A 72089-nucleotide genomic window follows, 5' to 3' on the forward strand; every position below is an offset into this window, starting at 1 on the left:
TACTCCTCATTTATAAGTAGACTGCGGTGTCATGCAAAAGTGAAAAGTGCCAGGAACTCTCTGAGAGCCTGAGGAATCGACATAAACAAAGTCAACATTAACATCAAGATGGCTCCCCTCAAATTCAAGCACATCCCACCTAGAGCTCATAAGAAATGTGTGTGAAAAGCTTGCACACAATGCTATCTTAACTTCCCTACTGATTCTGGCTGGTCCTGGTCAGATCTCTGGTGGATACCTGGTTCATTGTAGAGCCCCACATGCTGAACAAGTGGGATCTTAGCACAGAGTTGCATTTATCAAATGATGTTGTGGACTAAGATTAAGACATTCTGCACAGGGAGGAGTTCTAGGATGAGAAGGAATGATGGCCACAGTGGTTCTATCCTCACAGTGACCAGTCAGAGTCAGGATCCATGTATGTATGAATAGAAGGACCTAGACAGTACTTGAGACTGACAGTATGAAGACGTTTCATATATACTGTCATTGTGATATTCTGCAGGCCACACAGGGGGCAGCACAGACCCAAACAAGGGATCAGACACCACTGCTGTGCTGAGCTGGACCTTCAGTAGAGCCCACCTTTTGCTCTGTAACTACATGAGCTGCAATTGTGCTGATCAGGCCCCATGAAAATCCATCCAGTTAAAACATGTTTCTACAAAGTAGTGTCTACAAAAAGACCCTATAAGGTATTTTTCAGTGTCAGTTGGCACATGAAAAGTAAGCCCTTTCTTAGCTAAAGTAATCTCTGGTCTTTGAATCTCCTCTGTCTCAGATGTCCACGGCTCAGCTTGTGACCTGGAAAGTGGGGTGTGGAAGGGCCCGTATAGTGGAGAGTGCAGTTGGTCCTTCTTCCCTGAGGTGGGGGACAGTCCAGGCTGGGAGGGAGGTGGACAGTACAGATGTCACATGGCTCTTGCCCCCTGTGACACTAGTGCATGAAAAGTCCCATTTTCTCGAGATCAGAGGGTAGTGATTTGCAAGAAATGACCATATTAAACATTTAGAAAGCTTCTAAGGCCCACACCCTGCCATTGATGTCACCCACCTTTCATTCCAGACATTTGTCAGTAAGGTGCTATTAAGCACTAGGCACTTCTGTGGGTTCTAATAATACAAAGGGATAGAACGTAAGGTGTGTGAGCGTCAGTGTCATCCCAGGGCCCCGGGGTAAGAATAGAGCAGAGAAGGAAGATGGAGTGACAGGGGAAGAGTGTTACAGGTCCATCTAGAGAACCTGGCGGGTGCAAAGGCCCTGGGGCAGAGATGAGTTGGTGTGTTTGAGGGTCAACTTGTGGCTCAGCGGAGCAAGTGCAGGGAGTTCAGAGAGGTCATTGGTGGCAAGAGGAGCCAGGACAAGTCCCTACTCTTTCCCCCTGGGATTGCTGAAATTCCTTCTTTACAAAATGCTCAAGGTTTCATGTCTCCAGATTCTTTACCACAGGGACATCAGCGTTGTCCTACACAGCCAGAGGTGGCAGGGACAGGGGCTGTCAGAAGACTACCACGGGTATGCCAGGGGGCCAGGGAAAGATAGGACAGCGTTTCTGTCACAGATATCATGTCCATGTGGTCTACAGGACTAATGGCCCATCTGAATGGCCATCCATAAGGTGACACGAGTCCTGCTGTTCCAACTCTGGGGTGACAGAAAAATGTAGTCCCAGGGAGAGACTGGGCCATCTGAGTCCCCAGCTATTAGCCACTCTACCCACAGATGCCACGTTTAGTGAAGCACCGACCTGGGCCGCAGGGGCCATGGTGACAGCGTTTCCCACTGTGTTCTTGTTCTAAAGTCAGTCTCATGCCATTTCTGAAGTGCTCAGACCTTGGTGCCCTGTGCTGCAGTGTCCCTGGCTGGTCTGTTGCCTTTTCCTCAGGCCAGGCCCCTTTCTGCCTGTTGCTGAGGCTGAGGTAGGAGGATATCAACTTGGAGGCCAGCCTCAGTAACAGCAAGGCCTCAGCAACTCAGTGAGATGCTGTCAGTGAATGAAATACAAATAGCCTGGGAGTGGGGCTCAGTGGCTGAGGGCCCCTGGGTTCCATCCTTGGTGCCAAAAAAATCCAGATCGTGACCCTGTGACTGTTGGTGCCATGAATCTCCTGGCTGAGTCTCCTGGCTGATTCTGTTCTCCTGCCTCTGCTTTGGCCAGGAGGAGGCCCAAGACCAGCGGAGTCCAGCCCTTTGTTCTTCCCTTCACGTTTGTGTCCTCCTCTGCCAACAGGCATGGAATTGGAGGTTGCCATCTTGCACTGTTCCATCTCTGGGCCACGAACACAGACAAAGTCCCAGCCCTTAGAGAGGTTTTCTCCCACCAGAATCACCTCTACCACAGGAATCTCATTGCCTCCATCTTTGTCTTTGCTGTAATCATCCATTTCCAGATATGTCCAGCATGAGCACAAGAAGTCTGCATTTTTTTTTTTATTTTTTGGTACCAGGAATGGAACCCAGGGACATTGAACTCCTGAGTCCCATCCCCAGCCTTTTTTATATTTTATTTAGAGACAGACTCTCACTGAGTTTCTGAGGCTGGCCTCCAATTTGTAGTCCTCCTGCCTCAGCCTCCAGAGCTGTTGGTGATGACAGGCCTGAGCCACTGTCTCTGGCTTCAGTATAATTGTTTGTTTGTTTTTTGTTCTGTTTAGATATGAATGGCTGCAGAGTGGATTCTATTATATTTTGAAACCAGTTTTTCTGGTTTCTTTCTGTGTGTGCCTCAATCTAAGTGGAAGTGAGGGAAAAGGCAGATGCTCTCCAGCAATGTCAGAAAGTTAGTATTCAATATTTTAAATAAAAGAAAAGGCAGGAATATTTAAAATAGTTTTGATTATTAGATGCATGTAAAAATTAATAGGTAGCATCCAGGCCTGATGTGGTGGTACATACCTATAATCTGAAATATCATAGAGGCTGAGGCCTTGAAGGTTCACAATTTCAAGACCACCCTTGGTTACTAAGAGAGACCAGTTCTCAAAATAAAATATTGAAGAATTGTGAATATATATGAATGATAAAACACCCCTGGTTTCAATCCCCAGTACCATATAAAACAGTAGTTTCCATACTTTAGACCCAAATCAGCATCCTCCACTCTATCTGCAACTATTTAAAGTTCTAAAAGGCAATAAATTTAGCCATACATACTACTAGTTGACTGATATTGACCATAATCTTGAAATATATACATAGAAGACCCTTCACAATGTATTAGGTGTTCCCATTATTTTTTCCAATAGCAATGAGAGAGGGAGGAAAACCAATTTAGCTTATGGGGCCACTTCTCTCTTTTCAGGACTAATGAATCAAATATTAAAAGGCTCTAGTGTTTAATTGATTATCATTTATGAAATCAGAATGATATGCATTCTGTGATTTCTTGCTTAATCTACATTGGAAACTTTATTATTTCTGAGTATCAGCATCTGTACACACCACCACACCCCACTCTATTTTCAATAGTTACAAGTACCTGTGTTCATGCTTCATCAGTTAGTTATTCCCTTTTAAAAATAATTATGTGTTGAATTCTTTGTTTACAGAAAATTTATGAAGGTTAAAAACCAGTAATCATTTTCACAAATTTGACTTTAAAATAGATTTCATCACAAAACACACACAAGAAGTAAGAATGCTTTCTTTCTCTAATTTATTAGCCTTTCTAACATCCAATATCAGGACATGAATGCTGCTCATGGAGGGATGTTCTTACCATCAAGAACAATCAATACTACTTTCTTCTATCGCATCAAATGCTACAAAAAGTGCACATTTTACTGTGTTTCATACGAAAAACTTGACTTTCCATTATTTGTGTTTACTGTGTTTTTACTTTCTTTTTCATCACTTTGTTTTTCTCTATATTTTGTAATATTCAATTTTGTGTGTGTGTGTGGTGAAGAAAATAGACCACTAGAATCTTCTAACTTTTGCTACATTCAATCACTTGACTACTCACTAGCTAATATTTCTATTAAAGCATCATTTTAAAGGTAAGACTGAGGTATGCTAACAAAACTATTTTCAAGGTCTACTGCAGAATCAGCATAACTTTCTTCAGCTCTGTAGTTAGAGCCACTGTTTCATCCACAAACTCTGCTTCCTTTGTGTGATTTTTCTTCTATATTGAGTAACTCTCTTTGAAATGAGGCACAGAATACAGATTTTTAGAATTTTATCATTAATGAAAATCTATTAATATTTATCATTAATGGACAGTCTGTTTCAGTTAAGAATACCTGGTTGAATACTAGTTTTCCTTTAAATCTTGAGGTAATTCTGTGTTTATCATCTATAATCCATCATTAGTGATAAGTACTTAGGGTCTATTCATGCTTTCTTGAAGCTGACCATGGTTTTTCTTTTCAGGATATTCTCTTTGTTTTAAACATAGCTACTTGAGAAATTCTGGAGATATATTTAGCATATTTAAATTTTATTTTCTTGATTATAGCATTCAATCAAAATGGAATATTTCCAGACCAGATTTTCTTTCCAGTATATACATGTTGGAAACTGGGTAAAATATTGAAAATAAAATATTGGTTTTTTAGACACCAAAAAAAGGCATAGCAGATGAGTGAAACCATAAGCAATAAGTGCAGACTGGTGAAGTGAACTATTACTATATTTTTAAAATTGTTCTTAATAAGTGCAGTTTGATAAAGTGCTGTTACCATAAGTTTTAACTTATGGGTAAAGGGGAAGTAAGAATAATCAAAGTATACCAGTGAAAGAAAAACTTGAAGTCTGGCACCTGGGAGCAGACTGTGTGGGAAACTTCATGTTATGATACAAAAGAATCCCCCACTTTCCCTTCTCCCTCTCACCCACTTAACCTCACAAGAAACCACAAAGACGCTTAGAATAAAATGTTTCAATTCAATAGTCACACTCTATACAAATACAAAAAGAAGTTAAAATTCAACTGAACACAGAATCTTGTGTGCAAAGTTACGGGGATCTGAAACATCATATAAAATGTTAGGTTAAAGATGATTTTGTGTTTTTTTTTTTTTTTTGTGTGTGTGTGTGTGTTCTGTTTTTTTCTTAGGGTGTGGCTATTCCTTGGTCACCTGAACTTAGCAAAGAAACTTTTTTTTGATGAAGTATCAGTGGCTGACCTACATTAAATACAGACAAATATTAAAAAAATTTAAAATGCCTAATTATGAAAAAATATATTGCTGCTTTCTCCCTGCACATTTTTCTTTTTAAAGTATTTTTTAAAGTTTTTGATTTCTTTTAATCTTGAAAAATAGTAAAAAAATGTGGCAGAATTTACAACCAACTGCATAAGGGTCTGGGAAGCTGACAGGCTGGATCAGGGCTGGGAGGAGCAGACAGAAAGGGATCTTTTCCTTTGTTACTGGAGGCCAACTATAACTAAAAAGAGGCAAATATCAATAAGTGTGTGTAAACCAGGAATTGATACAGATTATCAAGTTATTATCAGTTATAAAAAATTCATATAATCAAGAAAATAGAGAAATCATGAACAGGATTAGAAAAAAATAGGTGTAAATTTTATTTTTAGAAATTTATTGATGATACATAAAAAATAAAGATGAATTTTATGTTTTCACTTTAAATGGATGGCAGAGAGATATGTAAGTCATATAGTAGTTCAAAAACCCTACTTAAGTTACAAAAGCATAATCAATTGATAGCTTCTACATATTTTACTCTCTATCTTCCTTGGCATTTCCCCTGAGGTCACACTTGTAGAGTGTGACCAATCACTAAGCAAAAAACTAACCAAGAAGTTAGTCATGAACCTACACTCTTTCTCATAAGACCCCAATCAATTTCAGAGCAAAGGTGTGATACAACACCTTTTCATTTCCTTCTTTGGGAAGTATCTAGTAATGATATTGTTTAATAAACTTTCATGAATAAGTAATTACAAAATCGTGTCTAAACTTGTGAGAAATAGTTTCATATGTTATTTTTATCCCAAGAAAGTAAGTTTTCAGAGATTTATCAGAGGATACATAATCTGTCATTCCTCACTGTCTTATCATGCATTCACTATTTTTCTTATTTTTAGCGTGGATTCTCTAGTACATTAAGACTTCTTTCTTCATTTGTATATTTAGTTTTCCACTTCTACCTATTTTGTTTTACTTTCATAATCACTCTTTGTATTCTGTCTTTCTGTATCTCAAAGAATAGATTTAAATGAGACAATATATTATTTTTAATAAATGAATATATTTTAGTTGCTTAAAAAGTATTTGGTTTTTTTCATAATATGTTACAGTTATTCTTGAGTATTACAAACTCCACAATGGAATATATACAACATTTCAACATATATAAACATGCTTTTTTATTTTTGTATTTAAATATTTGATTTCCTCTGAATTTGCTCACAATCTTTTATAACATAGTTTTTAGATTTTATTCTAATTTATTATAAAAGACAGTAGAATGCATTGTAATTCATATTACCCAAATAGAGTACAATTTTTCATATCTCTTGTACACAACAGAGTCACACCATTCATGTCTTCATACATGTACTTAGGATAATGACATCCATCTCATTTCATCACTTTTCTATCCCCATGCTCCCTTTCTTTCCCTTCCTCCATGCTGCCTTATCTATAGTTTTTTCTGTTCCTCCCATGCTTCTCCCTCATTTCCATTACGTATCAGAAATTTTATGTCAGAGAAAACATTCAGCATTTGGTTTTGGGGATTGGCTTACTTCACTTAGCATAATATCCTTTAGCTCCATCCATTTACTTGCATATGCCATGATTTCATTCTCTTAAATGATGAGCATTATCCCATTTTGTATAAAAAGAACATTTTCTTTATCAATTCATAAACTGAAGGGCATCACAGCACACTACATGAATGCAGCTACAACAATGTTTATACTACCAAAATTTAAAAAATGATTTTACTATCAGATTATAAATGTTTTTCTAAAAATCAGATAAAAAGGTATAATAACTCTACATGGTTTCTATTGAACATTGTGGATGTTGAAGGTGTTGAATATTTTCTTATATATGTATCATCAGAAATACTATTATTTCTACTAATAAAATGTTTCTAAAATGAAAATATTAAATGGAGAAGCCAATAAAGTAATAGCCTTGCCTCATAATGTATTAGGTGTAAGACTTTGTGAATATTATAGTATTTGTTAGGTGTAAAACCTTAACTAGATTTCATTAGAATCTTAGCTTTTCTCATTTAGTAACTTTATAAACTATGATATATCACTTAACTCGGGGATTCTCAGTTTGCTTATCTGTCAATCATTAATAATTGCTCTCAGATTTTTCTGGAAAATTTGAACATGCCCAACATTGTTTCTTTTTCTTTTTTAAAAATATTTATTTATTTATTTATTTATTAAAAAGAGAGAGAGAGAGAGAATTTTAGTTTTAATTTTTTTTTTTTTTTTTTTTTTTTTTTTTTAGTTTTTGGCAGACACAACATCTTTGTTTGTATGTGGTGCTGAGGATCAAACCCAGGCCACACACACTCCAGGCAAGCTCACTACCTCTTTAGCCACATCACCAGCCCTGTTTTCTTTACTTATATGTTATAAAAGAAATTTTCAGAGTTCTCTAAAGTAAAGTAGCCCTGAAAAAAAGCAAGCGCTCTATACAATGTAGACATGCAGTGGTCATAACTTTTGAGATCAGAACTACATGAACCTTGGTTTCATATACCCCATCAATTCAAGTTTTGTAAACAAGGAATAAGAGAATGTTTTGTACTATGAAGAAGACCTCATAGCAGGACAGGTAGACACTGCAGTCACTTATCCCCATGAAGTCCCAATATAACATCCACTTATCACGTGCACCACATTTTCAAAAAACATCTCATTACATCAAAACTGGTATATGAGATGTAACCTCACTAAAAGTCTCACCAAGCTCAAAAATATTTGGACACCATACATCCGAGGGAGGAAGCCAGGACCAGATCAAACAGAAACTGCTTGCATTAAGACGTGTAGCCACCTTGGTGATGTAGCTGAACACAAAGAAAAATGAAAGCATGAGTTTTGGTTTTTAGAGATAAGTGTGCAAAAGGCATATTTGTTCTAAGACAAGGAAGCAATGTAAACCATAATTGTAACTATACACTTATAAATCACCATTTTAAACAAAAGGATACAAAACAGGCAGAAGTATCAAATTAAAGAACAGGATAGAGTTTTAACTCATAACAGAAGACTTGACCATCCTTACCAAAGGGGTGAAGATGTCCAGAAATTTTCCTTTATGAAGGTAATTTGTGGAAGGAGTGAGTTTTTCATTTCTGAAGAAAATTTTGGCAGAAAGTATAGAATAATAGAAGGAATAGCAAATCACAAAAGCACAGAAGGAAGCTAGACTCTAGTAAGATGTTCAGTTATAGGGTTGGGGATATAACTCAGTTGGTAGAGTGCTGGCCTCACATTCACAAGGCCCTGGGTTTAATTCCCAGTACCACCAAAAAAAAAAAAGTTCAGTTACAAATTTTTATTGTGTTTATCATGGTGTCATTTAGAACTATTATTAGTATTATTATTTAAATCAGGAATTGAACCCACAGGTGATTAACTACTGAGCCAAACATCAGCTTATTCTTTTCTTTTTTCTTTCTTTCTTTTTTTGTTTTTGAGACTTAATCTTGCAGAATTTCTGAGACTGGCTTTGAGCTTGCAATTCTCATGCCTTAGTCTCTAGAGCCAACCAAGATTACAGGCATTCGCCACCATGCCCAGCTTGGAATTTTTTTAGGTTATTTTATTTTTATATATCAGGACTTCATCTGACAATGATTGTATTTTCTTTTGCTAATGTTTTGAATAGAATCTGTGCCTTATACCACAAATAACCTAAAAACTCACTCTTTATGTAAATATGATATCATCTTGGCGTGAGTGGAATGACTCTACAGTTCTTTAAGTGACTCCCTAAGTATCATCAAGAAAAATGTCAAATCTTTGATATTGTTCCATAAGAAATTTGGAAAAGAATGTGGCACATTAAATGTATATTCTAATAAAATTAAAAACCTTGAAAAATATGTCCCAGATACTTGTGCTTTAATCCATTATGAGTAATGTTTTAGACTGTATAGTTGAGAAAATAAATGTTGTTTAGAACCCCACATCTCAGTGATTTATTTAATCAATGTTTATTTCCCACTCTAAAAGGTCTAAAGTGAACAAAATCTAATGGTCAGGCAGGTATACTGTGTGGGTTACATCTGAGATAGTTTTCAGAACTTTGGGGTTCCTGCATTTCATGGGTTTTATCAATCATTTTTTCTCTACAATTTGTTAGTATCACAAGAGTACGTGTTTCCATAAAAAATATCCACCTTAGTCTCCCAGACTTTAGAAATCTTCACTTTGTGATGGTGTGCTGTGGGAGAGGCATTAGCTTTCAGAATCAGTTTCAGCCTTCAGCACAGTTCTTTGTGCTACTTGCCATCTTGAAGTATTTTTTCCAGCAAAAAGTATGCTTAGAGAGTTATTTTGTGTATGGAGATAAACTTGAATTTTTATTTACCTTGCCTCTTGGCTGACTCATGTCTCTTAACCAGTGATGAATTTCTATTAATAATTTTACATGAATAATAAATGAAAAGGCATATTTAATAGAATAAAATTATAAGTAAAAATAGAATGAGCCATTACGCCTTCATTAGGATTGCCAAATGAGAAAGAAATTTAATGTATTTTAAATATTTGTAATTTAAAATTATTGTACTTAAAATATTATAGCAATACCTTTAAAACTGTTTCTTTATCTTAAAATATATGATTGAAACTTTATAACTTAAAGATTATTTTTTCAAACCTGAACTCAATGAATCACATCTCACCAGGTGCAAAACTCAAAAATTAAGGCAGAGAATTTGTATATTAAGAACAAGATTAAATTAAAAAAAATAGATGGCTATTATTAAATCTGAAAGATAATGTTGAAAAGATCCTTCAGAATGAAAACAGAAGATTAGACAAGGAGATTAAATTTTCCTAACATGATTCTAAAATGAGAGAAATGAGATATGGAAAAGGGGAGACAGAACATGAAAAAATAAAATTCCCTACTGCTGAGTGGGAATGTGAATCTTCAAAGAGTTTTAAGTCTTTCCACAAAGTAAAAAGTGATCATGAATAAAGGTGCCAAACCCACAGTTGTCCCTGTGTTACCACCAGTCTTCCTGTCTAAAGACACAGGAGAAGTTGTTTCATGTTTTTTGAGATAAGGTTTAAAACTAAACATACAAGCCAGTCAACCTTTCTTTAAACTATGAGCTAAATATAAAGACCATGGTGTCAACACAGACTTTATATACTGTGATATTACTGTGTCTGTGTTTCAAACAATTTCATCTGTTGCTTTATGAATTTTTAAAAATGACTGAATTCTGTAATGGAGTCCTTTGTAAATTACCTGATAATTGTTGAATAAGAAAAAGTTATCTACCATATCTAGAAAGGCATTAAAATTAATTAATCTATATAACTAGAAGTAAAAATGTCCCAGAAATGAATGTAATTTTGCCAGTTTACATTTAACTACTGGATTCTTACCATGTATCCATTAAATTAGAAGATTTGAAGAAAAATATTTTAAAACAGTTTGTACTAGTTATTTGTCTTGGCTAAGGGAAGTCAGACCTCTTAAGACCAACTCCATTCCTCTTTGATATACCCCTAAATGCTGTGTGGTCCTGCACTGGCTTTGGCCTTTTTTTTTCAGTTCCTACTCTTCTGTAGCACTTTTTGTTCTGACATTATTTAAATAGTGCTCTCATTCTGGGTGGTTCTACACATTCTGTATTATCAGCAACAAGCACAGGGTAATCATTAATTATTGAAGAAATACGAAGGCAAATTACTTCTAAAAATAGATAAAGAGAGCTAATTATTTTCTTTAACTATTTTAAGACCTAAATATAATTACTCAAAAACTTGTTCTTCATTTTTTTTTTTTGATGTCACACTGGAAAGACATGAGAGAGACACGTGGACAGACACAGGGGATGTACAAAATTTTCTGAGGTTAAACATTGTTGTGCCCACCCATTTCTTATGTATTTGCTTAAAATTCTGACTTCTTTCTCTAATATATAAAATCATTAAGATTTGGTAAATTAGAATGCTTATTAGTTTTGACTTTACATCAAAATTGATTGATATTTTCTTGCCAAGAATTTATTTATTTCACGATCCTCAGATTTTTGAGGTTTACTTAATATTCTTATCATCTTTCTCTTATGCTTGCATTACTCAGAGACAGAATTGCTGTATTCTTTCATATGTATTTCTTAAGAGCAAAAACTTCAGAGTATTTGTTTTGGGTATCAAAGGTATTTTAAATTAATCTCATTGTAAAACAACTCTAAATACTCCTTTCTATGTTTTACATTTTCAAATTGAGGTTTTCTTCAGAGCATATTTTACTGAATATTTGTGTTTCACAATAACAGAATCAGAAATTTCAGTCAGTAAAAGCCATTTATTTACTGATATATGTACAATTTGGATTTTTAATTTTGTGCAGCTACAATCATATTTGATAATAATAGTTATGATGCTTTCATGAACAAAAGTATATTACAAAAAGAGATGTATTTCACTATACCTTAATAAAAATGGACATGTATATGTGTCATTATTTAAATGTTTATTTTCACCTCTGGGTATATTTTACCAATATTATTATAAAATAAATCATATAACATTTATTAATTTATGTTTATTTGTTTGTACCATATTTATTTATTATGTTATTGTTGTATACATATAACTGGTTAACACATTCTTTTTTTTAAAGAGAGAGAGAGATAATTTTAATATTTATTTTTTACTTTTCAGCAGACACACATCTTTGTTTGTATATGGTGCTGAGAATCGAACCTGGGCTGCATGCATGCCAGGCAAGTGCGCTACTGCTTGAGCCACATCCCCAGCCCCAGGTTAATACATTCATAAAAAGAAAATGCTATTTGATAACCATAGTAATGAAATATTAAAGAGCTTTTTAAACTACTCTTTTAATAATATTTTCTTTTATCTTTCTAAAACCTTCTAAAATGTGTAAATTTATAAATATACACATTAAGGAACAAGAGATCCTATGGCAATAAGTAATATATCAAAGAATCAAAACCTGATAAATTCAGTGCTAGAATTAACAGTTTTCCTGAAATGCAGGTCAACGATGTCTCTAATGCAGATAGTAAGCAAAACATTAAAATAACTAAATAACTGTAACTGAAATGATTCAGCAAACTATTTGGCATGGTCATATATGGCTCAATTTTAATCAAATATATATTAGATTTATTTATAATATATAGGTTAATTTATTCTTTTATGATCACTATCATATGGAGAGCTCAGCTGAAGTTCTGCATTTCAGAATTTTGTTCTGGATTGGAGATACTGCTTTGACTACATTTAAAAATCTCAGGACTCATGAAGAGAATGAGTTAAAAGCCAGCATCATCAAATTAATGAGACCCTAAGAAACTCAAAGGGACCCTGTCTCTAAATAAAAATATAAAAAATGGGTGGGGATGGAAATCAGTGGATGAATGCCTCCAGGTTGAATTTCTGGTACCAAAAAGAAATCAACACACACGCACACACACACACACACACACACACACACTCACTTACACACACACAAAAAAACTAAATAAATAAACAAACAAACCCTCGTGAGTAACAAGCCCTAAATCAGCAGCCTCTCTCATTCAGGAGTACAACAAAAGGATTTGGGGTTCTCTCCTGATAATTATTCCAGTCTTCTCCACACAATCTGGGACATGCTCGACTCATGGCACATGGATGCTCACATAGGGCTTCAGCAAGTAGCTGAAAACACCATACAATGATGGAACAAAATGCCAAGGTTTTCAACTGCCAATCTAAGCCTCACTAGACTAGTCAGAGGGAGGTGAAGGCTAAGCTTTCACAGAGTGACCCTGTGGTCACAAGACTCTGTAGAGGACCATGAGGAGTCACTAGCCACAGCTCCCAGTTTCCACCATTGCCACTCCTGTCAGCTTTAAGCCACCTTCCTACCCAGTCTCAAGGTAGCAAGGCACACTTACCATTTCCTGGCTTTCAGGGTCCTCATTTGTCCCTGTGGTTTGTTTTCAGATTCTGCATAGAACAGACACCTGGGCTCCAGATCCAGGACAGAAGAAGCCTACAAAAAGATTGAAAAAATGGCGAGCTCCAGACACCAAGGGAACAGAAGATTGTGGAAGCCCTTCCCCTCATCACCGGCTGCGTGAGGATTGGACAGTTCTCACCTAAGAGACTGATTGGTCAAGGCTTCAAGCACTGCCTCCAACCTGAGCCAAGTGGGCACAAAATCAAAGTCTGAATGACAGGCTGCTCCATTGTCATTGTTAACCAACTACAGATCAGGCCTGAGAATGTAGCTTAGTCAGTAGAGTGCGTGTTTTGCTGATATAAGGCCATGGATTCAATCCCTTGTACTACACGCATACTCTCCCCCCCAAAAAAAAATTGAGTAAAGGACTTTGGAAACTAGGGTTATGGATCAGTGGTAGAGAACTTCCCTAGCATGTGTGAGGTACTGGGTTGAACACCCAGCACCGCATTAAAAAGCCAACCTAGAGGGGATGTGGCTCAAGCGGTAGTGCACTCGCCTGGCATGTGGGCAGCCCAGGTTGGATCCTCAGCACCACATACAAACAAAGATGTTGTGTCCGCCCAAAACTAAAAATATTTTTAAAAAGCCAACAAACTACTAATGGTACTGTGTCCATCTACAAAAAAAATATTCAAGAAAATAAAAAGACTGTGTATTGGACTTGTGCACCCTCACTACATAACTCATAAACACATTTTAGAAATAATATGTACATATATGTCTTCAGACAGTGTTTAAAATTCTCCTGTGATATTTTTTCAATTAACATATATTACAGGTATGCTTCACAACCCTGAAATCCTCCCCAACTCAATTCTTCTTCTTCTTCTTCTTCTTCTTCTTCTTCTTCTTCTTCTTCTTCTTCTTCTTCTTCTTCTTATTATTATTATTATTATTATTATTATTATTATTAGAGGCCTGTTAATTGCATTAAATGCCTCTGTATGGGGTTATTTTAAGGCAAAATTTTTTTCCAATAATAGGACCTAGCCCAGAGAGAAATGTATTGACACATATAACTGTTTATAAGGTTAAAGCAATTTGTGAATAAATATGTATATCTTTTTTTTATGAAAATGATATCACAATTATTTTAATATTTCTTAAATCTTTCTATTCTTTGTCTAATAAAAACACAGTTTGAGCTTTAAACTCATTAGCAATGTCCTTATATTCCTTCCTCCAAAAAAGTGACTCACAAGTATAATTCAAATTATTGAGACTCATAAATTTTTGATCCTTTACTTGAACTAGTGAAGTCTAAAGATTTTCTTTTTATTTTCACCTTTAAATGAAGCCCACTTTTTATAGCTTTCTTGTTGTATAACTGACCTTTAATATTCTTCAAATTTTACCTCCATTCTGATCACTTTGGACTATTGATGTTTTGATGGAGGGGATCTCAAAGTGGTCATGCACAAGGTAGGAAATGGATATAGTAAGATATAAGACTGGTGATTCGTGAGTATGTAGATTTTGCAATACAAAATAAGTATTCGTGGATGATATGGGGTAGGAAGAAAAAGAGCAATGAAAAATAAAGAAGAAAATCTTGAATAGTAGAGGGGTTCACAGGTTCCAAGTCTACAATGACAGTGTGAATATAGAGGGTAGTGTTCTTGGAAGCAGCAATAAAATTTGAGAGAAAGAAAAAAGGTAATTTTTCGCACAGTTCCCAAGTGAGAGAGGCAGGTGAATGGTTCTTTGTTCAACTCTTCTGACCTAGGAGTGGAATTTATAGTTCATAGGGTGTGTCTCAGTAAGTAGTAAAACACCATTTCTATGTACCTGTACACTTTTGTCAGGGCTACAAGGTGACTTTGACAATTTCAATCACATTACATGTGATTAATTCATTCATTACATTATTTAATTGTTTTTTTATTATTTCACTTATTCTTTAGTTGTCATTGTTTTTACATTACTCGTGATTACATAATTGCATAAATATTCTGAATGTTGAAGTTTTGTTAAATATTGTTTTATGTTTTTATTCATACATTTAATTTTCATTGAAATGTTTTTTCTTTGCCAAGCCTGATTTATATTACATGTCAATCTTCGTTTATGAAGAGTAGATAAAATCACATTATTCCAAATAACTCAAGGATTTATCATCTTGGCAGAACCCTAATCACCCACTAAAATTGACGCAGTCTTTGTCAACTAAAAACTGTGTAAAAAGTCCTCTATTTTCTTATATACAGTTTAATAAAGAATTCCTCTCTCACTTTTATATTTTGGAGAGTAGACTAACTTCCTAAGCAGTAGTTAATAACCTAGGTGAGATTTCCAACTAGCTCTTTATTACTTTTAAATTATTTACATCCTTGACACTAAGAGTGTCACTGATTACATTTTTTTTTTAATTTTTGCAAGATCTCTCTCTCTCTCTCTCTCTCTCTCTCTCTCTCTCTCTCTCTGTCTGTCTCTCTCATATGACAAATTGAAATCAGAAATGCTTTTTCACAAAGAAACACTCTCAGCCTTTAATAAATTATTCTATAAAGAAAAAGGGTTTTGCTGTTTTTCTTAGAGCCTCACTAAGTTGCTGAGGCTGGCTGACTTTAATCTAATGTTATAGAAGTTTGATATATATATAGTGAATATAGAGGGTAGTGTTCATTTGACTCTTTCTCTTGGGGTTTGTGCCAGAGTTACCTTCTTCTTTTATTTCTACCTTATTTCTGCCTCCAAAGAAACTACCCTTTACTCTCATACTACCATTGATCCACCATTAGCCTTTTTAAATCTGAACTCTTGAGCTGGTCATTCTTTCCCTCTTTCCTTCAGAGCACTTTTTTTCTCTACCCGTACCTGTTCCACCAATACTTTTTTATGAATACTCCCTACTATATACTAAATATCCACCATTTTCACATCCTGTCCCATCCCTGTTCTGATTTTCCATGGATCACTTTCAGATCCCCTCCACCCAGATATCAATAGTCCAGAGTAAGGTCAGGCCAGAGTGTTATACATGCCGGTTTTTCAAGTCATTTACATAGCAATAAGCCTATTATTTGGGATGTATTATGTCTTAGGTTAAAAAAGAAAATCTACAGACTTCACTGTTAAACTGAATTGTTTAAAATTCATTAATCTCAATAATTGGAAAAAGAAATTCTATAAAAAGGAGAATAAAGAAAAGAACATAATACATAAAAGTGACAAATTTGAAGACACACCAAGTGTATATATCAAAGAGTGTCATATATTGGTGCTTTCAAAAGACAAATTAATTTGAAATAAATGTAGTTAATGTGAGATGTAGTAATCATTTATTAATTATATATAATGGTAGTATATATGTATATGTACAAAATGCATCTCATATCATTATGAGTATACATTGCAAAAAATGAAGTCTACATTATTTTTTTTTAATTTTGCTGAAAACACTATAAATAGCTAAATCTAGGTTTATGTATTACCAAATGTTCAGGATACATTTTGTACTTTCTAAAGTTTACAACTGACCAACAGACCCTTTTTTTTTCAATTTTTAAAAGGAGTAGTATTTATTTTCAGGTAGAACATATGCCATCATTTATCTTTAAATTTTAAATACTTTTAAAATTATATATGACAACAGAATGCATTACACTTTTTATTACACATATAGAGCAATTTTTTTTATTTCTCTGGTTTTATACAAAATATATTTACATGAATTCACTTCCTTGTACATGTACTTTATATAACAAAATACATCATATTCCACCATCATTTCTAACCCTATGATCCCTCCCCTCACCTCCCAACCCCCCCCAAAGGGCATTTTGATACATACTGATGTATGCTATAAAGTTATAGAAAAGAGTATATAACTTATAATAATATGAAGAGATAAAGTTTTGTAACTAATACATAGAATAATAATAAAAATAATAATAATAATGAACTTGCCATTTAGACATTAATAAATTATACATTTGGCACTACTGACATCTTTTCCAAAAAAAAATTGACATCTTTTCCAAAAAAGGAGGGTTTATTTGTGGAGAAAATGGTATTCTATGCTTTCTTAATATCAAGAATATATTATTTTCTGAAGTAATATATATTTCAAAATAATAGTAAAATAGAACCAGGTCTCATGGCACATACCTCTAATCCCATTGGATTGTGAGGCTAAGGCAAAATAATCTTGAGTTTAAGGCCAGCCTCAGAAACTTAGCAAGGCCCCAAGCAACTATGTGTGACTCAGTCTCTGTGTGTCCCTAATTTAAATTTCCAGTAAGAAACAAGAACAACAAAAAGAATACAAAGTATTGATGAGGACACAAAACAAATTCTCATGAACTAAAGATGGAGTAAAAATTGCCGTTATTTCATCATGAAATATACACACACACACACACACACACACACAAACACACACACATATGAAATACTCCTCACCAAGCTGCTTAGACCTGTGGAAATTATAGTATGTGTGTACCATTACAGTGTACAAGTATGTGATAGCATAAGACTAGACCTCTACTTGTTAATGCAGTGGAAATCTGGGGCCTAGGAGGAAAGAGGAGGTGATTCAGAAAAATAAAAAAAAAAATAATACAGTTTGAGAAAAAAATGGTTTCTGGAGCCCAGAAATATTTTTGGTTTAATTAGAGTACAAAATACCACATAAGTATTATATTGAAGTTACATCTGTTAAATACATCACGTGTATAATGGATTTCAAGGAAAATACGTGGAACTTATCACAAACTAAATAAAAATTTACAAAAGCCCATAAAATAGCATGTGCATAAATAAAACTAATCATTACAAAGACAACTATTTTAACTCAATTTAATATATAATGTTTTACTATCAAAATTTATCATGTTTTTCTCTAAATACAAGAAGAGAGCTGGACCTGTTGGTGCACAGTTGTAATCCCAGTACGTTGGTAGGCTAAGACAGGTGTATTGTGAGCTCAAAGCCAGCATCAGCAAAAGTGAGGCCCTAAGCAACTCAGTGAGACACCGTCTCTAAATGTCATACAAAATAGGCTTGGGGATGTGGAAAAATTCCCCTGAGTTTAATTCCAAGTACCAAATTAAAGAAAAGATGGGACCAAAATAAAATAAATTTATCGTAGAAATAAAATATATGTAAAATACCCCAAAACCTTTTTAAAAAACCGAATAATATAGTTATTGTACTGAGACATACTTAATGTATATTATGAAACTATATTGCAATAATACAGACCAATAAATCATAATATTAATCAAATCTGAAACCATATGTAGATCAATAGTGTTGTTAAGAGCAATAGAAAGGTGTATGTAAAACTAACCATATGAAAACTAACATTAAACATTAATGAATGAATCTATCCAACCTAAAGTTAGAAATGGGACATAGTGGAAAAGTTCACTGTTAGAGTGTGAGTGCAGAATGTGCAAGACAGTCAGTTCCAATCTTAGCAACACAATAAAAAGCAAATATTAAGAGGGAATGATGTTGAAAATAAAGCAGAATATTAAATGAGACACTCTCCCTCCATCTATAGATACATTTAAGAAAAAAACTACTGTGAGTGTCTCTTTGGCAAAATCATGAGTGAGTAGAGAGATTTAGATACACTAGATATTAGTCCAGTCTTAAGAAATGTACCACATTTGGGACAAAATCCCCAAATACCATCATCAGCTCTAGTGAACAGAAATGTGAGAGAGGGGCTGAGGATGTAGCTCAGTTTTCAGAGGGCTTGCCTTGAATGCACAAGGCCCTGGGTGTAATCTCTAGCAACCCCCTACCAAAAAAAAAGAAAAGAAAAAGAAAGAAGGAAATATGAAAGAAATGATACAATAAATGGTGATATCTAGGAGCCATAAACGCCTTCACAAGTGTTTCATCAGCTGTGACCAAGACACAAAAATACCCAAATATCAAAGCTGTCAATTTATCTCAAAAGAACATCTGCCAGCATATTTTCCCAATTACTGTTGCTGACAGATGAAGTTCACTCTAGCTTTAATTGTAGGTGAAATAAGGAGGAATCCAGTAAACTACTCTTAGCTTGAGTGAGATTTTAGAACTTCCTGAATCCTGCCCCAACCCTGATACACTAGTAATAAGGCCAGAACTACCAATTCCTCCTAGAAAAAGTCTTTGGGTTTTTTTGGTGGGTGTGTGTATGTGTGTATTGAATGTTTCAAATTTAACATATTTTGTTTATGTTACTATGTCCCTGATACACTAGTAATAATGCCAGAACTAACAATTGTTCCTAGAAAGTTTTTTTGTGTGTGTTTGGATGTCTGTGTGTGTGGATGTGTGTACTGAATGTCTCAACTTTAACATATTTTATTTATGTTACTATGTCCTGAAGTACCAATCTCCAGAACAAAAGGTGACTGAGCTTATGTAAATCTCTGTAGATTTCAAACAAATGAATTTACATTCTTTTCCCAGCGCTTTTATGGAATATGATACCAAATAGTAGTTCAGAAAGGAAGTTAAAAAACAATGATTCCTGTTTATTCCAATAAATCTTTACATAATAGTTCTAAATTGGCTACTACATATAAACTTTCCACAGGGATAAAATGCATCAGTCATAGAGATTTTCTGTAGCCTGGGCAGTGTTGTTGAAAAGGTTATTGTAATAATCTGAAGGAGCTAGGTGTGGTGGCAAATATACTAGAGGCTAGACAGGCGAGTCAGGAGGATTGTGATTTGAAAGACAGCCTTAAAAACATAGCAAGGCTATAAGCAACTCAGTGAGTTATTAGTGATATATCACCTGTCTCAAAAAGAAAAAGAAGGACTGGGGACATAACTCAGTGGAAAGCACCCCGCGAGCACCAAAGCACACCCAACCAAACAAATATCTGAAAGACAGTAGGGACTCCAGAGTATATGTGTTTATGTATAGATAAAAATTTTGGTTAAAATATAAAGTTAATAAAGATAGTTTTGAAAAAACTAACATGGTTCTTTTTTTAAAGAGAGAGAGAGAGAGAGAGAGAGAGAGAGAGAGAGAGAGAATTTTAATATTTATTTATTCATTTTAGTTTTTAGAAGACACAACATCTTTGTTTGTATTTGGTGCTGGAGATGGAACCCAGCACCACACGCATGCCAGGCAAGCACACTACAGCTTGAGCCACATTCCCAGGTCCTACCATGGTTCTTAAGAGCTCAAAATAAAAATGCCATATAATCCACTAATAATAATTTTTTTGAAGCAGGGTATTATTGTGAATATATGTACTCTCAGTAGCTCGGGAGGATGAAACAGGAGGAACTTAAATGCAAGATCATCCTCAGAAACTTGGCAATAGCTTAAGTGACTCAGTGATATCCTGTATTATTTAAAAAATAAGGATGTAATGATAGACCCAACCTGATCTTTTCTTAAAATTGGGAGCCATCTCGCCACAAATCCATGAAAAGATAATTTAGGCTTTTCTATAAATTACTGCAAATTCTGAATCTGCTTGGAATGCCTGCCCGTGCCTTGAACCCACCCATGCCTGGCTCTCAGACAAGAGAGAAGCCCTCTCTAAAACTTTAATGACACCTCATAAATATTGGCCTTCCCTGGCCAGACAATGACGCTCTCAGAGGCTCAAATGATCCTAATAAATTCTTATGTTGTGTCCAGCAATAAATGTAAACTACCATTAGTGTGATGCTTGTCAGAGTTCTGTTATCTGTAACCCCCCTTTGTGTAACTTTCTGGCCTATAAAGCTGGGCTGCAGAAAAGCTGGGGTTTCTGTCTTGTTCCCACGGTTTTGGGAGGGAGAGGCAGCCAAGCCGGTCGAAATAATAAGCTTGCTTTAATTTGATTTTAATTGGAGTCAGTAGTCTTTTCTTGTGTCCTGGTCTAACATTTTGAAGGCCCCAGTGAAATGACCCTGCCAGACCAGATCACAAGACCAGACTGCTGGAAATTCTGAAGCCAGCATTCGCTCCAGGACTCTAGGCTGGAGAGCCACTCTAGGGGGTGCGCACCTTGAGATGTTCCAAGGCCTTGGAGTGAGCCTCAGTCTCTGGAGCACTGCAGTGAACTGCCGCACTAAAAATATTAGCAAGCACCTGGTGGAGGAGGCCTCCATAGGTAAATGGTGCCATTATAACATCTATTATCCAGTTAAGGGAGATCTCTTCTGAAGACCGAGAGGTGGCCTGAAAAGGCTCACATATACTCCTCTCCGGGACAGTAATGAGAAATTGTTCTGTCCTCTATTCTGTTCTGTAGGGAATTCCTCTGGAAGGATAGAGAGGTGCCAACGGGCATGCACGCGCTCCTACCCTGGAGCTTTAGCAAGACGATGCATTGCTCCTCTGTTTTTCTGTTTCGGCACCGGGTTTCTGTTTTCTTGTGTTTTGTTCTGTGTTCTGTATGTTTTTTGTTTGTTTGTTTTTGTGCCTTTTGTTGTGTGATTTCTGTGGTAAAAACTTAAGAATATTGGATGTGAAAATGCGTAATAAAGCAAGTAAGTCTGAAACCCCTTTGGACTGTGTTTTAAGGAACTATGATGAACTTTATCCCCCTTTGTTAAGCAGGATGAGAGAACCCCTAGCTGGCTGCTGGAGCACACCCACTGCAGAGGGCAATGCCTGCTGGGGATCTAAGAACTGAGTATCTCCTAGGTTAACAAGTGAACCTCCTTTAAAACCCCTTGTCCCTCCAAATCAAGAGAGTCACAACCTTTGGGCAGAGTCCCTGTGTTTCTTCTTTGTTAGAAAAGCAATAAACCTCCCTTTTTCTTTTTCTCAAAATCCTGTTCTCATTATTAAATTGCCATTAATTGGCTTCAAGGTCAGGAACCAAACTTTCAGTTACAAATGTTGATACCACACCCCCCTGGAAATTTTTCAGAGCTGACTACTGAAGTGTTAGGAGATGGAGCATGCCTGCGGTGGAATGGAACCAGAGGAGCTAATCCTGTAAGGAAAAGGAGGGACTGAGGGACTCCCAGCAGCTGCTGAAGCCCTGTTTCTTTGGGGAATTCCCTCCTTTTTTCCTTGCACTGTAAGGATTATGCCACCTCTGTCTTCTTAAAAAAAATAAAAAAGAAAAAGGGGACACTAAATGCAGTAAAGTCGCCATGGAGACCCTTGATTTTACATTTCTGGTTGCCCCTCTGTGAAAACATCTGGTCCCCTTGTGGGGGCATCTATAGTGCCACTGGTGAAGGAGATTTTTTTCTCATCTGCTCTGTTTTAAAGGTTTCTGTTTGTCTGCCACAGTCTGGAGCTCCTTTCTGTCTGTCTGACCTGTGTCTTTGTTTCTGGCCCTTTAAGACATGTGCAATAGTGTATTGATATCATAAATTGTTTCTTGGGAATGATCTTTGCTGAATGTGTGTCTAAAAGATGATGTTTAATTGTAACAATCTGGTATCTGAATGGGTTTTTGAAGCATTGCACAATCTTGCAGTTAAAAGTTGGGATTAGGTAATTGTTTAGTTTATGATTTCAGATAATTTATGCCAGAGAACTTAAATACTTAGAATGGAAAACTAACTCTACTTCCAAGTTGGCAAGTTACTTCCAATCATTCAGTTTTTTTCACCAATTTTGAATTGAATAGCCTGGGAAAATGTCACTGTGTACCAGTGCATTAATTTGGAAAAGGATAGTAAATCATAGTATGGAATCTGTTGACAAAACGAGATGTAAAGATATAAAATTTTGTGAATTGTATCTTAAACTTGTATCATTATTTTCAACATCCAAACCCGAAAATTATGACTTATGGTTAAAATGCCTTAGGCTTGAGGTGTCTCCTCAGAATAGCAGTTTTTCCTTCCAGACCTCAGCCAGGACTTATGTTGAAATGCAAATGAAAGAAGCCTGCAAGCTCAGTATGAGACTGATCTGAGGCCTTAACAAAAAAGGTAAATTGTATGGTATTTACTAAATAGTGGCCAGTCATTTTTTCTAGGATTCTTTTTTTTTCTTCTTAGATTCTGTATTTTTTTGAGCTCATGATTTTGATCCTACAGACATAGGTTAAGGTTTTTCTGATCAGTTCTATCTTTGACCAACTGTGGAGTTTTTGAAATGTTGCAATGGAGATTTCACCTGTGAAAAGCTACAAGGCCTTTACTATTTTTATGTGTGCACACTTGTGTTAAGTGTTGTATGTCTATATATATACATATGTCTGTATATCATATATATGATATTCAAATTAACATATATAAGAAGTGCTCATAAAAACAAAGTTTAAAAAGTGGATCCAAAGATTTAAATCATGTGATTTAAATGGTTCAATTTAAATTGAATAAACAGATAAATAAATGTCTTTAAATTTAAGCTTACATGTTTTTCTAGGTGTTCAAAAAACTCATAAAATATTGATGTCTATAAAATGTCTAATATGCCTTGGTTCTAGGATTTTTCCTTCAACAACAACAACAAAAAATGGCTAGCACTGTTCAACTCACTTGTCTAATATTTTGGTAAAATAAGTAAAGTAAATTTCATATGGGTTTACTCATTCAAAAGTACTTTATTTTACATATCTGATTAATTTACTATAGTCTGTATGAGTTTGTTTTTACAATCAGTCATGTGTGAAAGAGACAAAAATTTCTTAAAACATAAGTTTACCCATTATATTGTGTTTATTAACTTTTTTATTTCTAAAGCAAGCAACCATAAAAATTAAACAACTGGTTAAATAAAGCTGTTATTTTAGAGCATCGTACTGCCATTTTTTAAAAGCTAAACTTGGTTAATATAAAAATATCAAAGTAATTGTGATGCTATTAATGTGCTCATATCTTTCAGGTATACAAGTCTGTAAGGGAGAAACTTTTAAAGAGCATATATCAAGCTAGTGTTCTGAAGTTTTATGGTAAAAAAAATATATTGGGGATTTATTTACTTGTTATCAACAAGATATGTAAAGTTTTATGTTACTTTTTACATTGGGGAACAATTTACATGTATTTTTAAGTTAATGAGAGCCTAAACTATGTAAAGGTTAAGAACATTTTTAACCTTTCTTTAATTCATGTTTTAAATGTGATATCATATGGTGTTAGCTAATGTTCATGTGACCTCAAACAATTTATGTAAACTTTGTAAAGTGATATTTAAAAAGCAAATATCAGCTTTAGAACTGGAACACTTACGATTTATAAAGAGCCGGGCCTTACCTGAGTTAAGGTTCTATGTTCCATCTTACTATATGTGAGAATGACTACAAAAGCAGTAGGCCAGATTTTAGTTCCTTTAAAGTTATGTTCAAAAGCTTTTTTTTTTTCTGTCAAGACTACTAGGATCTCAAACAGGGGATATAATGTATACCTCAGCCAAAATTCAGGGTAGCTATTAAATGAACTAAATATTTTCACTCTTGTTAATTTTATTTTGTAATTTCCTTATAAGTGGTCTAAAGATTCCCTGTTAGTATTTTACAGAAATTTTGCATTAAGAACACAACATGGATTAATTTAAGATAATAAGCCATCACCTAAAAGACAGATAGGATAATACAGATCCCATTTAATAAAAAAGATAAATAATTGTAAAGTTATACACATTAAAGCCCAGTACTCTTAATATAAGGGTGTTAAGATTTATTTGTTGGATGTTTAAGATTAAGTTTTAAAATGTTGAAGCCTTGTGAGGGAATTTCTGTACAGTGACATGCTCCAGTTGCTGCAACATTTATTCAGTACTCATGGTCTTTTTTTCTCTCATCGAAGCACCCATCCCCAGATGACTTTACAACGTGTTGTTCCCCAACCAGACTTCAAACTGAACTGACTTCTAAAAGGAAACTCATGTCCCTCATGGCGTGTCTCCTCACATCACCCCCTCTCAGCTCAGAAGAAGCCAAGACAAGTGATGCCCCTTTCGTACAACAATGTAGCCAAAATTAAATAGACTGTCAATATAAGTAATTAATTAAGTCAGATCAAATCAGGGAGACCAGTTTTGGGTGAGTTCAAAAAATGCTGGAGACTGTTACCTGAGGAATTAAAATTCTCTCAGTGCTCTTTCCCTACCTTATCAAATATTTGAAGGAATACATAAAAAGGGGGGGAGGAGTGATAGACCCAACCTGATTTTTTCTTAAAATTGGGAGCCATCTCGCCACAAAGCCATGAAAAGATAATTTCAGCTTTACAATAAGTTACTGCAAATTCTGAACCTGCTTGGAATGCCTGCCTGTGCCTTGAACTCACCCATGCCTGGCTCTCTGACCAGATTGCAGCCCTCTCTGAAACTTTATTGATGCCTCACAAATCCTGGCCTTCCCTGGCCAGATAACAACCTCCTCTGAGGCTCTAATGACCTTCCTAAATTCTGATGTTGGGGTCAGCAATAATGTAAACTACCATTATTGTTATGCTCCTCAGAGTTTTGTTATCTGTAACCTCCCTTTTTGTAACTTTCTGGGCTATAATGCTGGGATGCAGGAAAGCTTCGGGTCTGTCTTGTTCCTGCAGTTTTTGGGTGGGAGAGGCAGCCCTGCTGGTTGAAATAATAAGCTTGATTTAATTTGATTTTAATTGGAGTCAGTGGTCTTTTCTTGTGTCCTGGTCTAACACCACCAGACACTGAAAACAATTATTATGAGTACCTGGCCACAAATTTCAGTTCCTGACATTGCCAGTCTCAGTGGCTTCAAACAGCCTCCCTACCCAGTCTCAAAATAAGAACACACACTTGCCATTTCCTGGCTTTCAGTATGCTTAGTGTCCCTGCTGTAGTTTTTTCAGCTCCTGTGTAGCACAGAAGCCTGGAGCTCCAGATCTACAACAGAAAACATAGAAATGGATTAAAAGAATGGCAGGCTCCAGAAACACAAGGACAGGAGAATGTGAAAGCCCACCCATCATCACTGGCTCTGTGTTGATTGGACTGTTCTCACCTAAGAGAGAGATTGGAAAGGGCTTCAGGCACTTCCTCCAAACTGAGGCTAGTAGGTTTACTGTTTGAGTGACAGTAAATTGCATTCAGACCAGAAACAAAGTCACAACGACTGATTCTTGGTTGCTTTTTTTGTTGATAAAGGACTGGGGATCAACCATGTGCTGTGGTGCATGACTGTAATCCCAGCAGCTTGACAGGCTGAGGAAGGAGGATTGTGAATTCAAAGCCAGCCTAAGCAATAATAAAGCATTAAGAAACTCAGTGAGACACTGTCTCTAAATATAATACAAATAGGGCTGGGCATGTGGCTCAGTGGTCATGTGCCCCTGAGTTCAATTCCCAGTAGGAAAAAAAAACAATGGGGATCAGATCAAGAGGTACTCACTACAGAGCCCCATGACAACAGATGAATGCATTCATGGATGGATAGACACAGAGATAGAGTGTTGCGACAGGGTCTCATATTCTCCTGTGATGGCTTTATTTTTTAAATTTGCTGTGAATTGCACTAAGTGCTCAGGACCAAATTATTTCATGGCAGAGTTTCCTCCAAATACATGGATCCAGCACTGAGAGAAGTGCATTTGTCATGTATATAAAAATAAATCAATTCATGAATACATATGTGTATATTTTTATAAAAAAAGAAATATTACAATTACTTTAAATTTTCTTTAATATTCATGTTCTCTGGTCTTATGAGAAAACAGCTTGAGATTTCAACTCATTATTAATTCCCTGAGGCAGTAATATCCCCACTCCTTTATAAATTAGGAGACACAGTAAAATGCTAAAGTTTCTAGTATTAACATTAATAAAGAAAAAGAGGTGGAGTGGGCCAGGTCTCTAGATCTGTCAGTATCCCAGACCCTAGAGTATAAGTAACTAAATAATAATTATGATTGGAGACTAATCATAGGATTTTGTCTTTTTTTTCTTTTGGTATGGGGTACTATGAGAATATTAGCACAAATCACAGGCATTTATGTCTCTCTGTATATATATATATATATATATATATATATATATATATATATATATATATATATATATATATAATTTTCATAACTTAATACATCCCATCAACAGAGTCAACTTTAGATTTAAATGAAAAAAAAAGTAAATCACTATTGTCAAGGTCAAGCCCCAGTACGGATCAAGGGATCCTGAGGGACGAGTGGTGTCTGGTGCTGAAGGATAAGTAGCGTCCATGAAAGAAAAGGCGACAGGATGATGGTTTCAAGTTATGAGCAGCCTTCAGAAGGATCTGCTGCCCCTAGAGGGCCTTTATTATTTTTTTGTTTGTTTTACCGGTTTTTTTTTTCCTTTTGGTAGTTAATGGATAGCATCAAAACTTCTTTGGTTTACATAACTTTCAAGAGTTACAATCTTGTCAAACATATGTTAATTATCAAAGATATTAAGCACATTATATAAAATTTTTCCTGTAACTTTGCCAATCATGATTAGTCTTTTACATTTTCACCTCAGTCTCTAGGGGCTCGAATACAAAACTTGACTACCTGTCTCTTGACCTAATATTATCTTTTAACTTTAAATCATACCTATAATTATTCCATTGACCTTTAAATTTAAAATATACTTATAATTATTGGTAAGCTTTCTTACTCCTAAAGTTCCAATAAATAACACTAAAACAGTAAAAGCCTATTTTTTAGAAGCCTACTACTCTGAACTGTCTCAAAAATATATCTATATTAATTTTACATTATTTTGTTTTTAATTTCCAACTAATTTCCTTTGTTCATATGACCTATTTAACCACTTTCTTAAAAGAGTTTCTTTGATCATTGTTCAAAGTATACCAATTTTCATGTCTTTGTGATCTTTAATTAAAAGGCAGGCTCTGCACCTCAAACCATTTGTCATTTTTATTAACTATTTTTTTTCCTATTTTTTTTTAACTTATTTTTTAGTTTTCAGTGGACACAACATCTTTATTTGTATGTGGTGCTGTGAATCGAACCCAGGCCGCACACATGCCAGGTGAGCGAGCTACCACTTGAACCACATCTCCAGCCCTTGTTTCCTATTTTCATCATGAATTCCTGTGTAAAGTAAGAGAGTATGTTAGTTGGAGGAATATATGTCACAAAAGTGTGACTTTAGGATTGGGGGCTTAGAGTAAATTGTTAATTTTTTCTCAGGAAACTTGATTTGAAATCTTTTCCCCATAAACTTCTTGAGAAATAAAACTATTTTGTGTCCTCAGAGATATTGAAACACATCTCAGGGCATGTCTTAATTGTACCCTTAGTCTCATTCTGGGAGTTTTCCTGCAATCTCAAGTAACACATACTTTTATTATTGATTGATGTATACCCTTTTATTTATATCATGAGTATCATAAACAAAGCACTTAACATTCCTTATGGTTCCAGATTCCATATGGTTCTGCTCTGCCCCAGCATCCCGCAGTGTGACTGTGTCAGTGGGCTCAGGAACACTTCACCACACACACTATCTATTAGTCACCATATGACATCATATGACTTCTGTGAACCTTGTGATTGAATCTTGGCACCCAGTCTATAGTATTGGAATAGTTATGTATCACTGGATATTAAGTCATTGTATAACTTATCGGCACATTTGAACCCTGAGCCAAATCCCCATCCCTATTTTATATTTTATTTAAAGAAAGAGTCTCACTAAGTTTCTTAGCACCTGATGTTCACTGAAGCTGGAATTGAACTCATGATCCTCCTGCTTCAGCCTGACAAAATACTGGGATTGATTTCAGTGTGCACCACTGCACTCAGTTCTGTTCACATATTTAATGCCAGCATTCCCTCTCTGCATTGTCAACTATTTTATTTTTTCTAACAACATTCCAAATGAATGCAGTATTTCTATTTTTTTTAAAAGAACTTCATTGCAGTTTAAAGATTTTGCGTTCTCTTTGTGAGCATTTTACATGAGAGAAAAGAAGACAAGTAACTTGAAAATTTAAAAAATAAAAACAATGTCTGTCTCCTCCCTCTGTCTTCCCAGGCACACTCACCTTATTAAAATGTCTGATTTACAATTTTTCTTTTATTACGTTCCTGTGTGATGCATCCTCATTCTAATCTCCCATATTGTGTTAAATGGGGGTTTCATAACTGCCTGATACAATTGTGAAGAGATATCATATCTAAAGTCTGTTGAAGTTTCTAGTGAATATCTTTCTTTCTTTTTTTCTTCCAGAGAGCAGTATAAAGTATGAAGTTAAGGCACTTAAGGAAGTCTCTGAGAGCCCTTCAGATGTCAATGATTTTTAGTTATACAGGGCTGGGACCCTCTGGGAAACTGAGGTACTGTGAAGACCATGCCCCTTAAAATGCAGTTTTTTTTTTCCAATGAAGACATAAAGTTCTCAAACTTATCGATCAGAGTAGCAACCAATTAGTTTATTAGGAGTGAAGTGAAAGAGGAAAAAGATGACATTCTGAAGAGAGAGAATTTTCTGTCTGAAAAGAGAACATGTCTCTCTTGCAGGCTCTCTTGCATTTAAGTTTTCTTGGAGATCTAAACAGAGATTCCAAAGGGTCCTTCCCAGGTACAGTTCTTGATTTTGTACTGATAGTTAGAATAACATAAAACTCTCAAGTACTCACTGCCATGACAACTTTAGGTTAATTAGATTCATGCACACCATTTCTAAATTAACTCATAAGCAAAATTGTTGCAGATTTTTTAGTTATTAAGAATTACCCTTGTTTCTCTGTTTTTCAGAATCTGGTCTTTAGCACAGTCAAAAAATTCTCCTGTTTAGAGTAACATAGGTTGCTCTTATAAACATTATTTTGAAACTGCATTTCTCCTGCAAATAACAGTTTGTTAAGGAATGTGACACAACCTGTCCAGCTAAGCCAGAAAGGATGCAAGTAAATTGCTTCATAGAAAATAAAGAATGGGGTCAGTATGTTGGTCCTATTTCTTTTTTTATTTGTTTGTTTGATTATGGTATTGTGTGTGGAATCCAGAGCTAGCCTACCACTGAGCTACATCGCCAGCCCTATATATATATTTTATTTAGAGACAAGGTCTCACTGATTTTGTTAGTGTCTCTTGGAGAAGTTACTAAGACTCGCTCTAAGTTCATAATTTTCCTGCCTCACCCTCCCAAGCTACTAAAAATACAGGCATGTGGCACCATTACCAACCTACCATTTATCTAAAAAACGTACTTCATTTTTTTTTACCAGGTTCTGTAAATAATACTATAATGAAAATAGACATGCAGTGGTTCTATGATGTAATAACTCCAGTATTTTTTTAGATTCATACCCAGAATAACATCTAGTGGAACATAAGCCTTTTTTTATTTTAACTTTCTGAAGAACCTTAATACCATTTTCAAAAATAGCTTTATTCAATTGATATTCTCACCAATATTTTTTTCAACTGAGTCTTTTTATATGATGCTTGCATGCTCTGGAGTACCTATTATCTTTCAGATTTTTATATTTTAGTTCTTAATATTTTATTTACATTTTGTTAGTCATAGATAGACAAATTACTTTTATTTTATTTATTATTTTTATGTGGCACTGATTCTTAAATATAGTGCCGCTGATGTGCTGTGCAAGCACTCTACAACTAAGCCAGAACTCTATCCTCAGTCTTTGAGATTTTAAGCATAGGCATTCTGACAACACTGCACAAAGTGCAGGATATTTTTTATTTTACAGATACTTTAAATTACTGATGCAAGTGTGTTATATTCCAGGATTTCAAGTAGCCAGAGGAAGAGTGTCCTGTAAATATTTTCTGTGATGAAATGAAACAAGAATCTGCGATTTGTAAACTTTGTTAACACTACTGCTGAAAATTTTTGTCTTTGGAAGTGTTACAAACAATGCAAATCCAATGGCTTGAAATACATCAAGATTTGCCCATGCTCGTCTCTATTGCTTTTAGCAATTGAAAGTTTAAGATACACTCCCTTGAACAGAAGTTTCTAATGTTAGACATTCAGTGCACGGAGAAACTTATTCTGAAAACCTACTGTTAGTCCTGGAATTATTAGTGGTGTAAACAAGGGTAGGTCAGGTCTCAGAAAGTGCTCAAATCTTACTGAGTCTATCAGGAGATTGATTAATTTTCCCCTTTTGTACGCTTTATTGAATCAAGAGTGAAGTAATTCTTCCAACAAGAGAAGTTAGTAAAACCACTGGTAAATCTCTTTTTGGGACAAACTGACACCTTTGAGATGTAATTTTTCTTCCCTGAATTCAGGTTGTGAAACAAATCAAAAGACTTACTTGGTCATAGAAGAAAACCACTTTGTAATTTTCACATTTACATTTCACTCTTTCTTTAACCAGTGGATAAGTTAAGATAAAAATTACAGAAAATTTTAAAGTCAGTTTATATATTATCTCAATCTCCCCTTATTTAAGGTGCCTTCAAACTTGTAGGAATATTTCTCAAATATGTGGCACTTCAGTAAACAACTCAAATGCCCACGTGTACCCTAGCTTTTTCTACTCATTTGATTGTAAATATTCTTTCACTTGTCCAATGTATGTAAATCTCATAACTCATTTATGACTTTGTCAAAGTAACACACATAACATGAGTAAATGTGTATTAATATATTAGTAAAGAAAGGGTGGGTTAAAAGCCTTCTATTTTGCTCTATTTCTGTTATAGTCCAGCTGTGACGTGTTCCCCAAAAGCTCATATGTGAAACAATGCAGGAAGGTTTGGAGGAGAAATGATTGGGTCATAGCTTTAAAGTCCTCAGTGAATTAATCCCTGAATGAATTAACTATGTGGTAACTGAATTGATAGTGTGTGGCTGAAAAAAGTGAGAATTGGGGATAGAGCTTTGGAATCTAAATTTGTATATTCTCCCAAAAATGAATCTGTCTCTTTACTGTTATCACTATGTCATTTGATTCCCTCTACCACACCCTTTTGCCATAATGTTCTGCCTCACCTTGAGCCCTGAGAAATGGAGCAGTATTCTATAGGCTAAGACTTTTGAAACCCTAAGCCTGTAAATAAACTTTTATTCCTCTATAATTTCTCTGGTCAATTTGTTAGTCACATTGTTGAAAAAGGCAACTAAAACAACTTCTAACTTGATCTCTCCTTAATATCTGCTCTTTGTGATGATTTTGAACCCAGTACCTTACAGATTCTGCAAACAAACGCTCAGGAAAATGTGACCCATCTAACTTTAGATTGTATTGTATTATCCATTTACTTCTAGCCTTATTTTTGATACGGATAGGCTTAGACCATTTTATTTATCTTAAAAATACAAGAAATTACATGCATATGGATTCATCTTTGTGTTTGGTTCATACTGTGACTCCTTGGATTTCAGTATTGTATTATACATTCATTATATACATCAGTTTCTCTTAATGATACTAATAGTTCATTTGATTCTCTGAAGCATAGGTTTTGGAGGTATTTCATAAATACTTTTCATTCCATGTAATTTTTTTTCAGTCTCTTTCTTTTAATAGAGAAGCATGATGAAATTTCTTTGTTAATGTGTTTTTTTTCTTAGTTGTAATCATAATATCTTTATTTTATCTATTTACTTTTAGGTGATGCTGATGATTGAACCCAGTGCCTCACATGTGCTAGGTAAGCACTCTACCATAACCCCAGTCCTACATGCTAAAATATTGATGAAAATGTTACAGATTTCATTCAAGGAAAATTGTTTTCTTTGTAGTGATGTATAGTATCTAAACACATGTGTGTAATTGGTTTTTTAATGTCCTAATTCAAGTTTTATTTACCAGTAAATTCTACATATTTCCCTTTAAAATGTATATGCAATATGTGAAGTAGTATCAAAATGTTACCTTTATATAGTACTGATGTGGTGTTTTTTACTGTTTGTTAGGCTGAATGTAGTGTGGCAAAAAATGTGTCTTGACAGTAGAAACCACTTTTCTCACACTTTATTATTTTTACGTTTCTTATGTGCACATTATATTTTCTTTCACCTTACAGATTTCAACTGTATGGACCATGCAGCTCTTCTTTTATATATTATTATGGTTTTTAAGAGCAGTCATATTTATAAGTTAATGTTACTGGTGGGGAAGTGTCATGTCCTTCAATAGGCACACATTTTTTTACAAAAAGATAGCCACTTATAATTAATCTGTAGTTCATGAGAACTTTTCACTCCACATCTTCATGAATAATGTTTAATTTTATGTATTTGGTTATATTTTATTTTTTATGAGTACTAAACCCTTAGATATCACCTGTATAAAGAGAATATTCAAGTTATTTGACTGTTCTTCTCATGATATCCTTGTCTTTTTCTTCCTGAATGTATTTATTCATGCATCAGGCAATTTATCTTACCTGTTACTTTGTATCATTTAATGGTATAACTTCATTTATTGATTATTTTAATGCCCAATTTATTAATTTGTTTAACATTTTGTTTTGTGCAACTTTGAAAAGAAATAAGTTTCCCATTGCTGTGCGCTTCTTATGACTGAAATCAAAGGTGCCTTTACATTCAAAACTAGACTCTAGTCTTAATATTATATGAGACAGAGTCTCAATAAGTTGTTAATCATCTCTGTGAAATTTCTTTTATTATTATTATTATTGTTGTTATTATTTATATGAGGCAGTGGAATGCATTATAATTTTGATTACACATGTAGGGCACATGCTTTATGTCTCTTGCTGTATACAAAATATATTCATATCAATTTGTGTCTTCATAAGTGTACTTTAGAGAATGGTTTTTATCAGATTCCACCATAATCGCAAACCCTCTGCCACCTCTCTTCTCCCCTACCCTGCTACCCTATCTAAAGTTTGTCTATCCCTCTCATGTCCCTCCCTACACCACTATGAATCAGTCTCTTTGTATTAAAGAAAACATTCAGCATTTGTTTTTGGGGGATTGGTTTTGTCATAACTTCTTAAGCAGTTGATACTATGAGCAATACCAACACATTCACAATAAAACTTACTTTTTCTTATAGTAACTATTGAATGTTTTATAATTACATATTGACTATCTTTGAAAGACTTATTATGTTGCACTAAGCAAGATTAAAATCACTTTGTGTGTGTGTGTGTGTGTGTGTGTGTGTGACACAGATACCCCATAGATATGAAACTTTATTTAGAAAGGATGGCAATTTTCTACTCCTCAGCAGTGGAAACTTTCATTTTTCATTGTCTAATTGTAAAGATTTTTTTTAAAGATTCTGTTTTAGGGATAGGATTATGGCTCAATAGTAGGGTGCTCACTTAGTACATGAGAGGCATTGGGTTTTATCCTCAGCACCACATTAAAATAAAATGATAATAATAAAAAATGATATTGTGTCCACTAACAACTAAAAAAAATTTAAAATTCTCTTTTTGGTACACTGATCTCTCTAAGTTTGTAACGTACAATAATGTGTTGCATAGTGATCTTTTAGTCAGTGATGGAATTTATATACAACAACAGCTACAATATATAGCCTAAGATTGTAGTAGTATACAATCTAAATGTCAGTATACAGTATAATATTTGCAACAATGGCAAAGTCATTTTGAGTGCATTTCTTAGAGTGTATGCCTGTCTTTTAATGAGGCATTTTTATACACATACTATACATTACAAGAACTGATATAATTTTTGTATGACTGTTATATCTCAGATTTACCAAAGCATGCATGAAATTTTATTTGTCTATCAAAGATCAAGAATTTGACACCACTGACACATTAATGGCCATTACTGGAGATTAGTTTATTTTGAATATTATATTATTGTTGTTGTTGTTATTATTATTATTATATGGTATTGAACTCAAGGGCACTGAACTCCTGAGCAACATTGCCGCCTTCAATTGCATTTTATTTAGATATAGGCTTTCAGTGAGTTGCTTAGCGCCTCCCTTTTGCTGAGGCTGAGTTTCAAATTATGATCCTTCTGCCTCTCCTACCTTGTTAGTTTCACAAGATTCTTACCTGCTTTTTTCTTTGACATCACATGCCTGCTATCCTCTCATGCTGTTCATTGCTGGACTCAGCAGTTTTAGATATTCTCCTTTTCACATTTTGACACCATTGTTGGCAGATCCAAGATCTTTAAGTAGATAGTCCTTAATGCACAGTTTCTCATTTTGACTCCTTGGTGTTCATGCTAATGAAGAACTTGAAAAGTGTTCAACAGATATCTATAAATGTTATAAAATGTGAAGAAAAAAAATCTATATAAAAAGTTAAAACATACTGACATTCATCTTTGGATAAATAATAAATTGTGAATTAAGGTAGCACCAGCACTATCTTATGGAGAAAAGTAAGCATATTCCAAGAAAGATAAGAAAAAAATAATGAGAGAAACAACAGAATAAAAATACATTTTTACTTTGAGAAATTGATTTTTGAGAACTTTCCAGCTAAATCTGGCACATAATTTTATAGGGGTAAGAGACACCCATGAAATTGATGCCTCACAAGTATCTAAACAATCTCATGGTAAGGAAACCTTTGACAGTAATACCTATAAAGCATGAGAATGAATCAAAGAAGGGTGATGAATACTCCTCTGTAAAAGTGCTTATAAAACATAATTTTTCATTGAATCCTAATGTAAAAGATTATTTGTGTGCATAGTGACTAGATAGTACTTTTTTCAGATGTACAAAAAGGGTAAGATGCTGATTAAAGTCACATCTTCTAGCTAGAATCATATGGAAGAGAGCATAATTAATTTATAAAAAGAATGCTGTTTTATTTTTGGTCCTATTATTTATTTGTATTTGAACTTAATCTTCCACTAATGTGATATGCAACTCAAAATACTACAGTTATTTCTCTGAGTCCCTCATTTCTTGACTACAGAATGACAAAATTTAGATTTTGCCATTTCTTATATTCTTTATACCAGAAATCAGAGGGCTAAAGGTTACTTTAACTATACTTGGAATTGGGGTTTTGGCTCAGAGAAAGAGCACTCACCTAGCAGGTATGAGGAATGCAGTTTAATGTTCAGCTCCATACAAAAATAAATAAATAAATAAATAAATAAATAAATAAATAAATGTATTTTGTCCACCTACAACTAAATAATAAATGTTAAAAATTACTGACTGATCTTTACTCAGACAATAATATTTTAACTTTACGTCTTTTATAAACAGTTCCATGAAGGGGCTGGGGTTGTGGCTTAGAGGAATATCACTCACGTAGCATATGTGAGGAAATGGGTTTGATTTTTTGCACTACATATAAATAAATAAAATTCTCTATAAAAAAACTCCATGACACAAATCAAAAGAAAATGAGACTATTTATTTATTAACAAATATTTAATAACACTGACTTCTCAGGAGAGTTTTGGTTTACACTTAGACCAGCACAAAAAAATTCCAGAGTTCTGTCAGAATTATGATTCTTTGTCTTACAAAAGTAGAGGATATATTTCATTGTCTTACAAAAGTAGAGGATATATTTCAATCAGTGTATATACTTTTTGTTAGCTTAAAAAATAACTTTTTACTATGTAATTATATACTATTCTTAAGAGTCATGAATTTTTGGTGGTTGTGCCAAGATTAAAATATAAATAATAAATTCTACATTGGAAAAAAATTTTAAGGTAGTATTTGTTTTAAAAAATTGGTAAACTGGGTAGTCATGGTGGTGCATGACTGAAATCTCAGTGGCTTTGGAGCTAAAACAAGAGGATCACAAGTTCAAACCAAGCATCAGCAATGGCAAGACACTGTGCAACTCATTGAAACTGTCATAAATGGAATACAAAATAGTGCTCAGAATGTGACTCTGAGTTTAATCTCTATGATCCACCCCCCCCCAAAAAAATTGCTAAAATCCCAGGAGCATGCCTGTCATACCACCGGCTTGAGAGGCAAAGGGAAGAGGAGAATTTAAAAAAAAAAAAAAAAGGCTTAGAAACATAGCAAAACCCCACGCAACTTTGTGATAACCCTTTCTGAAAATTAAAATAAATAAATAAATGAAATTTTGGGGATGTGACCCGGTGGTAACATGTCCCTGTGTTCAATCCATAAATTCTCCAAATGGTAAACTAACTATCATGCAAATGAAAACAACAAAATATATTTATATTTTTAAAAATCATTTAGTTAATACATACATTCCATTTTCAGATGCCACACACAAGTAACCAGATATCTAAAAACAGGTTTTATATTAAAGTTATGAAACTTGCAAATGTCTCTCAAAACTAGATCAAGACTTCTCAGCAGACTAGACACTTTCTATTGAGCTGCTTGTGCTATCACTTGGATGTTTCTTAACTAAACTTTTCCTAGATAAAAAAAACTGCAAAAAATTTTAAAACTAACAGGGATATCCTGCATGCAAGCCTCATAGATATGCACACATATATGTCTTGATATTATATACCTCTTTTTGCCACTTCATAAATTATAACATTTTAGTGACAAATTGAATGGAAGAAACACTTTATAATCATATGTCATGGGTGAGCTGTATTTGGTCCTGTAAGGAACAAGATTTATCTGTTAAAAAATTAGGGTTACTACTCTCTGAACAGAAGGATAAGAACTGTCATGAAATTCAGACATTTCAATGATTCACTGAAGACAATTTATTTATTTATTTATATTAGGTACCAAGTTTTTTCATTTCTAACCAATAATCTGGACATGTCTCAACTTTTTTAAATCTCTTTTTGTTAGACTTTTAATCATGTAATGACATGAGACAGCGATTATGTCACAAAGAATGATCAATATATCATGGCAATCCCCATTTCAAAACCGTACAATGATATCACCATTCAGATATCTGCTACTTGTGAATTTTTACTGTAGAATATAATTGTTTTACTGTAGGGGACTGAGCATTCAAAACTAATAGTCACATTTTAAACAAATCCATAAAATTAATTATTATAATTAAATTTTATTAGGAATTTTGATTTGATATGCTCTAATATTATTATTAGAGCATAGTGATTAATTTTATCGATAGTTGAATAATAATAATTAATTTTATTGTTTTAAAATTTTAATACATTTACCAAGTTAAAATACATTATTTCATTCACATTTTAACATATTAAGTATGAGCAACTATGGTTGCAAGAGTTTTTTGTTTGTTTGTTTGTTAGTTTTTGTGTTGTTGTTTTTCAGAAAAGCCTTTAAATGAAAAAAAAAAAATAACTGAATTGGCAATTTCAGGTGGATTTCCCAATTTTTCACAGCAGAATTAATTAAAGCACTGGGTGATGGTCACTGCACCCAGACATCATTTTCAATATAGACCTAGAACATTATCAGGAGAGCATGTCAAGATTTACAACATCAAACAAGGGTTAGATATAAACATAGATATTAGGCCAGGGTAAAGAGCTTATGAATTACATCTTGGAGCATTTCAAGTAAAACATCTGAACATATACTTTAAAAATTAAATGAATACATAAATTAAGACTGAAATATTTCACAAAAATTTTATAACTGAAATATTAGATCATTATTTCATGCAGAGCATCTTGTAAATTACAGAGCAGACATCAATTGTAAATGATCCAAATGCTAATGAAAGTTAAATGATAAACCTTGTTCTAAAAGATTATCATTGCAAATCTAAAAATAAAAAATTCTCAGAAATTTGAATTATTATGAGAGGTATGAGAGGTGACATGATGCTGCATGTGGAAAATTCTACAACAGACCTATATGACGTGGTCACAGTCAAAACACAGGTGCATTAAATTATTTTATGAAATTACCTTCACACCATGTATAAAAACTATCGGAAAATTATAAATTTTTGAAAATTACAATGCCATCCACAAGATATTTCTGTCTCTCTGACTCTTAAAATAAAGTTATTATATCTAAATCTCTTTGAATATTCTCATTTGAAGCATTTGGATAAAAAATATTGAATTCTAACAAGTTAGGACTTAATGACACTAATGAAACACTCAGAACATGGGTAAGTATCAAAATAATTACACTAAATGAAATAAGTTAGACACCAAAAACGGTATTGAGTAGTTTGATTTATCTAAGTTCTTGATGATATGAATTTAATGTACAAAAACAGCAGAAGAAGAAATATTCCTGAGAATGTGGAAATTGATCCATAGGGTATACTTATATCAAAACATACTCATACGTAGGATGTGTGTGCATAATTCTAAGTGTACCTAAATGAAGCTATTAGAACATTTTAGCTATTAAAGCAAACTTTCACTTCGTTGACAACTACTCATTACAAATGTAAGAGTTACCCTTTAACATTTTCTTACGTTGCAAAGCAATCCACATTAGATTTAACTAAAAAAAAAAGACAAAAACTTTGTTAAAATAAATTGGACACTCCAAACCTTGTGTTTATGAGAAACCAATGGCCACACTGAGCTTCTCAGTTATGGACCTGTGCTCTCTGCAGAGCTACAAACACCATCTTCACCATTACTTCAAAACCTTGGAATGTTTTCTCTTGAAAGCAGTTGTGGTGAGCAGTAAACTGGTAGCATGTCATACTGGTTTTTCTAATTTATTTATTCATTTCCTTATTATTTTTGACAGAAAGCCTATTTAGCGTCCTCTATGTCTTGAGATTTGTAGGCCTTGGTTTTATTTGGAGGGGATGAGGGTATAGAGATAATATAATGCTCTTTGGATTTGACAGGAGGAAGAATGAAAAGAGTCTCTACACCCTGTGTTTTCAGGGATGTGCTATAGGAGAACCATCAAATTTCTGTTTGCCATTGTGAAGCTGAGTTGATTTCCCACTTTGTTATAATTTAGAAGATGCAGAAAATAAAGGGGATAATGAGAGGTGCTTGGGTCCATGTTGACTAGGTGGCAGATGAGGTAATGGGTAGAGTTTGCTATAGAGTTCAGCTTATTGAAATAAGTATATGTGGGTGCTGAGAGACTGGCTTAGTATCACTCTGAGAATATGTGCTTTGCTAGTTTGCAGAAATGGGAAAAAAGAGGGTATATATAGCACAAGGCAAGTATATGTGTTAGGTTTCTCAGAGAAGGAAACAAACCAGACCTCTGTGTAGGGAACTAGGCAAAGGGAATTGGCCTATGTTCCTGTGTGGAGGGGAGGTTTTTCTGTAGAAGACAAGCCACCTAAAAATTGCTAGCCTCGGTACCTGTACTCTTCCATATTGCCCTTAGTTAACTGGCTCTCTCTTGACTCCACCTGCAAACCAATACTACACCTTCTATGGTATAAATGCCAGTGAATATTCCTACACTAATCACACCTCCCTTTATGAATCTTCCATCATTCTTTAATTACAGTCTGCCCTGAGATAGTAGGGGTGCCATCCATCAAGGCCAGTTCACTGCAAACACCATAGTTTCTACCTATCCCCCACTCACTATCAATAACTTCTTAACAGAAAGTACCTGTAAAGGCTCAGTGCTATCACTATACAACACTTGAATGTTCAAAGTCAGTCATATTATCAATGCAAAACAAAAGGTCAACCACCAAAATCTACTTCTGTCAAATGTTATTATCTTTGAAGGTAGTGTTTTAATTTTCTTTTAAAATGAATTATTAAATTTTTCAGTATACCTTTATGTATGAATAAGATGTTGGGGATTGCTTAATTTATGACACCACTTAATGGCCTGATATTTATGTTATTATTTTTTTATGTATTCATTTTTTAAATTATTTTTTAAATATAATAACATAATACATTACAATTCATGTTACATGTATTTATGCTTGCCTTATGCTCTATATAACCTCTTTTTCCTTTTTTTTCCAAATTAGCAAAACACATATTCTCAGAATGATAATGTGCCAGCCTCTCAGCATGCATACATTCTTATTGCAATAAGCTGAACTCTAAAGCAAAACAAACCCATTACCTCATCTGTCACCCAGTCAACATGGACTAAGCACCTATCATTATCCACTTCATGTTCTGCATCTTCTAAATTTTAGCAAAAGTAGAATATCAACTCAACTTCCTTCATTTATTACATGTATTGAACACAATTTTTCATATCTCTGGTTGTACACAAAGTAGATTTATATCTTTTGTGGCTTCATACATGTACTTAGGGTATTGATAACAATTACATTCCACTGTCCTTTTTACCTCCATGCCCCCTTCATTCCCTTCTCTCCCCTTTTATCCTTTTCCTTATCTGAAGTTAATGTAATCTTTCCATTCTGTTCCCTAACATATAATGCTATGAATTAGCATCCTTACTGAGAAATCATTTGGTGTTTCTTTTAGGGTGATTTGTAAATTTTGCTTAGCATTATATTCTTCAGCTCCATCAATTTTTTCTGCAAAAGTCATAATTTTTTTCCCTTTAATGGCGAGTAATATTCCATTGTGTACATATACTACATCTTTTTCCATTTATCTACTGAAGGGCATGTATTATGGCTACACAGTTTAGCTATTGTGAAATGTGCTGCTATATATATTGATGTGACAGTGTCCCTGTAGTATGCTGTTTTTAAGTCTTTTGTGTAAGAACAAGGAGTGGGATTGCTCTGTCAAATGGTTCCATTCCAGTTTTTTCAAGGAATCTCCATACTGCTTTCCAGATTGGCTGCACCAATTTGAAGTCCCACCAGCATTGTATGAGTGTGCCTTTTACCACACCCTCACCAACAATTATTGTTGTTTTTTTTTTCTTAAATGACTGGAGTAAGATGAAATTAGAGTAGTTTTGATTTGCATTTATCAAATTGCTAGAGATGTTGAGCAATTTTTTATATGTGTGTCAATTGATTGCATATCATCTTTTGAGAATTGTCTGTTCAGTTATTTGACTCATATATTGATTGGGTTATTGTTGTTTTGGTTTGCAGATTTTTGAGTTCTTTATATATTCTATAACTTAGTTCTATATCTGATGTGCATGTGGTAAGAATTTGTTCCCCATTAGTAGGCTCCCTATTTACTTAACCAATTGTTTCTTTTGATGAAAAGAACCTTTTTAATTTAGATCCATAGTATTTATTGTTGCTTAATATAAATCTTAGTGCTCTGAAGTCTTATTAGGAAAGTCAGGCACTAACCAGATAGATTTGGGCCTATTTTTCTGTTAATATACACAATGTCTCTGGTTCAATATTTAGGTCCTTGATTCAATTTGGGTTGAGTATTTTGCATGGTGAGAGATAGGGGTTTAATTTTATTTTATTGTATATAAATTTCCAATTTTCCCATCATTATTTTTTGAAGAGGATATCGTTTTCTCCAATGTACATTTTTTTATGCTTTTTGTCAAATATAAGAGAGCTCTAATTATGGGCATTGGTCTCTGTGTTATCTATTCTATACCATTAGTCTACAAGTCTATCTTGTTGCCAATACCATACTGTTTTTGGTTATTATTGATCTGTAGCATAGTTTAAGGTCTAGTATAGAGATGCCACCTAATTCACTCTTCTTGCTAAAAATTGCTTTAGCTATCCTGGGTCTCTTATTTTGTCAGATAAATTTCATGACTGCTTTTTCTATTTCTCTGAGGAATGTCATTGGGATTTTGATTGAAATTGCATTAAATCTGTATAGTGCTTTTGGTAGTTTGGTCATTTTGACAATATTAACTCTGCCTATTTAAGAAAAAAAATAGATCTTTCCATATTCTCATGTCATCTTTGATCTTTTTTCCATAGGGTTCTGTAGATTTCATTGTAGAGATCTTTCAGCTATAGTTATGTTGATTCCCAAGGATTTTATAATTTTTATACTATTTAAAGTTAGTAGTTTTTCTCATTTCCTTTGCAGAAGATTTTTTATTGATATTCAAAAATGCCTTTGATTTATGGGTGTTGATTTTGTATCCTGCTACTTTACTGACTTCATTTACTAGTTCTATCAGTTTTCTGATGGAATGTGTCGAGTCTTTTAGGTATAGAATTATATTGTCAGCAAATAGTGCTAATTTGAGTTCTTCCTTACTTATCCATATGCCTTTAATTAATTTTATTTGTCTAATTGGTCTGGCCAGTGTTTCAAGAATTATGTTAAATAGAATTGGTGGAAACGGGCATCCCTGTCTTTTTCCAGTTTTTTGAGGAAATGCTTCCATTTTCTGCCTTGGTGTCCTAGAATGGTGCTCCCCAAACTTGTGGCCATTGTCCATGTAATCCATCAAATTGACAAACTCAGCTTTTTTGTCACAGGATCTATATGCCAAAATATCATGTGCTTGAAGCTACTGAATTAGGCAAGATAGACACGGAACATTTCCATAATCGCGAAAGTTATTGAATGATGATGTTCTATAAATCACCAGGAGCAAATATTATGGATAATATGACCTATTGAGAGTTCAAATCTAGTACCTTTCAACAAATACCTTGCTAACTGTGTTCCTGTCGGAGACCAGCTCCAACAGGGGGTCTCAGGAGACGAACGGATGGTGAGGAGTCGGCGAAAGAGGGGTGGAGAAACAACACAGACACCAAAGTGCAGGTGTTGATCCCAATTTTTACTTGTGAAGTTGATCATATATACTTTTCATTTTGGCAGGCTCACAGTACTTTGTGGTTACAAAACAGGAATCATTATTCAAAGAAACAAAATATTACCTAGCTACAATCAGAATAGAAGAATGTATCTTGGCTTATGCATAAGCAAACATTTGTACTTTTAGTTCGTGTTTTGCTTTGAGCTGTTTTTGCTTAGTTAACTTTTAATAATAGTTACAAATGTCCCAAACTATTGGCCTATACCTTGACTATTCTTTCTTGACTTACTGACTGGAACCGGTGCCATGGTTATGGCAAGTGGTTGACTTGTTATTAGTTTTAATCAAACAAGAGTAAGAGCACAAACCATTGTGCACAGGAACAAGAACAAGTTGCCCAGTACTAAGCACTAATCTGTCTTCTTAACATTAATTTTTCTTCTCTAGATTTTAATTTAATTTCTCAAAAACTTCCTTGACAGGAATACAGGGAGTTTTTCATTAGACATTAACAATTTACACTCCACAGCTGAATCATTGCATTTAGAGCAAACAGATCCATTCTTTAGAAGTAGTTGTATTAATTGGGAAAGTCATGTTTTTTCCTTCATACTTAATTGTTAAAAAAGAATAAATAAATAAAATAGAGTGGTGTGGATACAGCTATCAGGTGCTACATTAATGAATTCTGTTTTAGAGCATCCACCAGGATTTACCTGGCCTCTTCCAATCACAGGATTTCAAGCACCTCCCTGGAAGGCCCCCTCCCATTCTGGTAAAGGCCAGTGACTCTTATGGTGTCCTTTGTCAGAATCCCTCTTACCTTCTAGGCTAATGAGGAAACTAGCCAATCAGGATACCACTACCCGCGCCACTCCAGATAATTCTTGTGCATGGGAATTCATAGCCATCCTATGAGTATGAAGCTGCTGGCATTGGTACCACACTTAGAAAACCACTGCTTCAGCAGACTCCAACATCTAGGACATTGGGGTGTTTTCATAAAAGGTCCTAGTAGAACATGACTCAAGCCCACTTAGTTATAAGCTGGGGATGCTGCTGAAATAAGACACAAACCACCAACAACAACAACAATAACAATAACATAAAGCCCTCTACATTTATGTGGGGATTTTTCTCTAAAAAAGACATTGAATTTTTAAAAATTATCACATCTCCATATGGCTTCTGCCAATAAACCCCTCAATGATAAACAGTTTTTTAAAAGAATATTTTCAGAAATATTTTTTGAGGAAGTAAAGAAAAACCTACTTGGGAACAGTACAGAATGTGAGCACATTTTTGCTCGATTTTAACATAAAATTCTACTGAAGCTGTGGCAAAGACCCTTCACAGACTTCAAGAACAGACAGGAGATTTCCTCCTGCTGACATGCTCTCAAGTCGGAGCTGCACCCAACTTGGATTCTCTTGAGGCAAAGAAGGCCCAAAAGGTCATTGAACTAGCTGTTCTGTCACAAGGGGGGAATATATACCATAAATTACCAAATAATACATCTAATAAAACTAATAATTACAAAATGCTATCTTTAACATAGTTTGATTAAATTTAATTTTGAATGAAAGTGTTTAATCTTTAGTACACCATATTTATCTTATTGCTGATAGATGAGATTTTACTGCCAGAAAGTGATAACTTAATGATCTCTGTTAAAGAATGCAAGTCCAAGGAGACTTCAAGCATCAATTATTTATAAGCAGACTTTGTGCTGTGTCCCCATGTAAAGGTAGCAAAACTCCTGTAATGAGGTGGATGCACCCCTGCATCACCTGACCACAATGATCTCATCTGAAAGAGATCAGAAGTATGGCACAACCTTGAACCTCAAAAAACCTTAGAGAGGCAAGGCCACAATGATGTCTTAGAGTCAAGTTCATGGAATACTTCCTTCATGGCAAACATTAAGAGTGCCTGAGTGGCAACACACTACCCCATGCTAGGTTGTGTGAAGAGCAAAATACTTACCCCTTAGGCACAGCCCTGGGCATGAGGCTATGTGTTGAATTTCCTGCTCTTGCTCCATTGCTCACTCCTTGATTGGTCACTGAAGAAATTGCATTGGTGGCTGCCTGTAATCTGCTAAGCTACTGCCTGAGTATATATACATGGTAACTTCACAATAAAATGGGACCTGTTTCCTGCTTGATGTCCAGAGGTCTTGATTAGTGACTTCACAGACACAGTCTCTTCTACAATTTTCCGTGAAACCCCTTGCTGGACCAGAAAGATCCCACATAAACATCAGTACATAGCATTTGTCTTTTTTTGAAGGATCAAAAAAAATCCTTGTAATGTGACTCTCCTGACCTCTAATTAATGTCAGTATGTTTGCATTTCCATCACCACATCTTCGATATTTGGATATTTACTCACTTAGTCTTTGTACCAGAGAAGGTTATTCTTCCATTAGAAATGACTGGGTGATCTTTTCTTTTTTTTAAGCATTAATTAGGGTGGAGATAATGAAAAGAACTTTCTGTATCCTGCCATTTTCTATGAATGACAGTTCCTTCATACTGTTTTAAGCAGGATTCAGCTTGTCCATGAGTCCTTTTTTTTTCCTTTAATCTATGCAGAAGGTTTTACTTTTCTTCATGCTGCTTTTCACATCATACCTACAAGTCAACTGATGGAGCTATGCTGAGTGAGAAAAAAATACCAATAAATTGATATTAGGTAGGCCTACCTACATCTTCTATGGAGGTTGTAACAACTGACTTGTTGCCTCAGATTATTGGGAGAAAATAAATTCAGTTTAAACTCACTAAGCTAGTAATATTTTAGCCTAAATTCACTCTCCACAGAGAATTTTAGGTCCTCCATGGCATCTATTCACCACAGGATTCTGCAAAGTAACCATGGATCCACTAGCTACAAAATAAACCAGGGGATCATCCCATAATTTATTTGAGACCAAACCAAACCAGTAACTGTTCCTCTTCTGCAGGATTCAACACCGTCACCATGAGAGTCATATTCACAAATGAAAAAAAAATCTAGTAGAATTTTCAACTGCATTGACCATATGCAACTTTGGTTTGATTTTGATCAATGTATTAATTTAATCACTAATGAAATATTTTAACTGAAAAAAATCATGATATACACTTTTAAAAGTATTTATTTTCTAAATGTTTGTTTTCTAGATGTAGGTGGACACAATATCTTTATTTAATTTATATGTGACACTGAAGTTTTAACCCAGTGCCTCACATGTGCTAGTTGCTCACTCTACCTCTGAGGCAAAATCCCAGTCTCTCATGATCTACACTTTGATGTCTACGTTTTTGTTTAAAAGAGTGTTTTGATTCTTCCAAGTTTTTCTGTGGATAAGCAGTTTACTTATTTTATTTATTCTATTTATTTATTTTCTTTGCACCTGTAATGAAACCCAGGGCACTTAATCACTGAGCCACATCCATAGCCCTTTTATCTTTTTTATTTTGAGACAGAATCTTCCTAATTTTCTTAGGACATTTCTGAGTGGCTGAGGCTGGATTTGAATTATGATCCTCCTGCCTCAGCCTCCCAAGCTTCTGGGATTACAGGCATTATTTTCATTATGTTTAAATAATTTGACATTTTATGAATATTTAAAAAAACGTGCCGAACATTTGGAATCTTTAGTTGTAGGCAAATTTTGAAATGGGCACAAACAGTGGTAGGATTAACTAGTTCTTGTGTTCTATTCTATATATACAACAATATATGATATGATTCAAAATTACTAGAAGAAAGTAAATGTGATAAACAAAATGGGAAATGATAAGTATTTGAGGAGGCAAAATGATAATTACACCATTATTATCAATATATGTTTCAAATTACTATATTGTATGATAAAGATATACTTGTGTCAGACTGGAGTGGTGACTCAGTGATAAGCACTTTCCTTGCATGTGTAAGGCACTGTGTGCAATCCTCAGCACCACATAAAATAAATAAAGGTATAACAATTATCTACAACTAAACAAAGAAATTAAAAAAGATATATGTGTAAATTAAATTTTAATGTTATGAATAGTTGCACATATATATCAAAGTATTTTCCCCAAGAAATGTATTAATTCAAAAGAAAAATATAGTAACTTTATAGTGGACATACCCTTTAGACATCAACTTAACTAAGTGATCAAGGACATCACCACCAGTAATCAAACATGTTGGAGACATGAGCCTCTTGATATGGTGAGCTGAGAAGGAGCCAGCACCATTTCTGTGGTATTGCCAAAACTGCATAGCCTCCCTCTGATCTTGAGAAAACACAAGGTAACCCACAGTTCTACAAAACACTTGTTCCTCAGTGCTGTCAAGATCATGAAAGATGAGTATAGACTGAGGGAATGTCACCAATGTTAAGGTCTGTAAACAAGTCAGGATGGTGCCTGGCATTTTGCCAGAGGGAGTGGTTTGTGAGGTGGTGCCAGCAAGCCATTAACTGTGATTCGTTGACTGCTGTATCTAGTTTATGTTAATTAAGATAAGCTGTGTGGAATGTATATATACCCCTCCTGTCCTACAATAAATGGCTCCCACTCCTGCTGTATCAATCTACACAAGTTGTTCGTCACCCCCTGGTTATTTTGCTGCAGCCGTACTGCGGCAACCAATTGATCAGGGACACAAAAGAAAAATAACAACTAAATGCAGTGTGGTGTCCAGAATGGGGTGATGGAAGCAGGAAAAGATCTTAGTAGAAAAACGGGAAATTCAAATAAGAGCTGTTTTGTTTTGTTTTAGGTACTGGGGATCTAACTCAGGACTGCTTTACCATTGAGCTACATCCCCAGCCCTTTTTTATTTTCATTTTTTTTTTTCAATTTTGAGACTGGGTCTCATTAAATTGCTTAGGGCCTTGTTAATTTGCTGAGGCAGGCCTCGAATTCCCTATCCTCCTGTCTCAGCCTCCTGAGCTGCTGGGATTACAGACATGCACCACTGTACCCAGCATCCAATAAGATGTGAAGTTCAGGTGATAGTAATGAACTAAGGATAAGTTATCAGGCTTGATCATTTACTAGGGTTATGTAAGATGTGGATATTAGGGAAGGCTAGGTGAGGGGTGTACTGAAGCTATCTGTTCTATTTTTGGCAACTATTCTGTAAATCTAAAATTAGGTCAAAATAAAAGGTTTAAAAAAATGCCACTTCGAAAATTTAGGGCAGATGCCTGGAAGGCCTCATGGGAAATTTCACTGCTCTGCCTGTCTTTGGATTTCAGATTGGGAGACCTCCTGTCCTCAGAGCATTAAAGCACCGACGAATATTTATTCAGTCATTCTGGCCTATGGTTGGCCAAATGGCTTATACCTTTAGGACAGACTGACCCCCCTTTCTCCTCTGCAGTATGGAGCCCTGAGCCCCCCACCCCACCTTGGGATTCTCATCCTGGCTGGCAGAGGCTGCGAGGTGAGGCTGCAGCATTCTGGGGAAGGCTTGGCAGGTGAGTGAGAGGGTGCTCCAGAGGGAGGGAGGCTCAGACAGAGTTTAGCTGCAGAGTGGGGCTTAGCAGAGGTGAGGGGGAAAGGGAGGGGGGCTCTCCTTCTCAAGGGGCCCTTTCATGTTGAAATCAGCCATCATGAATGCTGGGGGCCCAGGAGCCCAGGCATGGGAAATGTGAGAGCCCCCTTATGTCCCCTCATGTGACATGTCGTCTGTGGCTCCCAGTGGGCCAGCCAGGATGCATTAGGAGAAGTGTCGGTGTGCACCTGGGGTGGAGGAGGATCCCATCAAGACATTGACCCACTCAGGGAAGGAAGATTTGAAGAAGCAAGTTCTAGACTCTCCTGGTGCTGGAGGGGAGGGTGGACTGGGCACCCTGTGGGCTTCAGGATCAGGGGTGGGGCAATTGGCAAGAATCCAAGAGAAGGCTCTTGTCCCAACCCTCTCCAATGCCCTCAGTAGCCTGCTTCTCGCCAGCTCTGAAGGTGCAGACCCTGCTGACATACCTCCAGAGACAAGGAGCTCACTCTATCCTGGGAGAGCATAGGGTCTTGGCATTGGTTCCACCTCTGGATTCAGTTTTCATTCCCAGCCAGGAAATCTGGGACATTGGACAGGGGAGGCTGTGGCCCCATCTTCCCTGGTACACTCTCAGCCCAGGAGTGACCCCTGCTGTCCGGACAACCCTGGAGGCGGAGGACTATGCTGGCTAGCTCTGCATGGATTGTGCTGGGTGGCCCTGCCAGCCCCGTCCCCACCCCGCATTCTGTGTTGCTCTCCGCTGGCCTACAAGGTTCTCTTCAAATGTACTGCCACAGGAGGGAGGCGGGTGAGGCGAACATCTGGACCAAGGGGACATCATTGGCCCCCACAGCTGGAGCTATCAGCAGCCAATGTTTACCCAGACGTTATTTGCCTTTGTAAGTTCCTGGCCCCCAACATGCACCCCCTGAGGAGAGGGTCCTGAGCCTCCTCCCCACGACTGGGCAGGGACGGACCCGAGAGCGCCGTGGCTGGCTGGAGTTCATATCCTCCCAGCAGCTTCGGCTGCCTGAGAGAAGAAAGGGCTAGCCAGCTGGGCTGTCCCTGCAGAGGTGTGGGCACGAGTAGGACAAGGCCATGGAGAAAGTGTGAGTGGACCCTGGAAACAGCGTGGTGCAGAGAGGAGGGCCAGACCTCTGGAATATTTCAGAACCTTGCTGGCTGACCTTGGGTCAGTCTGTTCCTCTGTATCCTGTGCCACCAAATGGGAAGATTTGCCACCTGATTGAAAATAGTCTCTGTTTTATTCAGCTTTTTTGCTGCACTATGGAAGGACGCAACCAGAACAATTGTAGAGAGGGAAAAGTTGCCTTGGGGGCTCAGGGTTTTAGAGGTCTCAATGCACAGACAGCAGGCTCCATTCCTCAAGGTTTGAGGTGAGCTGAACCTCATGGCGGAAGAGTGTGGTAGAGGGAAGGGGCTCACATGATGATCAGGAAGCAGAGGGAGGCTCCAATTGCCAAATACAAATATATATCCCAAATAATTGGCCCATGACCCTCCTCCCCAGCCACACCCCACCACTTCAGTCACCACTCAGTCAATCACTATCAGGGGATTAATTCACTGAGGGGTTAAGACTCTTACAACCACATCACTTGTCTTTCGAACCCTCTTTCATTGTCTCACAGGTAAGTTTTTTGGGGACCCCTCACATCCAAACCAGAACAGCCTCCTGCCACACCTATCCCCTCCCGTGCCTGTTTGCTCTTTGTAGCCTATGTTCCAACATGCACCCCTCTGACGGAGCACGACCACCAGGAGGGCAGGCAGGACCTCACTTTACTGTCACTGCTCCCTGGCATCCAACCAAGCTTCCACAGCTCTTCCCTAGCTTGCCCCTCTCATTCCATCTGCTTCAAGTGACATTGTGGATTGGGGTCAGAGAAGGACAGACCATGTTCTGTGGTGGCAGGCTCTGGCCAGAGAAGTTTTCTCCTGGAGCACAGCGAGTCCCAGGTGGGCAATAGCGTGGGAAAGAGTATTATGCTTTCATGATAATAGAGTACACATTCACATGAGGAACCAGATTCAGAGATATCATGTAACTTACCTAAGGTCACACAGCCCCAAATTTCAGAACCAAGATTTGAGCCCCTGTTCAAGGTTTCCTCTTTACTCTGCTGCCTTCTGTAAAAGATGTTCGAAGTTCTCATTTGATTTCCCAGGACACTTGTGTCCCACACTCCATTGTATTTATAAATTCTTTCTATATCATTGCATCCTCAACCCCAACCTGGTTGATGAGCACAGAAGACAACATGATCCCGATTTCACAGATTAGAGAGAAGCCTGTAGCCACGCAGCCAGTAAATGGCAACATCTGAACTAAGCTCAGGTCAGCCTCATGTTGGCACATTGCCCTTAACCTTCTTCCAGGCTGGGACTAAGCTTTCAGGTCTCATTGGCTGGCACGGGGCTCCTGACCTCCCAGCCTGCATTAACACACCCGTGCTAAAAGCTTCCCAGGGACCTCACCCTGGACAGAACCTGCTCCCTTAACCCCATCCACAGGGTCATTTCAAAAACCCCTGTTGGCCCTCCAGTGAAGAGGCAAAGGGTGTCCAGGCTGCCAGGGCCCAGGAAACAAGGTAAACCTTAGGCTACCACGGAGCACCTACAAAATACTCAGACTAAAGGCAGCTGCAACTTGACTCTTGCTGAAAGCCAAGCATCAATCTAAAGAATATTTACTGCATCTCTGCAATATGCCTGACATTTCATGAAATCATTTTTTTTTTATTTTGTGGAATTGGGGATCAAACCCACAGGTGTCTTTATCACTGATCCTTATAACCCTGGCCCTTTTTACTTTTTTATTTTTAGTTTTTATTTTGAGGATCTCACTAAGTTGCCCAAGCTCACCTGAATCTTTTGATCCTCCTACCTCAGCCTCCTGATTCACTGGGATTACCAGGAATGTGTTTTTTTGAATCTGAAATACTTTTATGAAAAGGCATGCATTAGTCCAGTGCTTGCTATGTGGGATATAGTCACCACATAAAATCCATGTGAATCTTTACAGAGTCTTGAAAGAGGGGCTACAGATATCACCCCCATTTTGCAGATAGGTAGAGTGAGACTCAGAAGAGCCAAGCCACATGTCCAGGATCTCCAAGGTAGCAAGTGGCAGGGCAGGGAATACAACCCAGGTTTTCCCAACAAAAAGGCTATGTCCTTCAGTCCTATAATCCCAGCAGCTTTGGAGGCTAAGGCAGCACGATTGCAAGTTCAAAGCCAGCCTCAGCAACTTAGCAAGATGCTAATCAACTTAGCGAGACCCTATCTCTAAATAAAATATAAGAAGAGCTAGGAATGTGGCTCAATGATTGAGTTCCCCTGAGTCTAATCCCCAGTTCTTAAGCCATGTGCTGTCTGTCCCTTCCTATGAGCAGAGGGCCCTGCACTTTAGCCTCACCTCCTCTGACATGCTTTTAGGAGCACATCCTACTTCCCCATGTCTGGACATGCTCACTTGACACGTGGGAGGAACACTGGGGAGGCTCCTAAGCAGGCCTCTGGCTATGGGGGTGGACCCAGGATGCCCACCCTTGTCACACCAAGTTCAACCAACAGGTCCCACTCACTGTCCCCCAAATCAAAGGCAGTCTTTGTAGTAATGAGTCCCCTTCATGATGGTCCCTCAGAGCTCCTGGGGGCTGCCTGGTGGCGGCTAGGAGGGGACTGGGGGGATGTCCCTCCCTCTGGGTATTTGGGAGCCGGTGCCCAGGGAGCCTCCAGAGGATGATGATGTGGAACTGGAGCCACTGTCCCTTCCCTGTACATGATGAGCAGGGAGTGTGTTGATGGATATGCTGATTTCACTATCCCGCACACCATTACCATCTAGAAGTTGGCAGCCTTCTGGGTGGGGAGGGGAGGGGAGGGAATTTACTAACTTCATGTGTTAGTGGTGGCATCCTTTACTCTTGAATAAAGGCCAGGGATCTGATTCACTCCTGGAGGCCTGAGAATAGAGGCACCGCACACCCTGGGTCTCTCCCTCCCGTCCACTATCCTCCTGCAGAGGTCTTGCCCTTGGCCAGGGCTCCCCCCCCCACTTCTGGGGGTGCCAGGATGATGGAAACCCAGCTGTCCACCTTCCCCACAACTCCACGCTTCCCCATCCCATGGTCATGTACAGGGAGCAAGAAATGGACATCTTGGTGTGGGAGGGGGTGAGGTGCAGGCGCCTCAAGGCCAAGAGGGAAGGGAACCCAGAGGGCTTCCTGCAGAGGGAGGTTAGGGGTCCTTGCTAAGGGGCGAGTTGGGGGCGGGGAACAGCCTGGATAATGACTGAGAGGTGGGCCACCAGCGGATGTGAGGGGCTGAGCGGGTGGAGAGGAAGGGGAGGGATGGGTGGATGCTTCTAGAACAGGCCTCCCCGAGTGGCAGCCCCTGTCCTCTCTACCCGTGCCCACTGATAAGGTGTGGGCAAGGACAATGGGGTCAGGAGGGATGCCCGAGGCTCATTCATTGCCCAGGGCCCTGGCGGGGAAGCCAGCTAGGAGGGCAGCACAGCAGGGTCCCCCCGAGCGCTGTCCTGGTTGACAAAGGCGGGCTGGGGGCAGGAGGGGCTGGAGAGGGTGACATTCTCCCTCGAGGCCATCCGTGGCCTGCTCCCCCAGCACTCAGGAGACACAGGACAGCTGTTCAAACACTGATCAGGGAGTGGGGCACCACGAGGTTGGGTGCTGGGAGGTGGGGAGGCCACCGTCACTGGGTGCGCTACGCCACGTGTGTTTGGCCTGTCCTGGACGGGCACCTGCTGGGAGTGTGGGACGCAGTGCAGAACGAGGGTCTGTCCCCCTGTGTGCACGTAAGTGGGCTCATGAGTAAGACAGAATGGGCGTGGGGGGGTCGGTGCATGCATCATGGGGTGGGTGTGCATGGTATGCGCATGTGCAGGTGGACCGACCCTGCCAGTCCCTTCTGCTCAGGCAGTGATGCTGGCGCAGGGGTGTGACATCCACGCTAGTGAGCGTCGCTGGCCCACACGCATGCATGTGTGTATGCGTGCTGCACTAGGAGCGCAGTGTGACAGGCCGACACGGTGGAGGCCCAAGGCTGGCTTTAGTCCTGGAGCCCACGAATCCCCAGGGCATTGTCCCTGTCAGTGCCCAGCGAGTCCCCAGGCCCATCACCTTCGCCCCTCACCTTGGAAAGGGCGTAGAGGTGGCCCCATGTACTCCCTAGAACGGTCTCCGTGGACATCCGTCCCATGCCTCTGCACCCCACCCCGGGCTGCGCTCACTCCAGAGGTGCAGGTGTCGGTGGGGGCAGGTGGCAGTGGTGCCGGCACGAGGCAGGTTCATGTGTGTCCCTGAGCTGCAGCCTGGCTGGAAAGCTGAGGGGACCTGATCCCTGGTCTCCATTGGCCAGATTCCCTGCCTGCCCTTCCAAGACAGTCCCTCAGAGCCACCAGAGCCCCTCCAGGGGGGACCCTGACCTAGGAGTTGGGGCACAGCAGGCTCATGGCCCTGGCCCGCACCCACCCCTTCCCACCTCGACCTCCTTCTTGGTGAAGAAAACACCGAGCTTCAGCCCTTGGGCGACAGAGGTGCCTGAGCCCTCCAGGTTGATCGGAGATGGAAGGGATTGGTGTGGCTCCTCTCTCCTCCTGTCTCTGGGTCTCTCCAGCCAGTCATGCCCCCACTGCTCACACACTTTTTAAAATGTCAATAGACTGTCACTCACTTTTCTTGTTATACTTCTTAAAATGAGGGTTTCCTCTAGTCGATGGTGGGAGGTGACACTGAAGTCACGGGCTTGGCATTATTCCTGTTGAGAGGAGATGGACTGTGGAGAGCTCATCAGCTTTCATAGTAACTATTTTATTTATAAGGATTTTCCTAATGTCATGAATGTGCCATGCCTGGCTTCTTTGTGCCCACTCTGGAGAGAAGGGGGGACTGAGCATGGCCCAGGTAGGGTGGCTTTCTTTACCCCGAAGCCCAGAATCCTAGAGGAAGTGACCTTCAGCAGTGTAATGCAACAGTTTCTAATTGCAAACTGCTGGCGGTGGGGAGCTCACTCCCAACCAAGATGGCCCACCTCAGGTACAGTCTCCAACTCCTATCCTACCCTCACGGGCCCTGGTACTGTTCTCTGAAGCGACGGAGGAAATCTCTCCAGAGTCCCACTTAGGGTGCTCCTAGGGATCCCTTCCCGCTCTGAAATACCCCCATTAGTCCTTTGAATCTCTCTCCATCCCTTCACCATGTTACTGAGTCTCCAAAATATACCCAGAATTCTCTTCCCCAAGATCAGGAAGACCAATTGAGACTTCTGTGGGTTACCAAAACCAGTGTCTCCCAAGGTCACTTCTGAAATGTCTTCATTCTAGTCACATTAATAAGGATCTTATGTTCAAATGAACGTTGCAAGTGCTGGGTTAAAGAAATATTAGAAACTTCCTTTGCAGAAGGCCTTATCAGGGCCTTATATTACTCATGTACCTGAGACTCTTCAAACCAGATACAGGAGGTTGAGTTTGGGTGCATCTGGACTTGTCAGAAAGTCATGCTAGAAGGGACACGTAAACTGCTCTAGAGGCAGATCTGGGTGAGAATTCCAACTCCGCCATGTGTTACCTTTGGGACCTGAAAATGCCTTTACGACTCTGACCTTCAGACTCTTCATCTGTCATGTGAAAGATCTTCATCTCTGTGCCTTGCTTGTTCGACAGGTGGAGCACAAGGGAAAGAAGTCAATCAGTTCCCAAACTGCCTCATCTGGTGCAGCTATCCCCAGGCACATCCTGGCTCAGGCCATCCTCAACTCCCCACACAGCCTCAAATGTACCAAGCCCACTGCTGCCTCAGGTCCTTTACACATGCTAAAAATCCACTTTCCAGCTACATCCATATGATGCATGGTAGTGGCTCAACAAACAATGCATAAACTGCTGTGAGATGGAGGCCCTTGATGTCTTCCCCTGCTGGCCACCATCCTGCTCATGTCCATAATCTGATGAGGCCTGAAATCTTCCCTGTCCTACCTGAAGCTGGAGCAAGCAGGGCCTCCCAGGCATGCACCTGAAAATCACCATGAAGGCAGTTTCCAGGATCTCCCGGACAGGGAGGATGTCAGCTGGGAGCCACTGGGCCGTGCCCAGGCCATGCTCCAGGCCCCTGGACACTGCTCCGGCTCATCTCTTCATTGGTGTCCCCTCTGCTGGCTGCCTGTGTTGGCCCCTGACTTAATCAATCTCGGACAATTGGCCACAGGCTTGTTTCCTTAAAATGAGGTCACCTTTAAGGATCTCTGACAGGACGTGGCCCCACCTCCTCAGAGCAGTGGAGACATTGCAGCTCAGGTAAGTCTTGAGTCTTTAATTCTCTTAAACCAAAAGGCTGGCAGGGGGCTCTCTTCTCCCCCAGGCTGAGTGGGCCTCTCAGGACCAGGTGAGGCATCCCCCAAGAGGGGACACTGTCTGTGTCACAGAAGGCTCCACTCACCCAAGTCTCCTCCTGCCATAGGTGGATCATATGTCTGATGTTCTCCTCCCACTTTCTGCATCTTTGGTCTGAGGGGTCTGGAGTAAAACCAAATGGCCCGGGTTTAAAACCCCTATGGGCCTCTTTTGAGCTGTGTGATCATTGGTAAGTTAATAAATCTCTCTTTGCCTCAGTTTCTTTCTTAAATGGAGACACTAGTGTGTCTCCTGGGGTTTATTTATGCAGAGCAGTCCCTAGCACATAGGAGGTGCTGCATCAACGTGGCTGCAATGACTATTAAGGCCATTTTTGGATGTTGTGCGTGCAGTGGGGTGGGGAATTCAGGAAGGATCAGTGTGAACTCTTTTCTGTTAATGCATTTTCTTTTTTGTGGGAGGTATGGTGTCAGGGGCTAGAAGGAAATTCTCCTTCAAAGAATAGCCTGACATTTACAAGAAACAGCCCCCTGGGTGACATCCTGCCTGGGACACATCCTGCAGCTACCTATCTCCCTGGAACATCCTGTGGTTATCAGGATCATCAGAAATCTTGCAGCTGGCAGTTTTACCACCCACATCCAGCAATTGCTGTTTAGAGAGCTTCCCCATCCCCAGCATATAAATACCCCTGTGTGAAAAATAAAAGTTTGCAGCTTGATCAGAACTCCTGTCTTGCTGTCATCCTTCATGTCTCTTGTCCCTTCATTCCTCCCCACCTAGGTTCACCGCCCACGTTGATGTGTCCTGCGGGTCAGAACATTTGGCGCCCAAAACTTGGGGCTCGAGCCTTTGACTGAGAAGGAACGCCATCCTCCGGGGAGACTTGCCAAGCGGAGCTCGCGATCACCTTGGCAGACACGACCGAGAAACAGATCCAGGAGGAGAGTGGGGACGACGCACAGTGAATGACCCACCATGGGACAAGCAGTTTCGTCACATGATTTGTTTTTGTCAGGCCTCAAGGAGGCCCTCAAGACACGAGTGGCACGTGTTAAGAAAAAGGACTTAAAATTATTCTTTTCATACGTAGGAGAATTGTGTCCATGGTTTCCCCTTGAAGGGACCATTGATGGTAAAAGATGGCTTAGAGTAGGAGACTGTTTAAAAGATTATTATGAATCCTTTGGCCAAGAAAAGGTGCCTGTTCCCACCTTTTCTTACTGGAACAAAATGAAATTCTTAAAAGTTTACCCTTTGACAATGGTACCTTAAAACTTGTCAGGATTGGGGAAGAGGCTATGCAAAAGACCTCTCATTTCTCTCGTCCCCACCCGGCATGCCCTTCAGTTAGTATAGACATAGATCCTTCTCAGTCTCCCCAGGACCCTGGGAACCCTCCTGGATGCACTCAAAATCCCACCCTAATGAATAAGGCTCCAACAGCTACCAACCGCCTTGATCCAGTTTTAAATCCCAGAGACACATTGACACCTGGGGAAGAGGCTACCTTGCAGAAGGAAGCAGCTCGTTACCATTCAGAAGACCCGCCACCCTCAGGACCGTGCCACAGCCTATAGGACTTACCCATCCACCTCCCTCCTATATCCCTTCTGCCTTTTGTGCTCTGGCCCTTCAGGGGCCAACTGCCCCATCAGATATTTTTTCTCCACTTACCTTGCCTAACCTGGCTCCCTCGTGCAAGTCTCTCCAACAGAGATGGGAACACATCCAACTTTTAAAAGAATTAAGATGCCTTGACTCTGAGCTCCACTCATTAGCCTTAGGCACAGAGTCAACCCAAGCTGGCCCAAGGCGGTCTAATACAAAGGTTAAGCCACACCATCGGCCTGTTCTTGCCTTCCCAGTCAACACAGGCAGATAGATAAGCCCACCCAGGCTGAGGACAAAGAGGAGGATCAAGTGGAGGAAACGGATCCAGGGTTCATAGTTTGTCCCTGGTGAGCAGAGTTCTCTCTCTGCTTCTTCATTGCCATATGCTGAGCTGCTTTCCCACTCCCTACACTTCCCCCACTATGTTCTGCCTCAACTTGGCCCCAGAGCTATGCAGTTGGTGGTCAGTGGAGTGAGACCTGAAACAATGAGCTACGTAAACTTGTCCTGCTCTAATTGTTGTTGTTAGATTTTTTTTTGTCACAGTGATGTAAAAGGCAACTAAAACACAGACTAATTTATCCAGCAGGGAATATTAAAGGCAGTACAGCATTTGAGATATGGCCTGGGTATATTTATCTGCTTTCAGCCTGACATACCATGGGGATCAGGATCAAAAGCCAGGGTAGAGAGATTTAAAATACTTGCAGGTTTTCCAGAAATGAAAACTTTGTAATGTTGGGGCCAAAGATGGTGTGGTTGGTAAAGAGATTAGTTCCATTACACAGAAGCCACCTTTCGGCATCTCAGGAATGGGAAGGACACCACCCTTAGCAGGCTCAATGACTTGTGGAGAGATCATCCGCTTGCCCTGCGTGCAAAAGGCAGCCTCAGAATCCTATGTCCAGATTCATTTTGCTGTGTAACTAACATCATATGGGCTCACAGAGGCCATGGTCAAGGTGGGTCTGGCTACTGTCTTCATTCTCAGCTGACCTTGTTATTGTCCATGTGATGCTGGTTATCAGGCTTACAGAGTGAAGAGTTGAGGGGTTGTGAAGGTTTGCATTCCTACTTCAGAGGAAACGCTGGTGACCAGGATGTGCATATCACATTCAGAGTGCAACCCAGTAACCCCAGAAACAGTGATTTATCAAACTATAAGAGTGGAGCCAGTGTTGTGGTGGAGGTTAGCAGTGGCAGGCCTATGAACACCTGCTCAGGTAAGTGAAAGTCAGTGAGCACAGAAGCTCTAGGGAGTGGTCCCACATCAGACCAAGCTGGAGGGGTAAGGATGCTCAAGCTCTAGGGCACCCATATTACACCATCAGGTGCCCTAGTTTCACACCTGGAGCACTAGACTTAATGGAGCACTGGACTTAACATGTGCCCTGCTGTGCTTTTTCAGTCTTTTCCTTACTGCTGTCCTCTTCTTCCCTTTGGGGTTAGTTGTGTTTCCCCTGCGTAGATGTATCTTTGAAATGTGTTAACTTTTTTTTGATTATTAATGAGGAATGCAGCCAATGCAGCTACAAAAGGTTTGATTCTTCTGCTTTGCTTCCACTCATGAAAGTCAGTAACTGAAGAGGCAGAGAGGTGGGAGAGGAAAAGGCTTCATTGGCAACAATTCAGCATTTCAGAGATGAATGGCTATCTTCTGGTTTCATCTTGCTTAGTACTGCTGAGTGAAAGTGTATACAGTGTGTAATGTGGAATTGTTCTCGCAGTGTTGGGCAGGTGGACACAAGCACAGGTTACTAGTGTTGACAGACTGTCCTTCAGAGGGGTCTGGAGTCATTGCTCAGTGGTAGAGAGCTTGCCAGGCATGTTTGAGGCACAGGGGTCAATTCTTAGAACCATATATAAATCAATAAATATTGATAGACAAATAAAAATAGATGTCACTAAGGAGCTGGGGATGTGGCTCAAGTTTTAGCGCACTCGCCTGGCATGTGTGCAGTGCTAGGTTTGATCCTCAGCACCACATAAAAATAAAGATGTTGTGTCTGCCCAACACTAATAAATAAATATTAGAAAATTCTCTCTCTCTCTTTCTCTCTCTCTCTCTCTCTCTCTCTCTCTCTCTCTCTCTCTCTCTCTCTCTTAAAAAACTGTTATTTAAAGAAGGTGGGATTCTGTGGGTTATATCTGGGTCCAGTGGACCCTGACACATCCCAGACCTGTGAATCTAAGATAATGTGATTTTTTATATGCTTGCAATTCTGAAGGTGTGTGTGTCTGGCTTCCCTCCTAGTCACTGTCTTCTGTACACTTCTGCCAATACCTTTTAATTTGGACATTTCCTGTGACATAGTAAGGTGGAGTGCCCAGTGCAAGGGCCCTTTTAACTGACTTTCATGCTTTTAACTGACTCTATGGTTAGTCATTAAGATAGGGTTGAGGGTGTGGGGAGAAAAGAAAGCTATACTCATGAATTAAAAGAAGAGAATGGCAGAAGAAAAAAAAAACGTTCAATTCAGGGTTCAGCGTCACTGTGTTCCCTTGAGTCTCAGAAGAGACTTTGGGCAAAAACTATTGAGAATGCACTGTTGATATTTGTGGACTCTTGGAGTCCAAATGCTTGTTTATTTATTTATTTTGGATTATTTATTGCTGTGAGACAGACATGAGCTTTTGGGGACAAGGGGTAGATGTTCTAGCATTAACATTTGGTGTTCCTCAAAAGCTCACCCTTAAATATATGGTTCCAAGCTGAAGTCATTATTGGGAGGTGTTGGAAGCTTGTGGAAATTGGGGCCCATTTGATGAAAATTACCTCATTGAGGATGTGCCACTGATGGGGTACTGGGACTCTAATGCACTTCTGTCTCTGTCTCTCTCTGCCTCCTAGCAGCCATGAGGTGGTCAGTTTTCCTATGCCATACACTCTTGGCCAGATGTTCTGCTTTGCTACCGATCCAGAGGTAAGAGGGCCAAGTGACCATGGACTATAATCTCTGAAACCATGAGCCAAAATAAATCTCTGCACCTTTGAATGTGGTGATCTCAGCTATATTATCACTGGTTTGGAAAGTGATTAGGATAGCTGCTGTCGAAAATATAAGAGGCCCCAGACATTCTTCTAACCAGATTCACCTCTTCTGTCTGAAGGTAACACAGAAAAGCTGACAATTTACTCACTAATTTTTTGACCAACAAACATGCCAGTAATATCTTCAGGTTAGAATTTGGGCATGTAATGATGCCAAAGGTCTCTTGTGTGAGAACACTGCAGACCCCATTCAGAAATTGGAGCTGATGTGGCTTAGGGGGGAGCCCAGGTGAACAAGCCTAGCCCTGGCATTGGAACACACATTGCACAATGGTCTTGCTTTCTAGCTAGAAGACATCCATCTGGGCTGATGGTAGATACTCAAAAGAATCTATTTGGGGTGATTCTCTCTTTTAGAAACCCCTTAAATGTCCCAGAGTACCTTCATCTCCAGAAGCATTATCTGAGAGTACTCTCTTATTATTTGAAGAGTTTTCTCTATATTGAGGAGTTATTGAGTGGCTGGCAAGTACCTTTCAGTTTTATAGGAGGGAATGTGCTCTATCCTCTGCACTTTTATATTTTCTTACATTTTCAACAGCAAGGTATGTGCCTGAAATCTGCATCTTCACCCCTCTACCTCTGTGTGCAGGGCCCACAAGATAAATCCTTGAACTGGGTGTTTCAGTGTTCAGATTATGTATGTAATGTTCTGTATAAGTGTGTGCATGTTTGTGTGTGTGTGTGTGTGTGTGTGTGTGTGTGTGTGACAGAGAGAGAGAGAGACAGAGAGAGAGAGAGAGAACACAAGAACTTGTCCCTCTAGCACCAGGACTTTGTGCTTTCATGTGTTTCATGTGTATAAGTATGGAAAGCATATGAAACAAGACACAATAATTTCTCCTCTGTGGGACTGTTTGGTTGTCGTGTGTAAATATTTTCTGAGTGATTTCTTTGGTTATTGTTGGCTGAGTACCTTTCTGGAAGGACATGTGTTTAGGGTTTTAGTGGTGCATCTGTAGGTGTTGTTTGCATTGTGGACTATTGTGAATGCATTTGAGAGGAGTTAGGATGTTGTCTTACTATTATGTGTTGGATCTGTGCATTTTCAGATTTTAGAATGTATGTGTATGTTCATGATGTCTAGGTCAGAATTTAGGGACATAATCTTTGGTGTTCAGAGATTTGGAGAGAATGAAATCATGGGGTATGTTGGGGTGTTTGGAATTATGTATAAGTGACACATAGATGTGTATAGATTCTGTTGATAATGTCTCAAGTGGACTGCTGTGTATTTTCTTGTTTAGGGCTTTGAGATGATCATGTTATTCTTGGGAATGGAGGGGTGTCTTTTATGAGTATGTAGGAGGAGTTAGCAGTGTCTGTACATCTGAGATTTGTTGTTGAACTTCATATTCTGAGGCATTCTGTGTATGTGCATGTTTGCAACATAGAGGTGATTGTAAATGTTTTCTTTTGAGAATACAAATTGTTGTCATGTTAATAAGTAATTTGTTTGCTCCATTCAGTTACTGAGGGAGTGTTTGTGTGATTGCTTTTTGGGTGATACTGATTGATATGTGTGGTCTGAAGATATGTGTATCTGAAGCACACCAGATACTCTCAACCAAAAGACCCTTGCCATAATTAAGCTTCTTCTCTTGTCAGATCAGCAGCAAATATGCAAAGATTACTGTGGTTGGTAGCTTCCTCTTTCTTGTAAATGCCAATTTTTTTTTTTTTTTTTTGTAAATACGTGTGAAAGCTCTGTCTGGCCTAGAGAATGGAATAAAAAAAACTTGTCAAGTGAATCTTCAAGCCCTTTTCCCCCATGGGACATAAAAGTCAAAATATTTTGAAATTATCTGTCCCTAGAATGTTTCAGGCATGAGCCACACTCTGGACTGATTGGCAACAGCCAATAAACCTGCTTTCTGAAAATTCCTGTGGTATCCAGCCTCTTCAGTCCTACTTCATGTCTATTTTAAGTGTTTCTTGGAGGCGACTGGAATATGTGTGAGAGTTTGCAAGTAAGGTTTTTGATTGGAATTGTTTGGGTTTTGCTGTGCATTTGTTTTAATTTGGGCATGAGGAACTCTGGGTTTACACTCAGGCAGCTGGAAGATAGGAAGTTTATGCTATTGAGGATTTTCAGAGCTCCACAGTGTTGTGTGCTGTTAACTGAGTATATCAGAAAGAATGAGCAGTTTTGTACATTAATAGTGAGTTCTGTGCCCTTTAATACTGAGAGACTGGCTGCATGTACTTTGGGTCTTTGGGAGTACTGTGGATTTGTAGATTCAGATGGACACGTGTGTTCCCAGACTTGTATAATCTAGGACTGTGAATGTATTTAGGAAGTGTGATGACTGAGTATTCATTCTCAAACAGTAGATGGGTAGTGTGTGTTTCCACTGAGATAATATAGAAGTTATATTTATAAGGGAATACAAGTTAGGAGGATTGGGTACTGACAATGTATATGGGTTATTATGACATGGTGGGACTTGTGAATAATTATTAAGAAGAGTGTTTGAATGGAGTATTTTGGTGAATACTTTTTGATATTCACAAAATATTGATTTTTTAATTTAATTTAATTTTTTATTTAGGGAAGGGTGTGACATTAGAGTGCAGGATAAAATATGTGTATTAAGGCCACACATGTGTTATGTATGTATTTGGGAAATGACAATGAGTAGATTGTAGGTGACATCATTGTTGTGTACTTTTGTAGAGGGTTGGGAAACTTTATGTGTTTTTTGGAGTTGGTGTTTGCGTATCAAGTGATTCTGGGAATATGGACTCATGTTTATGTGTGTTTGTGGGTGGTTGTACCTGTGTCATTCAGGGTTAAGAATGTTACATTTTTGTAATCAGGGTATTTCTGGTTCCACTCAATCTTGGGGAAGTTCAAAGAGATTTTTGTGTATATTGTATTTCTGATGAGAGGATCAAGTCTGTGAGATTTTCCAGAGTACTTAGGGTTTTGTTTATGTGACTTCTGGTAACAAATAGGGTTTATTGAGTGTGTGTGTGTGTGTGTGTGTGTGTGTGTGTGTGTGTGTGTAGGGGGTTGTATGTTGTATTTCTGTGTGCATGAATACTCAGTGTTTGGTTATGTCATGTGCATGCCTTCAGGAAGTGTAGAGTATATAGGAATGTATAAAGCTGCATTGGAAAAGTATACATTATAATTGCATGTCCGTCAGTACCTGGGTGATAACAGGCATGTGTATTTGTGGGTATGAGTATATTTTTTTAGAAAGGAAGTGGTGGTGTGTGTTTTCGGGGAAAGCAGGGATAAAGGTGATTTATGCATCTGAGTTTTTGTTGGGATGGCAGTGAGTTGTGGGTCATGCACCTGTTTCTAAATGTGAGGTGTTTTAATGATATCTGTGGTGAAAGGGGTTTTAATGAGTGTGCATCTTTCCATGTATGTGCCTCAGCAAGAGGTGTTCACAGGTCTCTGTGGCTGGTGTCTTGTGTGCATCTGTGGCCGTAAGGGATGGCAGAAACACATTGGTTATGGCAAGCCTTTCCCAAGAGCACTAATGCTTGTTCCTGTTGATCTGGAGCTCCAACAGTGATTTCTGCGTTCTCATTCTTATCTGACATCTGTCTACATTAGTTGTGGTGGTGAGTGGATGTGCCTCTTGGATCCTGGGCTGGTGGATGGGAGCTGATCAGGGATGGTCCCTCAGGAGTGGTGGGGGGACCTTTTTCTCCAAGATGTAAGGTATGGCCATTGTGATTCAAAGGGACTGACTCTGGAAGAAAACTGCCAGGAGTTTCACAGATTCAAGGACAATTGTTGAGAGAGTTGTTTGTTTGCCCACATGTTGCATCCTCCCTTGCATTTTTCCCTTTGCCAAGACAAAGACAGAGACACTAAGCACAAGTCTCCACTGGCCCTCCCAGCTTGGTGGTGTCCTAGGCCCATATGTGCACATGACTGGCCTCATGGTGTGCATCTCTGGCAACATCACAAACTCTATAATTATTACACCACTGCACCTCAGTCAGATTAGGAGAGGAGTTAAGAACTGATTGTACAATGATACTTATTTTAAATTTTCCTGTGGAGCTACCCTCATTGTATTCTTTTTTTCTTTGCATGACCAAGTGAGTGATTCATCCTTTCAACCCAAATGATCCTTTCACATTTCTACTCATAGAGAACTTCCTTTTAATAAGTTTCTACTAGTGGAGAATTTACTTGTTTTTTTGTTTGTGTGGAGATAAGCCGAATTAGTTTAATTTTATATACATTTTCAAATATTCACAGCAAAGTTTTGCCATGTCAGCTATTTGGGAAGGCACATCAGTGGTGTTCATTACACTTATTTTTTCCATTTTTGGAAACCAGCATGCAGCCACAAAACTTTTCTCATCTTGCAAAATTGAAGCTCATTTGTTAGACAGTAATCATCAATTTCCCTCATGCTCTAAGAAGTCACCATTCTCCTTTCTGTATTATTTTAATTATTCTGTGTACTGTACTTCATATAAGTAGGATCATACAGTATGTATTCTCAAGGTCCATCCCTACTCTACTATCGGTCAGGATTTTCTTTGTTTTTTAGACCAAATAATACTTCATCATGTGCTACATGTAAAAAAAAAAATTCTTCCTTGGGATAGGAAAAGGGCAAAATTGTAGAATGAAATTGACCATACTATCCTATATACATATATGAAGAGACCACAGTGAGTTTTATCTTTATGTATATCTGTAAAGCACGAGTTAAGACAATTATAAATACATGGATGGAAGACCAGTATAGAAGAATAAAGGAAACTGGGTTAGGGAGGAAGGGAGGGAAAGGGCAAGTTCTCGAGACTGACTTGGAACAAACTATATTCCATGCTTTTGTATAACTATAATGCACAGCTAAAAATAAAAATATTCTTCCTCAATGTACCCTTGAGTATAATAAATAACCCTGTAGTAATTACAAGCATATAAATATCTCTTGAAAAGAAGTAGAATTGAAGGGTCATTTGAATGATCCTTTTGATAATTTGGGGAACCACCAATCAGTTTCCCATAGAGCCTGTACTACTTTGCATTCTAACCCACTAAGGTTCTGGCTCCATCACATTCTCAGCAGCACTGGTGTTTTCTGTTTTAGTTTTGGTGGTGGGTGGATGTGCCTCTTTGTTCCTGGACTGGAGAATGGGAGCCGATCTGGGATTTTTCTGTTTTCTGTTTCTTTCTGTTTCATCATGTGTTTGAAGCTGGATCTCATTGTGATTTTGATTTTGATTTTGATTTCTCCACTTAGTATTGATATTGAACATCTTCCCATGTGCTTCTCAGCCATTTGCATATCTTCGTTGGAGAAATATCTGTGTAAGTCCTTTTCCCATTTTAATATTGATTTGCTGTTTTCTTCTTATTGAGGTATAAGGGCTCTTTATATCATAGATCTTATATTCTAATCACAAATATGATTTTCAAATGCTTTCTTGCATTTAGTGAGTCATCTTTTCACTAATGAATGTGTCCATTGATGTATCAAAGTTTTCGGGTTGATGTAGTTCAGTTTGTTTCTTCCTTTTGGTGCCTGTGCTTTTGATGTGCTGTTCAAAAAGTCTTTGTCAAAATCCCTTGTCATGGGCTTTTTCTATTGTGTGTTATGAGTTTTATATTTCAGATCTTACATTTAGGCCCCCTATTTTTGTTGAGTTAATTTAAGTCTATGGTGTCAGATAAGGGCCCAACTTCCTTGTTTCGTGTTGCTATCATTTCAGTCTTCTCAACAGTATTTGTGGAAAATACTGTCAATTTCCGTGGAATGCTATTGACAGAAATCACTTGAGAACTTATTTTCTTTCATTTCTGAATTTCTTACCCTGTTTTATTAATCAACATTTCTATATTTTGTATTTGTATGACTGATAAATTTATAGCATGGAGTTTTGAAATTATGACAGGTTAGACCACCAATTTTATTCTTGTTCAAAATGTTCCTGAAGTTGGTTGTTTTCATATTCCCTATCATTTTAGGATGGAATTTTAAATTTTTGCAATGAATAATTTCTGCATCACGTACAACAAGACTGGAATCTTAAATAGAATAAGATCCATTCCATGTTTTTATGAATAAATCAAAATATTCTCTACTCTCATGTGAAACGAATATGAGTAAATAAAAACATGAAATAAAAATGGTATTCATGAAAAAAAGAAGTTAGGAATTTTTTTAGGGATGGAACAGAAACTGTAGATTTCTTTGGATAGTGTTGATATGTTAACAAGTTTAAGTGGTCCTGCCCATGATCATTTGATATCTTTCACTTTTTGTTGTTATTCTAAGTTTCATTGCTTGTTTTAAAGTCTTCACGTTTGATCTACTTGATTGGGTTGTAATACATTGGGTGTAGTATTACATTTTATTTTACTTGTCAGATGAAATTGTTTTCTTGATTTTCTTTCCATATATATAAATATTTATTATTAGTGTATAGAAACACAGTTTGTGTGTGGGGGGGTTTTATATTGGCACCTTTGCTGAATTTATTCATTGTGGTGATTATTTTCTTGGAATCTTGAGATTCTCCAGATATAACTTTATCTCACTGATAAACAGAGGTTTTTATACTTCTACCTTTCCATTTGGCATGCCCTCTGCCTGTACTTCTTCCAGATTGATCTGAGCAAGATTTCTAATATGTTAAAAAGAACAAGTGAAAGCATGTAAAATTGTCTTCTTTCCATTTTGGGAAGAAAATATTTTGTTTTTTTGATTAGCCAATGTATTAGAAGGTAATTTCTCATGTTTGATCTTTATTTTGTTGTTGTTTGCATTTTCATTTTTTTCAGTATCAAGAATTGCATTCATGGTCTCACATATGCTACACATGCATACTCCCAACAACAGAATTAAATCCTGACCCTTTTAAAAATGTTGAGACAGAATCTGGTCAAGGGGTTCACGGTGGTTTAGAACTTATGTGTTTTCTTACTTGGACTTTGAATAGCTGGGATCACAGGTATACACTATATCATCCAGCTGTTTTTCTTTCTTCTATTTCTAGTTGTTTTCAACTTCTAATCATGAAAGATTTTCTTGCAAGATGGATGCAATGACAAGGTTTGTAGTTCAAGGTTCTTTTTGTGAACAGATAATTGAAGGAGACACTCACTAGACAGAGCATGAGGAGTTACTGAAGTGAGAGTACACTGCCTTAGATAAGGGGCAGTGGGCTCACCCATGGGAATGGGACACCTTGAGGCAGAGAAGGAACTGGGGAGCTGGCTTTGACAAATAAAGAGACCAGATCTGGGATGCTAAAGTTAGTGATAGGATATGACTATCACTCCATAGGATATGACTACAACTGAGTTTGGCAAATAAAAATTTCTATCAATAGAGAATGTTGATAGAAATTTTGTTTCTGTAGCTTCATTGGGAACTTGACTAATTTTAGATGAGATTAAGTAGAAGAATTTGTTTAATACTGCCCTACTTCTCAAATTAGAAGCCTACTGACTGCTGGGGGTAGATTCTTTATGTGTAATGATATGGTGTATACCTGTTATCCCAGCTATTCAAAGTCCAAGGCAGAAAACACAACCACTTATATGCTAGCTACTTCAGGGCTTGGAACACCTCATTTGACCAATAAATCCCTTTTCGAACTAAATGGAGGTCAGGAGCCTTACCTAAAATAGGTGAAAGACTTAATCCAAAATTACTGTTCTTTTCTGTAATTTTACTTTTGGATGGACATATAGGATCTTTATTTAGTTTTATGGGGTGCTGAGAATCTAAGCCACAGCCTCACCCAGTGCCAAGAGGTTGATTCAGACACATCCCTTCACAAAGCACTTTACCAAAAAGCCACAGGTGAGGCCCCTTAATTTCCATTTTGAAACTGTTTTCTTGAGGCTTCACAAAGGTGTGGCCTGAGGCAAAGACCTTCCTGACTTGCAGGGGAATTGACCAATAGGTAAGAACACAGCTGGGGGACAGACTTCTGCACAAGATGTACACTATGGCACTGACAGCTCCTGATGATGCCACTTGAGTTGCTATCTAGCCAAGCAGGGTTTCTCCACTGAGACCGTACCAGTCACACTGATTTCTGAATTTTCTAAGATGCTTGACATTCCCTTCAACAATCCAGGAAATGGCCATTTCACAGAGCTTGGAGCTGGTACATATCTTGGACACAAAACCACAAGCCCATTCTGGAGAGTGGCCAAAATTCAGGAAAAATACAGGAACTTAGGAACATAGTAGGTCTTGCCCATCTGCAAAGCAAGCAGCAGTCTATTCATATATTCTCCAGGATGAGTGCTGAAAAGCTTTCCACTAATGCATTCTGTTTCTCAATTCTTTGTTTCCAGAGACTCAGTAAAATACTACCTGAGATCAGGTTTTGGAAGGGCACAACCAAGAGTAGGAGAGATTAAAGGCTCAGTCACTTTAATCTCCTCTGCCACCTACAAGGTTGTGAACTGCTGAGCATTTTCCATTCCAGTATGTATTCACTGATATTCTTCTTCTTCTCCTTCTAATTGTGTATAACTTGGGGTGATGGTAATGTCAAGGCATTGTTCTGGATGACAGTGGGAGGTGATCTTAGTAGCACATGTTCATATACACATTGGATTGATTTTAATATTTTCCCTTTGAAGTATTGAATCTCTGACCCTAACCCATACCCTACAAGACTCTGAGTACTAATCCTAACATATGCATAAAAACAAATCTAAAATAGAGAAATGCAGAAAGTTCATAGGAGGAATTGTGTATTTTGATTTTTCTTTTGCTTTATCAAGGGTATGTGTTATATCACTAGTCACATTTTCATTCTAATACTTCTCCATGTATCGTCAAATTTAACAAATATATAACTTATGGATTCCCTTTCTCTGTAGGTTGGGTAAGAACATGTATTGTTAAATACATATATATTGCCCTTCCTGCTATCACAGGTATATTCACGTGAGTATTCTGACTTTGGCAAATACAAATTCCATGAACAGATCACTCCCACCAAACCCCAGGGGAACTGAAAGTTCAACCAATGGTGAGCTCCATATTTGAACAAGTTTATACATAACCCTATGTAAAGTCAAATAAATATTTTTGTGATCTTTGAATGATATATGTTCCATTAAGAATTTGAATTTGCATATCTATTGCTCCTTTTACATGTATTTCATATATATATATTTCTCTCTCTCTCTTTCTCTCTCTCTCTCTCTCTCTCTCTCTCTCTCTCTCTCTCTGTCTCTCTCTCTCTTTCTCTCATATATATTATTCTTTGAATGGAGTTTTCTCACCCCTAATGGTTCCTGAAAGAATTGAGACCCACAGTGCCACCTACTTCATCCTTGAATGATGTCTAGACCAATACAGTGAAATATTTGAAATTCTCATGACCAGGAATTTCTGAACTGGAGATCCATCCGATCTCCTGTTGCTCATCATGACTGAACCAGATAGTTTCTTTATTGACTGGAATTCATAAAAATGGTGTAGAACAGAGATGCACTTGAGTTGGAGCCTCCTGGGAACTGGCCTTGGAGCAGTGGAGTGCAGGTGTCTGATAAAACATCTGTGGTGGAGCCATGTGGATCTGTCATTGGCTTCCAAATAACATGTGACTGACATGGGACAGTCAGCAGACCCTTATATGTAAAGGCCTCTTGTTGTGGGGAGAGGTTTGGGGGTGATAATCAGAGTCAGATTGCTACTCTAAGTAGGAAAGATGTATGGGATAGCAGCCCAGTTGACTGCTATACTGTTATAACAATAACAGTCAAAGGACAGAGATAATGCCAAAACTAAAGTCAAAATTTAGAATTGAAGATAATAATAATCTTTAGTGATAAGAATTACTTAATTTAATACTTTAAAAATAATAACAACATTTTGCCAGGGAGCAAATTTGTGACATTGCAGTCAAGGGGAGAAATAAAGAATGTCCATGCATTTCTGCCCCTTTCAATTCTTTATTCACTCAAATTTTAATACAACTTTACTCTATAGGTTCCTAATGAAGAAAACAACAATCCTTAATGATAGGCCCTGCAGTGGAGATAATCAAATAACACCAAGCAATTCTAGATAAATTAATTCCCAGAAAACAATATTAGATTAATTCTGAACATTGCAAAACAGATGTAATCATGACAGGCTAGTGACAGACATTACCTCTGAATGCTAAGTTCAAAACTCTCAAGCCTTAGGCTTTATGTCCTGCAGATTCACACTCACTCAACAGCAGTGATCAGGTCCTAAAGCAAAACAGGCTTTTTCTGGTGGGGAGTGGACGACCAGTTGAGGAGAGGGTCACAGGGAGAAGTTGCAGCTCACACAAAGGTCCAGACAAGGCGGTAGAGTTTGAGAGCAGTGAGGATCACACACAGAATAGTAAAATGATGGCAAGAGATGGGATGTCAGTGTAGGTCCTCATCAGCCTCTCCAGCTGGAGTACATACTCGTTTAGGCTGGCTAAATCCCTGTTTTTAGCTCTATTTTTTATACTAAATTTTGATTTCATTTTTTATTTTTTACCACACCTTGTAATTATCAGGTGCCACCAGATTTCTCATTTACCCTGAGTCAGAAATATCTGGTCTGGTGGTCTCCATCCTGATATTCTCACCTTTCACTCTTATCAGGAGAGGAAAGCCTGCCAGAGGCTTTATTTAGCTTATCAGGGTGAGGGCAAGTAATTTGTCTGAGGCCATATTAGAGGGCTCTGTGGGTGTGCCTGGTGAAAAGTGACCTCTATTAATGACCTCAGGTTTCAAAATGGAGTTTTTTAAATGGAGTGAGAAACTGATGTGACTCCATTTTTGAGAAACCAGCCACTTCAGAGCAAAGCCTGTTCAAAGGGAGGAGTTACCCTTGTCCATGGAAAAACTCCGAGTGCTCCTAGGCACATACCAACCCTGCTGAGTTGTTTGTCTGTCAATAACTGGAGAGATCTTCCATGCCAAGTGATCCTGACTCAGTTACACTAGGGTAGGACCCACAGCAACCCCCTAGCTACCACAAAATCATGAGACACAGAAAATACCTGAAACACCAGGTGACCTTCCCAGTAGTTTTGTTGATTGGTAACATGATTAGGCAAGTTTATCATATACACTCTTGCAACCTCTCATGGCCTAAA

This window comes from Callospermophilus lateralis, unplaced genomic scaffold (genome assembly GCF_048772815.1).
Source record: "Callospermophilus lateralis isolate mCalLat2 unplaced genomic scaffold, mCalLat2.hap1 Scaffold_93, whole genome shotgun sequence".
Lineage (NCBI taxonomy): Eukaryota > Metazoa > Chordata > Mammalia > Rodentia > Sciuridae > Callospermophilus > Callospermophilus lateralis.